Source organism: Bufo gargarizans, chromosome 8, assembly GCF_014858855.1.
Source record: "Bufo gargarizans isolate SCDJY-AF-19 chromosome 8, ASM1485885v1, whole genome shotgun sequence".
In the NCBI taxonomy this organism is placed as follows: domain Eukaryota; kingdom Metazoa; phylum Chordata; class Amphibia; order Anura; family Bufonidae; genus Bufo; species Bufo gargarizans.
The window spans coordinates 184,933,286-184,991,335 of NC_058087.1; the positions used below are offsets into that span (position 1 = coordinate 184,933,286).

The 58,050-nt window shown below is 47.1% G+C and overlaps 2 protein-coding genes across 4 annotated transcripts; one reads left to right on the plus strand and one right to left on the minus strand.

The window, feature by feature from the left end:
* Window positions 1-23,844: 23,844 nt before the first annotated feature.
* NT5M (5',3'-nucleotidase, mitochondrial) lies at window positions 23,845-42,829 on the minus strand. Of its 3 annotated transcripts, none has more exons than XM_044302731.1 (6): window positions 42,762-42,829; window positions 40,530-41,007; window positions 40,279-40,379; window positions 38,910-38,970; window positions 24,947-25,061; window positions 23,845-24,638 (listed from the first exon to the last, which is right to left on the minus strand). In XM_044302731.1, exons 2-6 carry the CDS (start codon window positions 40,839-40,841, stop codon window positions 24,493-24,495), a joined length of 735 nt encoding a protein of 244 aa, XP_044158666.1. In that variant the 5' UTR covers window positions 40,842-41,007; window positions 42,762-42,829; the 3' UTR covers window positions 23,845-24,492. The 3 variants fall into 3 exon arrangements, with proteins under 3 accessions (XP_044158666.1, XP_044158667.1, XP_044158665.1); XM_044302732.1 differs by lacking the exon at window positions 42,762-42,829 and adding an exon at window positions 41,438-41,452; XM_044302730.1 differs by lacking the exon at window positions 42,762-42,829 and having other exon boundaries at window positions 40,530-41,431.
* A 27-nt stretch (window positions 42,830-42,856) lies between these two features.
* Window positions 42,857-54,299, plus strand: COPS3 (COP9 signalosome subunit 3). Its single transcript, XM_044302729.1, has 12 exons — window positions 42,857-43,042; window positions 44,758-44,887; window positions 45,980-46,092; window positions 46,167-46,216; window positions 49,976-50,068; window positions 50,374-50,553; window positions 50,637-50,777; window positions 50,859-51,032; window positions 51,980-52,066; window positions 53,185-53,298; window positions 53,506-53,586; window positions 54,021-54,299. Exons 1-12 carry the CDS (start codon window positions 42,988-42,990, stop codon window positions 54,072-54,074), a joined length of 1,272 nt encoding a protein of 423 aa, XP_044158664.1. The 5' UTR covers window positions 42,857-42,987; the 3' UTR covers window positions 54,075-54,299.
* Window positions 54,300-58,050: the final 3,751 nt, after the last annotated feature.

The following is a 58,050-nucleotide window of genomic DNA, read 5'->3' on the forward strand; positions in this document are numbered from 1 at the left end:
ATCCTCCTTTCCCCGGACAGGATCTGGGTCTTGGACAAAGATCAGCTTCACTCAGCCGCAGCTGTGGTCACTGAGGAGGGCCTATCACTCCAGGATCCATTTGCTTCTCTGCTCACACACAGTTCCTCAGCTCGCTCCTAAGATGGCTTCTCATTCTCCATGCTCTGAGAAAGCCACACATATATATGCAGTCATTCAGCTGTGCCTAGGAAACAGCAGCATCTTGTGGCCAAACAGCAGAACATCAGTCCAGAACATTTAATTTAATCCACACATAAACAGTGTCCAAACAATGGGAGCTGTTTCTCAATCTCACAGTGCCACCAGCAACAGATTTGGTATTTTTGGGGCCCCAAGCACAGATATATCTCCATGTTGTTGAACCTCCAATTGCTGCCCTATGACCTTGCAAAGCTCCGCCCCACCATCCTGCTAAGCCCCACCCCATCAGAGTTCTAAGCCCTGCCTCATTAGCCTGTTATGCCCCACCCATAAGCCTGCTAAGCCCCACCCCATCAGCCTGTTAAGCCCCACTCTTAGCTTAGCAGTGTGGCCCCTCCCCTTTGGGCCCCTGTGAAGCTGAACTGGATATGTCCGCCACAGTTTTTTCCACCAACTGCTTGTGGCCAGCAGGGGGCCCCCTTATCTCTGGGGCCCTAAGCATTTCCTAAATGTTAAAGTCCATCAGTTGGTACCACACATATTTAGGGATGCTTTTCCGAAGGTCCCGGAAGGTTTCTGCAGCACCTGAGAGATTTGCCAACTTTTCCAGTAGTCCGGGAGGTCTACCTTTTTCTGGAAGCCTCTGAGATGGCCCAGAAGAACTGGCAAGTATGGGAGAATCCACCATAACCCGACAATCTCATGACCAATGGACATTGCAAGTCAGGGGACCACTGAAATGATATTCTTGTCCATAGGGGGCAGCCTATCTCATCTTCCTGGCCCCAGGGATGACATGGGGTGAATCCCAGCCATATTGTTCCCTGTATGGCGGGAGTTTTTCCCATCTTTTGTGCAGTGGTATGAATGACCCCTCTCCATCAGTTTGGCGCTCTCCTTGCACTTTCTCTCTCTCACTTCAGCGGGTTATTTCATTGACTCCGCCCACGGTGCACTATACGGTGCACTCTCACAATTATTTGCACTCACTATAGCAATAGATCCCATCAGCAAATGATCTTCATATAGGGTCTCATGTGCTTGGTTCCCATTATCATGTCTGAACCCTGGCCCATCGGATGATCCTCTGATTCAACCTGATCGTGTAGGTGACCATACTATTCAACACCCAAGATAGGGAGAGCAAGAAAGCCTTTGCCCTGGTATAAATGTGCTTTATCAGGACTTGTGCTTTACTATATGGCAGCGCAATCAAAATTATCCGAATGGTTCAGCAGTGCCACCTAGTGGCCAAAAGCAAGCAGTGCTCCTAGTGAAGGAACAGCTCAGGACATGGCACATGGTAATGCCTCAATTAGAAAATATCATTGCAGATTCTTGAGCCAAAGCCAGGAGTGAATGCAAAGGGGATGAGAAATATAAAGGACTTGCAGCCGGACCCCACCCATCAGGCTTTTAATGCATTTCCACACAATCCGCCGTAAAAGTGATTCATTATAAGGCCCCTTTTATAGGTGAATCACAGCCAAAGAGAGGTGAGCGGTGGAGGTAAGATGCATAAGTGACTACAGAACATAACGCAGGTGGCATGCTGCCATTCTCCAGAAGCCCATATTAAAAAAACGAGGAGCTTGCGGAAATTTTATAGCGTAAACCCCCACCACATTTATATCTTCCATCAGTAGAGAACTCCCCATAAACAGTGTCTGAAGAGCGTCCCCTCCAAATCTCCTGCTGCCCTTCATGCAGTCATATAATTGTGTGATAATATTCTGACTGGCTGAAGTGGCCACTAGGGGGAGCTCACTGCATTCAGAGTTATACAGCTCCTATTCAAGTCAATGGTTGCAATAGAAAGACATATGCAGAGAGCTCCCCCTAGTGGCAGCTAGCAAATATACCCATACTGGGAGAATAAGAAATCTCCTCTATTTGGGGAGACCCCAGGACAGAATGAGGTGACTTATGACTAGTGGTCCCAGGCTCGCGGCCTCTGTTATCTTGTACATGGTTATCCGCACACGCCGCCTACTTCTCATAAAAAAAACGGACGGGGCGCAGTCATTTCATTGTTCCGTTCTAGTAATTAAATGACATTTGTTGGCTTCTCTCATAAAAAAATAAATAAATGAAAGATTGATATTAAATGTTTACTCAGCTCGGTGTGTCAGCAGCCGAGGAGAGGATGGGGGAAGTCATCACGGCTGACTCAGGCCACTATCGTGGTTAATATAAAACTCTCAAGGCACAAACTGATCCCACCAGCTGACAAAGCGGGATCCCTCTGTTCCTAAACATTGCCCACCTACGTCATCCCAGGATGGAGCGGATTTACATGTGGACATACCGAGAATGGCCACTAGAGGACATCCAAGAGAAGGCATATAGTGGTGGCAAACCATTGGATCAAAGTGATACCGTCTGCTGAGCTGTGTATCTAATCCTCTCCTGTGTGATACTGTCTGCTGAGCTGTGTATCTAATCCTATCCTGTGTGATACTGTCTGCTGAGCTGTGTATCTAATCCTATCCTGTGTGATACTGTCTGCTGAGCTGTGTATCTAATCCTACAGTGTGATACTGTCTGCTGGGCTGTGTATCTAATCCTATCCTGTGTAATACTGTCTGCAGAGATGTGTATCTAATCCTATCATGTGTGATACTGTCTGCTGGGCTGTGTATCTAATCCTATCCTGTGTGATACTGTCTGCTGAGCTGTGTATCTAATCCTATCCTGTGTGATACTGCCTGCTGAGCTGTGTATCTAATCCTCTCCTGTGTGATACTGTCTGCTGAGCTGTGTATCTAATCCTATCATGTGTGATAATGTCTGCTGAGCTGTGTATCTAATCCTATCCTGTGTGATACTGTCTGCTGAGCTGTGTATCTAATCCTATCCTGTGTGATACTGTCTGCTGAGCTGTGTATCTAATCCTATCCTGTGTGATACTGTCTGCTGAGCTGTGTATCTAATCCTATCCTGTGTGATACTGTCTGCTGAGCTGTGTATCTAATCCTATCCTGTGTGATACTGCCTGCTGAGCTGTGTATCTAATCCTATCCTGTGTAATACTGTCTGCAGAGATGTGTATCTAATCCTATCATGTGTGATACTGTCTGCTGGGCTGTGTATCTAATCCTATCCTGTGTGATACTGTCTGCAGAGCTGTGTATCTAATCCTATCATGTGTGATACTGTATGCTGAGCTGTGTATCTAATCCTATCCTGTGTGATACTGTCTGCTGAGCTGTGTATCTAATCCTATCATGTGTAATACTGTCTGCTGAGCTGTGTATCTAATCCTATCCTGTGTGATACTGTCTGCTGAGCTATGTATCTAATCCTCTCCTGTGTGATACTGTCTGCTGAGCTGTGTATCTCATCCTATCCTGCGTGATACTGTCTGCAGAGCTGTGTATCTAATCCTATCCTGTGTGATACTGTCTGCAGAGCTGTGTATCTAATCCTATCATGTGTAATACTGTCTGCAGAGCTGTGTATCTAATCCTATCCTGTGTGATACTGTCTGCTGAGCTGTGTATCTAATCCTATCCTGTGTGATACTGTCTGCTGAGCTGTGTATCTAATCCTATCCTGTGTGATACTGTCTGCAGAGCTGTGTATCTAATCCTATCCTGTGTGATACTGTCTGCAGAGCTGTGTATCTAATCCTATCCTGTGTAATACTGTCTGCAGAGCTGTGTATCTAATCCTATCCTGTGTGATACTGTCTGCTGAGCTGTGTATCTAATCCTATCCTGTGTGATACTGTCTGCTGAGCTGTGTATCTAATCCTATCCTGTGTGATACTGTCTGCAGAGCTGTGTATCTAATCCTATCATGTGTAATACTGTCTGCAGAGCTGTGTATCTAATCCTATCCTGTGTGATACTGTCTGCTGAGCTGTGTATCTAATCCTATCCTGTGTGATACTGTCTGCTGAGCTGTGTATCTAATCCTATCCTGTGTGATACTGTCTGCAGAGCCGTGTATCTAATCCTATCATGTGTAATACTGTCTGCAGAGCTGTGTATCTAATCCTATCCTGTGTGATACTGTCTGCAGAGCTGTGTATCTAATCCTCTCCTGTGTGATACTGTCTGCTGAGCTGTGTATCTAATCCTATCCTGTGTGATACTGTCTGCTGAGCTGTGTATCTAATCCTATCCTGTGTGATAATGTCCGCTGAGCCGTGTATCTAATCCTATCCTGTGTGATACTGTCTGCAGAGCTGTGTATCTAATCCTACCCTGTGTGATACTGTCTGCTGAGCTGTGTATCTAATCCTATCCTGTGAGATACTGTCTGCTGAGCTGTGTATCTAATCCTATCCTGTGTGATACTGTCTGCTGAGCTGTGTATCTAATCCTATCCTGTGTGATACTGTCTGCTGAGCTGTGTATCTAATCCTGTCCTGTGTGATACTGTCTGCTGAGCTGTGTATCTAATCCTATCCTGTGTGATACTGTCTGCAGAGCTGTGTATCTAATCCTATCCTGTGTGATACTGTCTGCTGAGCTGTGTATCTAATCCTATCATGTGTGATACTGTCTGCTGAGCTGTGTATCTAATCCTATCCTGTGTGATACTGTCTGCTGAGCTGTGTATCTAATCCTATCCTGTGTGATACTGTCTGCTGAGCTGTGTATCTAATCCTATCCTATGTGATACTGACTGCTGAGCTGTGTATCTAATCCTATCCTGTGTGGTACAGTCTGCTGAGCTGTGTATCCAATCCTCCCCTGTGTGATACTGTCTGCTGAGCTGTATATCTAATCCTGTCATGTGTGATACTGTCTGCTGGGCTGTGTATCTAATCCTATCCTGTGTGATACTGTCTGCTGAGCTGTGTATCTAATCCTGTCCTGTGTGATACTGTCTGCTGAGCTGTGTATCTAATCCTATCCTGTGTGATACTGTCTGCTGGGCTGTGTATCTAATCCTATCCTGTGTGATACTGTCTGCTGAGCTGTGTATCTAAACCTATCCTGTGTGATACTGTCTGCTGAGCTGTGTATCTAATCCTATCCTGTGTGATACTGTCTGCTGAGCTGTGTATCTAATCCTCTCCTGTGTGATACTGTCTGCTGAGCTGTGTATCTAATCCTATCCTGTGTGATACTGTCTGCTGAGCTGTGTATCTAATCGTATCCTGTGTGATACTGTCTGCTGGGCTGTGTATCTAATCCTATCCTGTGTGATACAGTCTGCTGAGCTGTGTATCTAATCCTATCCTGTGTGATACTGTCTGCTGAGCTGTGTATCTAATCCTCTCCTGTGTGATACTGTCTGCTGAGCTGTGTATCTAATCCTATCCTGTGTGATACTGTCTGCTGAGCTGTGTATCTAATCCTATCCTGTGTGATACTGTCTGCTGAGCTGTGTATCTAATCCTATCATGTGTGATACTGCCTGCTGAGCTGTGTATCTAATCCTGTCCTGTGTGATACTGTCTGCTGAGCTGTGTATCTAATCCTATCCTGTGTGATACTGTCTGCTGAGCTGTGTATCTAATCCTATCCTGTGTGATACTATCTGCTGAGCTGTGTATCTAATCCTGTCATGTGTGATACTGTCTGCTGAGCTGTGTATCTAATCCTATCCTGTGTGATACTGTCTGCTGAGCTGTGTATCTAATCCTATCCTGTGTGATACTATCTGCTGAGCTGTGTATCTAATCCTCTCCTGTGTGATACTGACTGCTGAGCTGTGTATCTAATCGTATCCTGTGTGATACTGTCTGCTGAGCTGTGTATCTAATCCTATCCTGTGTAATACTGTCTGCTGAGCTGTGTATCTAATCCTACCCTGTGTGATACTGTCTGCTGAGCTGTGTATCTAATCCTATCCTGTGTGATACTGTCTGCTGAGCTGTGTATCTAATCCTACCCTGTGTGATACTGTCTGCTGAGCCGTGTATCTAATCCTATCCTGTGTGATACTGTCTGCTGAGCTGTGTATCTAATCCTATCCTGTGTGATACTGTCTGCTGAGCTGTGTATCTAATCCTATCCTGTGTGATACTGTCTGCTGAGCTGTGTATCTAATCCTATCCTGTGTGATACTGTCTGCTGAGCTGTGTATCTAATCCTATCATGTGTGATACTGTCTGCAGAGCCGTGTATCTAATCCTATCATGTGTGATACTGTCTGCTGAGCTGTGTATCTAATCCTATCCTGTGTGATACAGTCTGCTGAGCCGTGTATCTCAGCCTATTATATGTGATACAGTCTGCTGAGCTGTGCATCTCAGCCTATTATATGTGATACAGTCTGCTGAGCTGTGTATCTCAGCCTATTGTATGTGATACAGTCTGCTGAGCTGTGTATCTCAGCCTATTATATGTGATACAGTCTGCTGAGCTGTGTATCTCAGCCTATTGTATGTGATACAGTCTGCTGAGCTGTGTATCTCAGCCTATTATATGTGATACAGTCTGCTGAGCTGTGTATCTCAGCCTATTGTATGTGATACAGTCTGCTGAGCTGTGTATCTCAGCCTATTGTATGTGATACAGTCTGCTGAGCTGTGTATCTCAGCCTATTGTATGTGATACAGTCTGCTGAGCCGTGTATCTCAGCCTATTGTATGTGATACAGTCTGCTGTGTATCTCAGCCTATTGTATGTGATACAGTCTGCTGAGCTGTGTATCTAAGCCTATTGTATGTGATACAGTCTGCTGAGCCGTGTATCTCAGCCTATTGTATGTGATACAGTCTGCTGTGTATCTCAGCCTATTGTATGTGATACAGTCTGCTGAGCTGTGTATCTAAGCCTATCATGTACTGACTTGAGAACTGCAGCCACCACCAGGGGGAGCTAATTGCCTCAGAAACGATACCATTAGTATTGACTTCAAAGGAAGCTGTAGGAAGCAGTGTGCTGCCCCTAGTGGTGACTGCAGGCAGACCTTTACTATTTCGCTGCCTGCCTATGCAGGGGATTTGGAGCTCTGTATCAGGGAAATGAATCTGTGACCCCTATAAAGATATATTAAAGGGGTATTCCGGTAATATTACATTATCCCCTATTCACAGGATAGGGGGTAACTATTAGATCAGTGTGGGTCTTACCGCGGAGACCCCCATTGATCACGAGAACAGGGGCCCTGTACCCTGAGCGTGCGCTCAGCCGCTCCATTCATTTCCTTGGGAGTTCCGGAAATAGGCGGGCGCTGCACTGGGCTGTCTCCGAAATCCTCTCTTATAATGCTAACCCTGCATCTGTGTGAGCGGGATTGTTCAGGACAGGGGTTCTCACTCACTAACAGCAAGCAGAGATCTTGAATAAAAAAAATGGTAAATTGTTACACAAAGTGTAGAATGCTCGGCAGCATGGCAAGGGTTAACCCTGGTGCCCATATGTTAGTCCCGTGCGCCCCGACGTCATGAATCTGTGTTTCCCAGCTGCGCTCCTTATCAGTGTTTGGGTTCTCTCCGGACGGGATGTTTGGACGCGTCCTCTACGGAAACATGAGGTTCTGTGTTACACAAGCTGACACCCGCGGGTTGTGTGACACCGCGCAGAGAGGAGCGGAGGATTCTGGGAGCAGTGACGATAAGAGCGCCGCCGGTATCCCGTGTCCACCAGGAGCCGCGGACTTTGTGTTCTCTTTATACCCAGGACGCCGATCGATAACTCAAGAGGGAGGCCGAGGAGGAAGCAGCCGCCATAACAACTGCGAGATTCTGTTTGAGATGGGTTTAGAGCGCGGTGTAAATAAAAGCGTAATCTACCCCTCCCCCGCATTAATGCAATACATGAAACACGCGCTCAATGGTCCTTAACCTCCCTGACGGTATTCCCGAGCGTCTCGGGGTTAATTTTCACTGCCAGGAGCGGTAAGCCTGAGTCACGCTCGGGGTAACATTGCAGAGTCGCCTCACCGTCTGGTGGCGATGTCCTCCGCTGAGAGCGCCGGCCGGCATCTGACTTCCTGGTTCCGTTCCCTGCGAGCGGCAGCGGCGCATGGGAGCGGAACTGGGCGGGAAAGTCCAATAAATATAAACACAAAAATAAAAGAGGTAATACAGTGTAATCTGGGAGGATTGCGCTGTGTAACCTCAGATCGGACTGTACAGTGCCCCTCGCCTGCCATTTGTGCCCATAAAATATTTATAACATGGCATCAAAAAAGCGCAACTTTACTACAAAAACGCTTTCGGACCAGTTGAGTGACGGCGACACGGAGGTGCTCGCAGAACTGCGCGATAGTGAGTCGTCGTCTGACACTGATCCTGACCTCAGCCATGTGCGCCCTACTGACTGCGATACGGACCAGGTAGCGCCCCAAGATTCCCGTTCACCGGATCACCTGGGATGGAGGTAGATGTTGAGCGGGACAACCCTCTGGCACACCCGCCATTATTCCTCACCGAGGAGGTCATTAAAATAAAAAAAATTGTCACTGAGACAATTCGCTACCAAGAGCGGCAATCCGCTACGCTGCAGAAAGTGGGAACCGGCGACCAAAAGAGGACATGTGGCAGTTACTGGGACTCCAGGGGGTGATGGGGAAACCGCTCCAGAAATGGTACTGGACCGCCAATAAGTTACTGGCGCTCCATGTTTTGGCACCGTGATGTCAGAATACCGGTATTTCCACTTCGCGAACAATGAAGAAGTTGATGAGGCCACGCATCCTGCGCCCAAACAAAAAGCTGGGGCTTGGGATCGGTGTTGTGTATAATGTATTATTTCCCCTTATAACATGGTAATATGCATAGTAAAACAGCGCTGGAGGGGTTAAAAAAATATATATACAAATTAACTCACCTTAATCCACTTGATGGTGCAGCCGGCATCTCCTTCTGTCTCCTTTGCTGAACAGGACCTGTGGTGACGTCACTCCGGTCATCACATGATCTTTTACCATGGCGATGGACCATGTGATGACCGCAGTGACGTCATCACAGGTCCTTTTCCTGTGCACAGCAAAGATGAAGACAGAAGCGATCCCGGCTGTGCGAGCAAGTGGATTAAGGTGAGTTATATTATTTTTTATTTTATTTTTTAACCCCTCCAGCGTATTTTATACTATGTATTCTGTATTCAGAATGCTATTATTTTCCCTTACAACCATGTTATAAGGAAAAATAATAATGATCCGGTCTCCATCCCGATCGTCTCCTAGCAACCGTGCGTGAAAATCGCACCGCATCTGCACTTGCTTGCGATTTTCACGCGGCCCCATTCACTTCTATGGGGCCTACGTTGCGTGAAAAACACAGAATATAGAACATGCTGCGATTTTCACGCAACGCACAAGTGATGCGTGAAAATCACCGCTCATGTGCACAGCCCCATAGAAATGAATGGGTCCGGATTCAGTGCGGGTGCAATGCGTTCACGTCACGCATTGCACCCGAGATGTTGCGACATCTTCTGGAGCAATGCCTGCACAGAGCAGAGTGACAAGCCTCTTGTTCATTCTGACTTTATATGGAAGGTGGTTGAGCGGATTTTCATCAACCACCAGACGCCATCAGTAACTGTGAACAGACCTGGACGTCGTCAACCCAGAACGCCCGACTGGTCGTCACTTTATGGACTACATCCCGCCAACCGCAAAAAAGGCCGCACCTACCAGGATGTGCGTGGTCTGCTGCTCAAGGAGAGACGGCAATGGAAAGAAAGTCCGAAAAGAAACCATTGTCCTGATTGTGACGTCGGACTTTGTGCAGTCCCAAAATGTATCACACTCAGGATGTTTATAGAATTTTCAGTGTTTGACAAATTTCATTATTTTTATTACATTATTAAATAAAATTATATTATTTATTAGATTATAATTCATGATTTTATGTTTGAAACTTTGTCACATCTGGGATGTCTACTAGAGTCTTGTTTGGTCAGGGTTAAGTAAGTACTAAGAATTGCAGGCGGACAATACAGAACGCCAAATCATACCGCCAGGGAGGTTAAAGGGGTTTTCCTAAGTTTTCTAGTGATCATCAGTATCTGATCGGTGGGGGTATGACACCCGGGACCCCCGCCGATCAGCTGTTTGAGAAGGCACCGGCATCCGTTTTTTACCACGGTCCGTGCTCACGGATCCATCACGCCCATTATAGTCTATGGGTCTGTGTAAACCACGGATGCAACTCAGATGCTATCTGTGTTTCACGGATCATTAGCAGGAGATGCTTTGAAAATTATTTGTCAGCTGTACATGGTCAGTGAAACACTAACAGCAAAAAACGGACCCACGGATCCTTCACGAAGGCGACGCTGACAACCTTTTCACGGATTTGGACACGGACGTGTGAATGAGGCTTAAGGGATAAGCATCTGATCAGTGGGGGCACAGCCCATGGGACGTTTATCGATGGCGAAAACAGCGGTCCCATTTCTCTCAATGAACGTACCGCCCCTATGTGCACCGCCGCTCCATTCATTCTCTATGGGAGCTCAGCGCTTGGCTTTCTCAAGCAGTCCCATAGAGATGAATGGAGTGGAAGTGCACAAGCTCTATTTATAAGGGGGGGGGGGGGTGGAGACGCGGGACCCCCACTCCTTAGATACTTATCCCCTGTCCTATGGGCAGTTTATAAGTCTAAATCTTGGCACAGAGACAGAGATTTTTTCCCTGCCTGGGTTTTCATGGTACAAATATAAAAGAAAAAATATATATGTTGCCCTATTCTGAGAACTGTAATCTTTTTTTTTTTTCCGCAACTGTGAGGAAGTTTTTATTTTTTTGTGGGATTAGCTGTACCTTTTAATTGATGCACATATGCGTAGCAGCCACTAGAGGGGGCCTAGGAGCTGACTGCACAGTTCAGCATGTGTCACCCTCCCCCTGGTGGTCGCTACGGGTAATACGTATCTATTAAGAAGTTGAGAATTTAGAACTTTATTTTTTATGGCGATCCAGGGTGGACATTCCTTTAAAAAACATTTCTAGACTAAAATCCCCAGTGAATATACGGCTGTACGTTGTCCTCTTCTGTTAAGTTGTTTAAAATTTCAGAGAAGTAGTTGGGCGACTACCAATGTAGCTGTCACTACGACTCCCAAAAAGGATGGGCGACAGTTCCTGTGGGCGCCATAATCTCATATAGTTATGGGATTTTACTAAAGTATGACGTAAAGTCATGATTTTATTAAAGACACGGAGGCGAGTATTGCTTTAACCTTTCTTTACTTCTACCATAGCAGCAAAGAGAGAAAATGGTATACAAAAAAGAAACCATGGTAACAGACTCCTCCCCCTTATCCCAGTATATCCTTCCTTGTCTGTCTGAGCTCTTCCTCTTTCTTTGTGTCTCAAACAGCGCTGGTCAACCGGAACAACAGACGCCGAAACCACCGGGTAACGAAAAAACCCCTTGAACTCGTCGGCTTGGACCGCCACAACTGGACCTCCGACCGGAACTGTGTAACTCTAAAACATGAAGCCGTTAGCCTCTCAACCTAGGAAAAAAGGAAATAAGAGAAAAACCTTCTAAGAGCATAATCCAGTGCATTAGAAACATAGGATCCACTAGTTGGAAACACAGTAACAACTTTAAAATTCTGACCATACGGTAAATCAACAAAACATACTTACGTCAAAAACCCCAAGGGGTGGGTCCAGGGAGGGCAATACTCGCCTCCGTGTCTTTAATAAAATCATGACTTTACGTCATACTTTAGTAAAATCCCATAATTTTATAACAAGACACGGAGGCTCCTATTGCTTGTTTAAAGCTGAGCCACTATAGATTCAAAAGCATGCGAAGCCGGTCGGAAATAAAACTCCCGGAAAGTGGAAGATCTGGACCAATCCGCCAATCTCATAACATCCTCCAAACGAGCCCCAGATAACGTCATGGACGTAGCTGTCGCACTGCGGACCGAATGTGCCGTGAAGATAGACGTATCAATCCCGGAAAGGGATAGAATCCACTTGACCCAGCGAGATAACGTAACACTGGTAACCGGAGCAAACGGGCTGCGAAACGAAATGAATAAGTGGGGGAGAGAAAGAGACCGCAGTGGACGGGTTCTGTCCTCATACTCGCGTAAGCACGCTACAGGACATAGCTGTGGAGAAGTCGGAAAACGGGGGTAAGAGACCGACCGGATACTGGTTTTCGTGCGACGGGAAATGTTAAAGTGGACCCCCTCCGGGGTGAAGGATCTGGCGTCCCAATCCAAAGCACGCACATCCGAAACTCTCTTACAGGAGATTAAACAGAATAAAGTGACCAATTTGGCCGATAACTGACGTAACGACAATAGCTTATTTGAGGGCCAACTGACTAGAAATTGCAAGACATCCGACACATCCCAGGTAGACGAAAACCGTGGCCGAGGTGGTCGGGCCAAACGTGAACCCTTGAGTAAACGACAGACCAGGGGGTGTTGACCCGCTGGACGGCCGTCGACACCGTTGTGTCTGGAGGAAATTGCTGACCTAAAGACATTGATGGTGCGGTAAGCCTTCCCTGCCTCAAAAAGTGAGGATAAAAAGGCTAAGATGGAATTGACAGGGGCCGTAACGGGATCCAGAGTCCGGTCGACGCACCAGCGAGACCAAGAACCCCAGGCGGCTCGATAAGCCCGTCTCGTCCCGGGCGCCCAAGCGCAGTCCAATAAGAACCTAGCTGTTCCTGAAAGTCCAGCGCCTCCTCCTGGACTCCCGATATCTTGCAAGCTAGGAGGCGTAGCGACCCGTTCTGCAGGAGTGGGTGAACTTCTCCTGCAGGCCCTTGGAGTAGTGACACCTGAGTGGGAAGGAGAAACGGAAAGTCCACTAGAAGTTCCAGGATCTGAGGGAACCAGGACTGGGTTCTCCAAAACGGAACAATCAGAACCAGGTTCGCCAACTGCTGACGAACCTGAAGGAGCACTCGTGGAATGAGCGCGAAGGGAGGGAATGCGTACATCAACGCTCCTCCCCAATGTTGAAGCAGAGCGTCCACTGCCTCCGCCAAGGGATCCGGCCTCCAGCTGAAAAACCTGGGCAGTTGGGTATTCAAACGGGAAGCGAAGAGGTCGACTGCAAAGGGACCCCACAGAGAAGAAATAGCAGAAAAAACCGTCTCGTCTAACTTCCAGTCGCTGGAGTCCGATATGTAGCGAGAACTCCAGTCCGCCAGAGTGTTGTGAAGGCCTGGAAGGTACTCGGCCACCACAGAGATGTTCCTGTCGAGACAGAATTCCCAAAAATCCTTCGCCAAATGGGTCAGAACCACCGACCGTGTGCCACCCATACAATTGACGTACCTGACCGCAGATATATTGTCCATGCGGAGCCTGATGGCTGAGCTGACCACACCATTGGCAAAACTGCGAATGGCAAACGACCCTGCTAGGAGTTCCAGGGCGTTGATGTGAAGATGGGATTCTTCTGGAGACCATGGACCGCCCGTGGACACACCACTGCAATGTGCTCCCCATCCGTGCAGGCTCGCATCGGATTCTATGATCAGATCCGGTTGGGGACCCAATCGCCTGGAAGGAGCAGATCCCTCAAAAGATGGATGCCCTCCATCTTGAAATGTCGGTATTGTACAAAATTGTTCAGGGCTTTCAAATTGATCACCGGGCGCATCTGGCCCCCTTTCTTTTGCACCAGGAAAATACTGCTGATGACACCCCCACGATTCTCCGGTGCGCGTTCGATCGCGCCTTTCTGCAGAAGATCCGACAATTCCCTCTGAAATTGGGACCGTGCCGCATAGGACAGTGGTACCGTAGGGGGGGCTGGGATGGAGCTCGGATCGGCAATCAGATCTATTGTGAACCCCTGCACAGTAGAAAGGACCCATTGGTCTGAGGTTATGCCTGACCACACATGAGAAAAGAATCGGAGTCTGCCCCCGACTAAATGGTCTAAAAAAGGAGGGGGACGAAGAACATAACTTACCGAATGGTCGACGGGAGCCTGGATTCCCTCGGAAACCTCGTGACCTGAAGGGAGCGCCTCGTGAGGGAAAAAAGGACGGCTGATGTCTCTGATCCTGGAGGGATGCTCTATAATTAAAGGAGCCTCTGCCGGAACCTCTGGCATGAAAGTTGGAACGGCCGGACAGTCGGCCCCTAGCACTGCCGGCCCTGTTGGAAAAACGCCCTTGAAAGACTCGACGCATCGAAGTCTGGGCTTTATCAAGAGCCGTAAAAGCTCCTACATATTTCCCTAGCTCTTTAATAAAAGAGTCGCCAAAGAGCAACCCCTGGGCGTCCTTGCCCGCTTCAGTCAATGCTAAGTTCGAGAGCTTTGGCTCGATCTTAATTAGTATTGCCTTCCGCCTTTCAATGGCGAGCGAGGTATTGGTATTACCCGCTACGCATATGGCTCGCTGGGCCCAACCTCTCAATTCTATAGGGTCTACCTGGCTACCTGCCGCGATAGCGGACTCAGCCAAATCGAAAATCTTTGCTAAAGGACCTGTAATGTCCAGTAGCTTGTCTTGGACAGCCTTCAAGGCCGCGTCTAGCCCTTTACGGGGGTTAAACCCCGTCTTCGCCAGAAACTGGACCATCTTTGGATCCACTGATGGCGTCTCGCACACTTTGTGTGGTATTAAAGGACGAGGGCACTCCGCCCGCAACTTATTACGCGATTCCTTACTAAGCGGATTGCGTATGCGAGCCTCCATATACTGCGCCACATGTGTGGCGGGCATCCATTCCGCGGAGCGGGGATGATGCAGCTCCTCGGGGTTAAACAGCGGTTCCCCAGACGGATCCAATAAGAGATCCTCTGCTGATCCCTGTTGTAGTAACGGGGCTTCCGGGTCTAGATTACGAACCGGATCCACAGCAATATCCGCCAAATCGTCCTCCACCTCATCCGTCAATTCATAGACGTTGTCATGAGTCTCCTCCTCTGACTCCCTATCAGAGTCTGACCTAGGCTCAGGTAGAGACCTGGCAGTCTTCCATGCCCGCGTTTTTTCTGCCTGGCGGGTACAAGCTCGTTTACGCGACTGAAGCGCGTTGTCTTGGGATGGGGATGGCCCATCAATCTGAGGTGTTCTGGAGACAATAGGAGGTGGTCCTGGAGGTGGGACCAAAACCTGGGTAGTAGTAGCAGGGCGCGCCATAAGGGCCTGAGATATAGACTGGGTCAATGCAGATGACATCGAACCCATGGCGGTTATAATGGCATTAGATATGGATCTTTGCAGTGCCACCTCATGGTCGTCCGGGTGGATCACCTCGGACCTCCTATCCTGCGCAGGGGAACCCTGATCTACTTGGGGGGCTTCACTAGGGGCCACAGAGGCAACGGAATTCTTTCTGACAGACATGGTGAAGTAGCAAAAGGCAGGGGTTAGTCACCCCGACCGGAGCAGCAAAAATAGCACTAGAGGAGAAAAAGAGAAAAGGGGATAATGAAGCCAGGAATCATAGCCAGCTAGTGGGTAGACGAAATGGAATAAAACAGAACTTACAAGGCTCAAGAGCAGTGGAAAAAGACCGCCAGGAGATGCGCTGTGCAGAGCGGGATGTCCGGTGTGTGCAGAGCGGGGAAACGCACAGGGACGGCGAAATCTCGCGAGATCTCGCCGTCAGTAGCAGCCGAATGCGAAAAAATGCGAAAATATGCGAAAATATGCGAAAAAAACGCGCGCGAAATCTCGAACTCGCGAGACTTCGGGCGAGAAGGAGAGGAAGAAGAAGCAGAAAGCGCGCGCAATGGCGGCGCAGTCTGAGGTAACGAGGGACAAGGATGACAGGGCAGAGAAACGGATCACACGGGGGGAAAGCGGGGAAGCCGCAAAAACTGTTATAAGGACAAACCCCTAGGCAGAACGGCCACAGAAGTACCTGAACGAAAAAACATATACATATATATACGTACCCTAGATAAATAAATATATATATATACAGGAGAGAAATATGTATCTACGATAAGAGTCTAATCAGAATCTAATAAAGAAACCGAACGAACCGATAATCCAAGCACATAAAAATACAAATATACCAGACCCTGAGCAATGCCACAGAGCTGGAGAGTACTTATCTGCCTGGTAGCAGCAAAGAAAGAGGAAGAGCTCAGACAGACAAGGAAGGATATACTGGGATAAGGGGGAGGAGTCTGTTACCATGGTTTCTTTTTTGTATACCATTTTCTCTCTTTGCTGCTATGGTAGAAGTAAAGAAAGGTTAAAGCAATAGGAGCCTCCGTGTCTTGTTATAAAATTACATCTTAGACTCTGTTCACATCTTCTTTTTATCAATTCTGAAAAGTACCCGTAAGTCCCATGTACTAGCAGGTACCAAAAGAGCACCCCGCGCCATTATTATTTAAAGTGTAGTCTGCTGGAATTTCCTATAATGAGGAAGATGTTAAAAAAAAAAAAAAAAAGGACACAGTATAAAGAGTTTTATAGTAAAGACTGACAAGTAAACTTTATCATAGATATATGTGGTGCTACAGTGCCCCCATGTGGACAGATGTGTTCATACAGGTTGCAAATTGAAAAAAATAATGATCTGGACCATGGTATAACCTGGGCATCTCCTGTATATAATGATATGTGTACAGCTGGTATAAGTTATACATCTTCCTGTATATAGTGATATGGACCATGCTGGTATAACCTGGGCATCTCCTGTATATAATGATATGTGTACAGCTGGTATAAGTTATACATCTTCCTGTATATAGTGATATGGACCATGCTGGTATAACCTGGGCATCTCCTGTATATAATTATATATGTACAGCTGGTATAAGTTATACATCTTCTTGTATATAGTGATATGGAGCATGCTGGTATAACCTGGGCATCTCCTGTATATAATGATATAAGTACAGCTGGTATAAGTTATACATCTTCTTGTATATAGTGATATGGACCATGCTGGTATAACCTGGGCATCTCCTGTATATAATTATATATGTACAGCTGGTATAGGTTATACATCTTCTTGTATATAGTGATATGGACCATGCTGGTATAACCTGGGCATCTCCTGTATATAATTATATATGTACAGCTGGTATAAGTTATACATCTTCTTGTATATAGTGATATGGACCATGCTGGTATAACCTGGGCATCTCCTGTATATAATTATATATGTACAGCTGGTATAAGTTATACATCTTCTTGTATATAGTGATATGGACCATGCTGGTATAACCTGGGCATCTCCTGTATATAATTATATATGTACAGCTGGTATAAGTTATACATCTTCTTGTATATAGTGATATGGACCATGCTGGTATAACCTGGGCATCTCCTGTATATAATTATATATGTACAGCTGGTATAAGTTATACATCTTCCTGTATATAGTGATATGGGCCATGCTGGTATAACCTGGGTATCTCCTGTATATAATTATATATGTACAGCTGGTATAAGTTATACATCTTCTTGTATATAGTGATATATAGAGCATGCTGGTATAACCTGGGCATCTCCTGTATATAATTATATATGTACAGCTGGTATAAGTGATACATCTTCCTGTATATAGTGATATGAACCATGCTGGTATAACCTGGGTATCTCCTGTATATAATTATATATGTACAGCTGGTATAAGTTATACATCTTCTTGTATATAGTGATATGGAGCATGCTGGTATAACCTGGGCATCTCCTGTATATAGTGATATGGACCATGCTGGTATAACCTGGGCATCTCCTGTATATAATTATATATGTACAGCTGGTATAAGTTATACATCTTCTTGTATATAGTGATATGGAGCATGCTGGTATAACCTGGGCATCTCCTGTATATAATTATATATGTACAGCTGGTATAAGTTATACATCTTCTTGTATATAGTGATATGGACCATGCTGGTATAACCTGGGCATCTCCTGTATATAATTATATATGTACAGCTGGTATAGGTTATACATCTTCTTGTATATAGTGATATGGACCATGCTGGTATAACTTGGGTATCTCCTGTATATAATTATATATGTACAGCTGGTATAAGTTATACATCTTCCTGTATATAGTGATATGGAGCATGCTGGTATAACCTGGGTATCTCCTGTATATAATTATATATGTACAGCTGGTATAAGTTATACATCTTCTTGTATATAGTGATATGGACCATGCTGGTATAACCTGGGCATCTCCTGTATATAATTATATATGTACAGCTGGTATAAGTTATACATCTTCCTGTATATAGTGATATGGGCCATGCTGGTATAACCTGGGTATCTCCTGTATATAATTATATATGTACAGCTGGTATAAGTTATACATCTTCTTGTATATAGTGATATATAGAGCATGCTGGTATAACCTGGGCATCTCCTGTATATAATTATATATGTACAGCTGGTATAAGTGATACATCTTCCTGTATATAGTGATATGAACCATGCTGGTATAACCTGGGTATCTCCTGTATATAATTATATATGTACAGCTGGTATAAGTTATACATCTTCTTGTATATAGTGATATGGACCATGCTGGTATAACCTGGGCATCTCCTGTATATAGTGATATGGACCATGCTGGTATAACCTGGGCATCTCCTGTATATAATTATATATGTACAGCTGGTATAAGTTATACATCTTCTTGTATATAGTGATATGGAGCATGCTGGTATAACCTGGGCATCTCCTGTATATAATTATATATGTACAGCTGGTATAAGTTATACATCTTCTTGTATATAGTGATATGGACCATGCTGGTATAACCTGGGCATCTCCTGTATATAATTATATATGTACAGCTGGTATAGGTTATACATCTTCTTGTATATAGTGATATGGACCATGCTGGTATAACTTGGGTATCTCCTGTATATAATTATATATGTACAGCTGGTATAAGTTATACATCTTCCTGTATATAGTGATATGGAGCATGCTGGTATAACCTGGGCATCTCCTGTATATAATTATATATGTACAGCTGGTATAACCTGGGCATCTCCTGTATATAATTATATATGTACAGCTGGTATAACCTGGGCATCTCCTGTATATAATGATATATGTACAGCTGGTATAAGTTATACATCTTCTTGTATATAGTGATATGGACCATGCTGGTATAACCTGGGCATCTCCTGTATATAATTATATATGTACAGCTGGTATAAGTTATACATCTTCTTGTATATAGTGATATGGAGCATGCTGGTATAACCTGGGCATCTCCTGTATATAATTATATATGTACAGCTGGTATAACCTGGGTATCTCCTGTATATAATTATATATGTACAGCTGGTATAACCTGGGCATCTTCTGTGTATATAAACATCTCAGTAACATCACTAAGCACCAAATAGAAGTATATATTTTACAGTACAGTGGTTTGTTCATATATATATATTCATTATAACAGCGCAGATATGATATATATTATAGATATTTTCTATACTTCTCCAGCTTTATAGAATGATACAAACAGAAATCCTACACAATATGGAGGCAGCTATTAATACAGTGAACAGGGATCCTTGAAAACATAAAGCACCAGATATATGGCTTTTCTGAGCGCTCACCGCAGCATAGCCCGGCCTGCTATACCCCCTAGCACTTGAAAAAGTACGACTAAATAATTGGCCTGCTGCTATATTAAAATACTAAAATCAAACACTTATAATCATGATATAAACTGTATCAAACACATAAAACAGTTATATAGTCACAGTCCCTCCTTCATACTCGTGCGGAGCTCACGCATGGAAAGTGTAAATGTCGATGACGTCCCGTAGCGATGTTTAATGAAGCTTATGACAATTAGTCCAGAGATCGCTGTTTTAAACCGTACTCCCTTGCATGTGTGCGGCTATGCATCCGCCTCTCACAGACTCCCCTAGATGCTTCTCACCAGTACGACGTCTCGCTCCGCTCTACAAATAGATGTGATTCCACAAACCTTACAAACGTGTTCAAATCTGGTATTTCCTGCAGCTAATGGTGTCTGTACTTGTGATTCGGACCTCGCGCCAGTGCCGGCGCTGTGATTTTCTGCGCATGCGAAGTGATGATAGAGAGTCGTCCAGCGGATTTGGGGCAGTGCGCAAGCGAGGCTAACTACTCCCCTCGGGATACACCGCGTGTGCGCACCAGCGGACAGGGAGATCTCTTATACCGAACATCCATCCGATCACCGCGCCTGCGCGGTGTGGGGGTAGGGAGATCTGATGGCCATTTGTTCTGTTAAATCTCCCTAGCACTCACTGCGCATGCGCGGTGTCTGGTCATCTGGAGCCAGCTGAGAGGTAGGGCGCAAGTGCATTAGGTGGCCCCTTCTCTGGTGTGAAATTTCCCTACCCAAAATTGCGGAAAGGATGCGGACCTAGAAATACCGTCGTGTGAATGGACCCTAAGGCTAAATGTACACGATCAGGATTGCATGCGGAAAATCCACACCGTAGGTCATGTATTTTGCATTCTATGAGAATTTGAAATTCTCATGCACACGATACAGATTCTTTTCCACGTGGATTTGGATCTACGGTGCAAATTTTAAAATTCGCCGCACGTCAATTTATTTTATTTTTGCCGTTTGGATTTTCTCCATTCACTTCAATAGGGACAGGAAAATTTGCATCTAATCCGCACCGATTGATGTAATTCTCTGCGAACACCTGCAGATTTCAGTGCGGATTCTCCACACATAAATCCTGAACATGTGCATTTACCCTAAGGGTCCATTCACACATCCGTGTGTGTTTTGCGTATCCACGAATCCGTGGATCTGCAAAACACGGACAGCGGCAATGTGCGTTCCGCATTTTGCGGGCACTAAGAGAATATGCCTATTCTTGTCCGCTATTGCAGACAAGAATAGGACATGTTCAATTTTTTTCAGGTACGGAATTGCGGACTCGGAAATGTATGGGTCCGCAATTCCGTTCCGTAAAATGCGGAATGGAATTGCGGATGTGTGAATGGACCCTAAAAAGGGATGTTCCAGACCAGGAATCCCTCTTGATAGTGGCGTGCAGGGTGCAGGGATTGAAATAAACAAGAGTCTCCCTGTCAGGGGTGCCCTGGCTCAAGTGCCAAGCTCCCTTCTCCTTGACTTCTAATCTCCGCTGCTACACAGAAACGACACCGCTGCTGACCTATTGTGGTGACGTGTGAAGGCACATGACCGTGACCACCACTGAGACCACTGAACGGCCGGCAGCTGTGACAAGCGTGTAGACAACACATCACACTGCCGGACGTCGGCGCTGGAACTGGAGCACCAGTATATGCACCGTGCCTGGTGATATCAGAAGGGGATCCTGGTGTTGGAGAACCCCTTTAAGTGAGGCTAGAGCTTAACACGTTGTTCATAATATACAATAAGGAGTCAAGTGTTGCACAGTTACAAAACTCCCAAATTTGCAGCGACTGGTCCTGATTTTCAGAGACAATCCTGGCAAATTTGAGCCAAAAATGGGCGCCGTCCATAAGTGGGCGTTCCCTGGCGGAGTCAGCGATCCAGCTTATGAGTATGGTGTTTTCCCACAAATAATATTCTACCGTTTTCAAACCTGCACCTGTAATTGCATGTAATTAAAAAATTATTATAGCCGCTGAGTTTTTCACTGAAATCTGTCTGTATAGCGCCACCTGCTGTTTGCTCTTTTTCTAATTTCTTTGTCCTGCTCACTGAGAAGGAAGCACATGCGGCAAAAGGACACACCCCTTGAGAAAGGACACACCCATGAGAAAGGACACACCCCCTGAGCTGCCAGCTTGAAATAAATCTATCAGAACAATTTAGAGAAATCTCTGGATCCATGTGAGGTACGGGGCTGGTTCTAGCTTTGTCAGAGATTGCCATGCACTATGTGACGTCTGGTTATCATGTTTTACATTAATCATGGGAGAACCCCTTTAAGAAAAAAAAAAAACACCTAAGCTACATTAAACAGTAAAAACAAAATGAAGAATAAAACTTCCTTCAGGACTAAAGAGATCTCCATGCCGATTAATGAAGAATCCAATAACCTCATATGAGTGACTTTTATGTCTTCTATCCCTGTGTCATGCCCTTTCCGGACCTCCGCTTGGCATCAGACAGTATCCCTTTAAGATGCCTGGCATTGCGCCAATGCAGTGAGGAAAAATATTCATAAGTAAGCATTTATATAGATAAAAAACAAATGAATGGATGAAACCAGAGTAAAAGTTACAACGAGCAAATAAAATCCATCCCACGGCCACCGCGACCGCACAGAGCGGTGACAGGGGCGGTCCGCTGATGACTGGGGTCGGTGGGGGCCGAGCTGCCTTTCCTCCACAGCACACGGCCTGGGGCACAGCTGTACGGGGGACGGGTAGAAGGATGGCGGGGCCGGGCACCAGACCACTATCTATATGAAGCTTTCACATCTACCCCTTTTATAACACAAAATAAAACTGCTTTAATTCATTATTATTATTTTTTTTCTTGTCACCATTTTCAAGATCTCTGCTTCTGGTCAGTGAACAGGAAAAGCCTCCATGGGCTAGAAACCCCAGTCATGACCTAATGCTGCTCTCAGCCAGTTGCATCTAGTCTAGACAATCCTCTGTAGGTAAATATAGGACTATCCTGATAGTTTGCTACAATGTATCAGTGCAGGTAAAATGTATCAGCCTGGAGTCCAGACTGAATAAAAACTGACAAAGAGATGGCTGGATGGATAAGGCTACTTTCACACTAGCGTTCATGGGTCCGCTCGTGAGCTCCGTTTGAAGGAGCTCACGAGCGGACCCGAACGCTTCCGTCCAGCCCTGATGCAGTCTGAATGGAGCGGATCCGCTCAGACTGCATCAGTCTGGCGGCGTTCAGCCTCCGCTCCGCTCGCCTCCGCACGGACAGGCGGACAGCTGAACGCTGCTTGCAGCGTTCGGGTGTCCGCCTGGCCGTGCGGAGGCGTGCGGATACGTCCAGACTTACAATGTAAGTCAATGGGGACGGATCCGTTTGAAGATGCCACAATTTGGCTCAATCTTCAAGCGGATCCGTCCCCCATTGACTTTACATTGAAAGTCTGGACGGATCCGTACGAGGCTATTTTCACACTGTTATATGCTAAAATAATGCAGACGGATCCGATCTGAACGGAGCCTCCGTCTGCATTATTATGAGCGGATCCGTTCAGAACGGATCCGATCGAACGCTAGTGTGAAAGTAGCCTAAGATAGATAGATAAAAAAGTTAAAAAAATGGCAGCGCCAGAGTGAACAAAAAAAGAGAAAAATTTAGGTGCAAAGGGACAAGACTATTGCACAAAACGTAAAAAATGCAAAGAGGCAGCGATGTCCAGTAATGAAAAAGGAAACAGAAGTTTATTCACCCATGTGGATAGATAGATAGATAGATAGATAGATAGATAATAGATAGATAATAGATAGATAATAGATAGATAGATAGATAATAGATAGATATGAGATAGGGGACTTTCACACTAGCGTTGCCGGAACTGCCTGCCAGATCCGGAAATCCATATGCAAACAGATATGATTTGTTTCCGGATCCATCTGACAAATGCATTGAAATACCAGATCCGTCTCTCAGGTGTCATCTGGAAAAACGGATCTGGTATTTATTTATCTTTCACATTTTTGAAGGTCTGCGCATGCGCAGACTGGAAAACCGGATCCGCCAATGCGGCAATTTCATGAACACTTGGTACCGTATCCGGCATCACTACATTTCAATGGAAATTAATGCTGGATCCAGCAATCTGGCAAGTGTTCCGGAATTTTGGCCGGATAAAATACCGCAACATGCTGCAGTATTTTCTCTAGCCAAATACCGTAAAAGGAACGGAACGGAAGACATCCTGATGCATACTGAGCGGATTGCTTTCCATTCATAATGCATTAGGACAAAACTGAACTCAATACCGGAAAACGTTAACGCTAGTGTGAAAGTACCCATAGATAGATAGATAGATAATAGACAGAACGACGCACGCTCATACAACGGGGGGCTGGGGCTGGTGGGATGTCAGATACGACAGATCCATAAAGAACGGCAGCCACAATGTAAATGTACAATTAGGAACCGAAACACGCACCTATCAGAAGACCTCTTAAAGTGGAATGCCATTTGAAGGTGGAGAGCTGCTCATGTCCCACACGCCCCCCGGTCACCTACAGGCAGCCATTTTTACTTATCTTACCTCAATCGTCAGCAGGCGCTAGTGACTTGTTAAGTTGCGCTCTAATGAACATCGGTTTGGCGTATAAGGCGGCACCTGCGGCTAACATGCAATTTACTACTTGACATACGGGCAGCGACGGCCTATTGCTTTGTGTTCCCGTGTGCGCACGTGTATCGTGTGACCGTGCACGCTGCAAAGATACGTGGTTCAGACGCGTCACCGTGTGGACCAATCAGAGACCTCAGAGGCATCCAGCACAAAAGAGGAGGGGCGTTTATAGATTGCTTGGATCTGATTGGTTGAATCTCTTGCACGTAGCGATTAGCTGGGCGGCCTCTTGCTGTCTAGTAACGCCTTCCAGTCATCGTTCCAGGACTGAAGCCGCTGGTTGGGTGGCGTCACCGATAAATGGCGGTTGTGGCAGGCTGTGAACAGGACGTGCTCCCAACTGGGGTTTGGTTCGGACCCTGCAGGGGGGAAAAGGAAATACAATCACCACATGGTCTCAAAAATGTAGTGTCAACCAGGTCTGCAACTCCTGTAGCTGGGACCAGGAAGCAGGTGAGATGATGTCATCAGAAGTATTGGGCAAACAGAATAATTCCGCCAGAGGGACTGCCAGGAGCGCCGCACTCCAGCCCATAGAAGTCAATGGAGTGGTGATGCGCTCAGTGGCACTTGTGGACCTCCGTTCTTCAAATCGCTGGGAGACCCAGGGGTCAGACCCCCACCCACCAAATACTTGTAGACATGTAATGGTAGTGGTCGACATTACCCATTATATCAGGACGGTCATCTATCAGGAGGTCCGCAGAGACTACCGTCTTGTCCCTGGTGAGAATAATCCGCTCCAAAAACTCATGTCCAAAGTTCTTCTCCACCCAAGCGTACTGACCGAGAGAGACAGAGGAGAGAATCACTGCAGATCTCCACTATAGTACCGTAGTTATATACTTATATATATGAGCAGTATTATAGTAGTTATATTCTTGTACCTAGGAGCAGTATTATAGTAGTTATATTCTTGTACATAGGGGCAGTATTATAGTAGTTATATTCTTGTACATAGGAGGCAGTATTATAGTAGTTATATTCTTGTACATAGGAGGCAGTATTACAGTAGTTATATTCTTGTCCATTGGAGCAGTATTATAGTAGTTATATTCTTGTACATAGGAGACAGTATTATAGTAGTTATATGCTTGTACATAGGAGCAGTATTATAGTAGTTATATTCTTGTACATAGGAGCAGTATTATAGTAGTTATATTCTTGTACATAGGAGACAGTATTATAGTAGTTATATTCTTGTACATAGGAGCAGTATTATAGTAGTTATATTCTTGTACATAGGAGCAGTATTATAGTAGTTATATTCTTAACCAAATCTCTTTTTATTGAGAAAGCAAATAGATATAAAGTGCCACAATACAGCAAACGCCATACGCAGATGGCATCAGAATAGTGCAATCAAATATAACAAAAGTCAAACAAATGAAGGGGGGGGGGGGAACACAAATAGACAAACAGGACAACGGACAGGGATAAAGAAATACCAAACAAGAAGAAGGGAGGGAGGGAGAGGGAGGGAGGGGGGGGTGGTGGGTTCAATAATGGCGGTGTCAGTCAGATCATGACAGGGTCTTTCAAGACGCCGGGTGGCGATAGGCTTTCCAGGGACTCCATATGTCCAGAAAACGAGGGCGAGTGTGAGATTCCCAGTGAGCCAGTTCTTCAAAACGACATATCTGATCCACTTTCTCTTGCCACATCAGCAGCGTAGGTGCAGAGTCGTTCTTCCACAGCAGAGGGACTAGCAGGCGGGCAGCAGTTAGAAGTAACGTTGGTAGGTTGTTTTTAGAAGGGGCGAGGGTTATATTGGGGCACCAAAGCAGGACTAATTGCGCATCTAGACTTATAGGGGAGCCGCAAATGCGCCCGATTAGGCTCTCAATCTGTGTCCAGAAGGGACGGATTAGACTGCAGGACCACCATATGTGAGATAGGGACCCCTTCTCTGTTCCACACCTCCAGCACTGATCGGGTATTTCGTGATTAAGATTATGGAGGAATTCAGGCGTTTTGTACCAACGCGTAAGAAGCTTAAAGGAATTTTCCTGTATTTTGATACAACGACTGAATCCGTGAGAGTTGGAGAGGATAAATGCTTTTTCGGGTTCTGAGAGGGGGTACGAGAGCTCCTTCTCCCAGGCCACTAAAAAGGATAGTACTGGGGGTGTGGAAGAGAGTAACTCCTTGTAGAGAGTTGACAGGGGCTTCTTCGGGGGGATCGGCATATCTAGTTTCTTTTCCAGCCAGGTGGATTCTTCCGTGCAGAAGGGAGGGAGTTTCAAAATCGCGATATCCTTGCGAAAGGCAGCAAGAGCCAAGAAGGATTGCTTTCGAACCTCAGGCAAGGCCCGAATCGTGTCCCATGCCAAGTCCCCACTCGCAGATACAACCTCCTGTAGTGTGTGGTTAGACAACTGATACCAAACACCTGAAGGGGCAGTGGTCTCGGGATGAACTAAGTTTTGCAATAAGTGCAGAGGGAGGCGAGGATTCGGGAATCTCAGATCTTTAGATCTATAGAGTTTAGCCCATTCAACGAGCATGCCCTTCCAAATGGGGGAGGCAAAGGAATGTGAGGGCGTACAGCTACGGACCCCCCACAGGACGAGATAATCTTTGTATGTAACGAGGCCTCGCTCTAGAGCTGTGCATAGATTTGGGGGGCTTCGGGAAAGAAGAGAGAAGCACCTATTTAGGTGCGTGGCAGTGTAATACAGGTGTACATCGGGAAGGCCGAAGCCACCAAACCTCTTTTCCCTCGTCAATGTGGAGTAAGCTATCCTAGATGGTTTGTTCGACCAGAGGAAAAGGGAGAATCTCCTACGCAACTCTGTAAAGTACGAGCGCGGGAGCCATATGGGCAACGTCTGCAGCAGGTATAGGAGTTTGGGGACAATGAAGGTCTTGAGATAATTCTTCCTGCCTATCCAGGAGATGAAGGGAAGTTTAACCGACTGTAGATGGGATTTAATTGAGTTGAGCATAGGGGTGTAATTAAGGCTGTAAAGGTCATTCAGATTCGCAGAGATGTGAATCCCCAAAAATGTGATGTCCCGAGCGGCCCAAGTGAAGGGGGTGGAGCGTTTAAGCGACGCAACAAGAGCGGGTTTACATGTAACATTCAGGGCAAGGGATTTGCTATAGTTGATCTTGAAATTGGAGACCCAACCGAATTCTTCAAATATAGAGTGTAGCCGGGGGAAGGATGTCTCAGGGTTGGTGGTCATAATAAGGAGGTCGTCTGCAAATGCCGCCGTGAGGTGAGTGTGGGAGGCTCTCTGGAGACCTTCAATATCGGGATCTTGCCTGATTTTGCACAGGAGAGTTTCCATGACTATCACAAAAAGCGAGGGGGAGAGAGGGCAACCCTGCCTAGTGCCATTAGTAATGGCAAAGGCGGGTGAAAGAGTGCCGTTGACTTTGACCCTGGCAGAGGGGGCAGAGTACAGAGAGAGGATAGCGGAAATGAGTTGGTCAGGAAAGCCAAATTTCGACAGAGCCAGTGACATATACTGCCAGCTCACTCTGTCAAAAGCTTTCTCTGCATCAGTGCTCAGCAGAGCTAGCGGGGTAGAGGTAGACCGTGCCCAGTTCATGAGATGAAGGAGGCGAACAGTATTCTCATTACCCTGTCTGCCAGAGACAAAGCCAACTTGTTCTTTGTGAATAACATCCGGGAGAACTTTTTGAATCCGTTGAGCCAGGATCTTAGCCCACCATTTAATGTCCGTGTTTAGTAGGGAGATAGGGCGGTAACTGCCACATTGCAACGGGTCTTTATTCTCCTTATGGATAATGGTGATGTGGGCTGTGAGTGACTGGGCAGGGAGGTGGCCACCACCCAGGAGATAATTACATAGGGAGCTAAATTGAGGGGCTAGGACAGATTTAAAAGTTTTATAATAAGAGATGGCGAAACCGTCAGGGCCGGGACTGCGACCGGAGGGGATAGTGGCTAGGACTTTCAGGACTTCCGGGCCAGAGATGGGAGCTAATAGTTGGGAGGACTGATCCGGGGATATAGAGGGAAGCTGAAGGGAGGAGAGGAATTTATTCGAGGCCTCCGCGACGGAGCAGGGAGATGACCCAGGAGGGGGCGGGAGGTTGTAAAGGTCTTCGTAGAAGGCACAAAATGCTTTGGCTATATCAGGGGTAGACTTAAGGTGATTGCCCGCCGCATCTTTGATCGCCGGAATGAAGGAGTCAGAAAATTGTTGTTTAGTTAGCGCCGCCATAAGTCTGTTCCCTCTGTCGCCATGTGCGTAGGATTTGAAGCGTGCACGAAGGAGCAATTTAGCTGAAGTAACGTTCAACATATCTTTTAATTGAGATCGCGCGACAGAAAGCTCCTCCGCAAGGCTTAACGCTTGGGATTGCTTATGGCTGAGCTCGAGGGTGGCGATACGGGATAGGAGGGTGGACATGGCCTGGGCTCTTTGTTTTTTAAGATGGGAGCCGAGAGCGATAAGCTCTCCACGGATCACGGCCTTGTGGGTTTCCCAGATTACAGCGGGGGAGGGAGGGGAGGGACCTGCGGTGTTAGTACTGAAGAACTCCTGGAGGGAGGTGGCTATTTTCCCCGATGACACCTGGTCCTGGATGATGGTCTCATTGAGACGCCAGTTCCATTCCCGTGTAGGGAGAGTGGACAGCGAAACTGTCAGAAAGACAGGGGCGTGGTCCGACAACGTGATGTTGCCTATTCGGGTGTTTACAATTTGTTTGACATGCTCAGAGGAGAGAAAGACATAGTCTAATCTGTGGTGTGAGGACTTGGCATGGGAGTAGAACGAGTAGTCACGACCCGTGGGGTTCAGGGTACGCCAGGTATCAATAACACCTAGTTTACGCAGAGCCACCTTCAGGCGTCTAAGACGTACGTGAGTGATAGCCGATTTCCCCGAGGAGGAATCCAGAAGTGGGTCTAGGGTCACATTAAAATCTCCCCCCAGAATTACCATACCCTGTTTGAATGCAGCCAGCGCAGCGAGGGTCTGAACCAGCCATGCAACCTGTCCCCTATTTGGCGCGTAAATATTGGCCAGTGTAACCGGTGTGCCCGCTATAGAGCCCTTCACAAATAAGTACCGGCCATCAGGATCCGAGGAGGAGGCTGTAACCGCAAAGGGTACCTGCTTGTGAATGGCAATACTGACACCCCGGCTAGCGGAGGCCTGTGCGCTGTGGAACCACTGAGTGAACTTTTTGGAAGGAAGATTGGGAATCTTACCTGCCCGGAAATGTGTTTCTTGAAAAAAGGCTATTGAGACTTTGTCTTTTAGTAGTAAGGAAATCACCTGGGATCTTTTGCACGGCTCGTTCAGGCCCCGGACATTAAGGGAAGAAACTATAAGAGAAGCCATGTTAAGTCAGCAGGAAAGCACAAAGCAATCATAATCTGAGCGAACCAAGTAAGAACATTAGGATGGGATAAGAGGACACAGAAGGGGAAACACATGAGGGCAAAAGAAGGGAGACAATAATGCAAACAGTAAATCATAATCACAGAATGCAGAACTAAGAGCTCCACGGAGCGCCTGGGAATCAGAGGATCCTTTCTCATCACGGCCTGGTGCCGGGATCCATCAGGCGGGGGGTCTCGTAGAGCTGGGAGAGGCCATGAAAAGGCCATCAGGTAACAAGGAAGTCAATGAGGGAAACAACGGCAAACAAATCCCCTGTGCAGAGGGGGTGGGAGGGAAGAGGTAGATAACATTCAGGAGGGTGAAGTCCTCAGGGAGGTGAACAAAGGCCTGGATACACCTAGAAAGGCCATGTCAAAAGGCTAGACGGCTCCTATGCATGTCCTGAACAATATAACAGGAGAAAACCGTAACTTCCGGAGGTCCACTTCAGGAGAACACCTGAACTGTGAACGGCGAAAATGGTGGCCAACGTAGCAGAGAAGAATCAGCGATGAGGAGAGCGACCCGCAGCAGCGGAGGCCTGGGAACTCTGACTGGGTCGGGATTTCTTCCCGGCAGGCACAAGGGACCAGGTGTCTGCAGTCGGAGGCGAGGGTATAGGATCTCCCTGGTCTGCCGGCATCCAGGACGGAATTTCAATTGGAGCAATACCCAGTGGGACCCAGGCCCCGGATAGGTCCTGAGGCGTGCGTATGGTGATCTGCCGTCCGTTTTTGACGACGGCCAAGCCAAAGGGGTACAGCCAGCGGAACTGGGTCCCGGAAGATTTAAGAACTTCAAGAAGCGGACGCAAAATACGTCTCTTTGCCAACGTGGAAGGTGCCAAGTCCTGAAAGAACTGCAGCTGCGAGCCTTCATATTCCAGGCGGTCCGCCTCTCTACTGGCTTTCAATAGAGCCGCAGTGTCCACAAAACTGAGGATACCGCAGACAACATCTCTCGGAGGGTCTGAAGCCTTTGGCTTGGGGCGAAGAGCGCGATGTATGCGTTCAATGACAATATTTGCTGCTCTTTCTGGAGTTAAAAGATTCGCGAATATTTCTTTCGCGATTTTTTCGAGAACTTCCGATGCGAATATTTCAGGGAGGCCGCGGATGCGAATATTACGTCTACGGCTGCGATTTTCCTGATCTTCAATTCGCAGGAGGGCATCGTTAAGAAGATCTTTATGCGATCCGAGGGTGGAGCATGTTTCCTCACCGAAGCGAATAATCGCGTCTTGCGAGTTTTCCAGTGCAGCGACTCTCTGGCCGATGGATCGGAGATCGGTCTTTATTTCAGTCAAGTCCTGCTTCAGGGGAGCTAGCGCAGAGTCCAAAATTTCGCGAAGGATCGCTTTTGAAAGATTCGTTCCCCGCTTGCGATTTTTATATTCGGAAGCATCCGAAATACTTCCCGCTTCCGAAAATTCATCCGGATCGGAATGAATAGAAGGAGCCGGCGCCATCTTAGGTGTCCCAGCAGCGGTGCCCTTGGCAGCTTTCCTCAGGAATTTCTCCATGTCAGGCTGTTTGGAGCGGCTCACAGGTGGGTCAGCAGGTTCCCTGGGGCGATCTCTCTCCACTTTGCCCATTTCAAGCTTCTAAAAGGTGCTATAAAAGGGGGTTTGTGCCGGCTAGGATGAGGAGCTCAGTCACCGGCAGCCATGCAGCTCAGCGGCCAAACTCCGCCCCATAGTAGTTATATTCTTGTACATAGGAGACGGTATTATAGTAGTTATATTCTTGTACATAGGAGACAGTATTATAGTAGTTATATTATTGTGTACATAGGAGCAGTATTATAGTAGTTATATTCTTGTACATAGGAGGCAGTATTATAGTAGTTATATTCTTGTACACAGGAGCAGTATTATAGTAGTTATATTCTTGTACATAGGAGACGGTATTATAGTAGTTATATTCTTGTACATAGGAGGCGGTATTATAGTAGTTATATTCCTGTACATAGGAGCAGTATTATAGCAGTTATATTCTTGTACATAGGAGCAGTATTATAGTAGTTATATTCCTGTACATAGGAGCAGTATTATAGTAGTTATATTGTTGTACATAGGGGGCAGTATTATAGTAGTTATATTTTTGTACATAGGAGCAGTATTATAGTAGTTATATTTTTGTACATAGGAGGCAGTATTATAGTAGTTATATTCTTAACCAAATTTATTTTTATTCAAAGAGTAAGGCATATCAATCGATCACAAACCATCGTAGCATCACTGGTAAGGCATAGTCACAAATCAGCCATGGACGTGACCACAATTGCATGTCAGTGCAACACATGTTGTACAAAATGATACATCAAATGTGACAGACAATAAAAATCTAATATAACACAAATAAGAGGAAAAGAGAGGGAAAGAAGGGAAAGGAAGGGGGGGGGGGGGTAGGGGAGTTTTCCCCAACTCCGTCAGGGGAACTTCCTATATGTCTTCCAGGGCGACCAGATTTTCAGAAAGCGGGAACGCGTGCCAGATTCCCAGTGGGCCAGCTCTTCAAACCTGTAGATCTGATCCACCTTATCCCTCCACATCGAAACAGTGGGAGGTTCAGTATCCTTCCAAAGCAGCGGGATGAGCAGTCTCGCCGCCGTGATGAGCATAGTAGGAAGATCAGATCTACAGGGGGAAAGCGAGTCATTAGGGCACCAAAGCAGGATCAGTTTAGGATCCAGCTTAACCTGCTTAGCACACACCTCATTTATCAGAGCTTCTATACTGGTCCAGAACGCTTTAATCTTTTCACAGTGCCACCAAATGTGTGACAGAGAGCCTACGTCTTTTCTACACCTCCAGCACTCACTTGGGAAATCTGCGTTAAGCCTATGCAAAAACTCCGGGGACTTGTACCATCTCGTAAGCAGCTTATACGAGTTTTCTTGCACCTTAATACAGCGGCTAAAGCCGTGAGAGTGTGTAAGGACAAAAGCCCTTTCCGGGTCTGTAAGGTGGATGGACAATTCCCTTTCCCATGAAGAAAGGAAATGTAGCTCAGGAGGGGAGGCTGAGAGTAACTCCTTATATATGGTAGACAGCGGTTTAGGGATCCTACGGGCGTCTGATAGTCTCCTAGACAGCCAAGAGGGGGTTCCAGAGGTGGTGGGGGGTGGTAGCTTAATCATCTTAATCTCCTTCTGCAGGGCAAAACTCTGTAGGAAGGAAGCTTTTTTGACTTTAGGGTCATTCAAGACCGTGGACCAATCCGGGGACCCATCCGGGGACCGGATCTCACTTAAAGGGATCTCGGCCAAAAGAGGCCAGATACCTGAGGGCTTCTCAGCTTCCGGATGTACATAAAACTGTAAAGAGGAAAGCGGAGTACCCGGTATGGGAAACTCAAGTGTTCTATCCTTAAACTGCTTGGCCCACTCAACAAACATACCCTTCCATAGGAGTGGCAAAGAGGAACTACCCGGAGAACAAGGGGACAGCCCCCAGAGAATCCGCTTCATTCTAGTGGAGAGCAGGGAGCGCTCAAGACACACATATGGAGCACTATAAGTGCTATTGAGGAGGGATAGACCTCTAAATAGTTGAAAGGCCACATAGTAGGAACGTATGTCGGGCAAACCAAAGCCGCCAAACCTCCTCTCTCTGGTCAGCACCGAATAAGCAATTCTGGAGGGTTTACTTCCCCACAAAAAGAGGGAGAAAACTCTGCGGATGTCTACAAAAAATGAGTGCGGCAGCCAGATAGGCAACACCTGCAGAAGGTACAAAAATTTAGGAGCTATAAAGGTCTTGAGGTAGTTCCTCTTGCCACACCAAGAAATAAACGGCAGTTTAATAGAGTGCAGCTGCTTCCTAACTGAGGACAATAAGGGGGCATAATTCAGAGCAAATAAGTCCTTCGCCTGAGCCGGGACATGCACACCCAAAAATACTATGTCTGTTGTAGCCCAGTGAAAGGGGGTATTATTCTGAAGGGCCTCTTTAACCGATTCTGGACAAGTAACGTTTAGGGCCATGGACTTGCCATAGTTAATTTTAAAGTTTGACACATAACCAAACTCCTCAAAAAGAGACAAAAGCCTAGGGAAGGATGTTTCGGGATTGGAAGTCATAATAAGTAGGTCATCTGCAAATGCGGCTGTCAAGTGGGTCCGAGAATCAATGGTCAAGCCCCTAACCGCAGGATCCTGCCGGATCTTACACAGCAAAGTCTCCATCACTATGACAAACAGAGATGGGGAGAGAGGACACCCCTGTCTTGTCCCATTGGATATGGAAAAGGAGGGAGAAAGCGTACCATTTATTTTGAGCCTGGCAGACGGGGCTGAATACAGAGTGAAGATCGCAGATATAAACGAATCTGGGAAACCAAACCTCGACAGGGCCCGTGACATATAATGCCAACCGACCCTGTCGAAGGCCTTCTCCGCGTCCGTGCTCAGCAAAGCCAGAGGCGTGGAGGAGCTTCTAGCCCAATCCATAAGATGGAGCAAACGTATCGTGTTTTCACAGCCCTGTCTGCCACGTACAAACCCCACTTGCTCGCTATCAATAAGATCCGGCAGAATCAGCTGTATTCGCTGCGCCAGTATCTTGGCCCACTTGACGTCCGCATTTAGCAGTGAAATCGGGCGATAACTGCCACAGTGGAGGGGGTCTTTGTTTTCTTTATGGATTATAGTTATGTGGGCCTCTAACGTTTGGGGGGGTAGAGAACCTCCAGTCAGGAGGAAATTACAAAGTGCCTGAAAGTGAGGGGTCAAAACGTCTTTGAAGGTCTTGTAATACGATATAGGGAGTCCATCCGGGCCTGGACTTTTGCCTGAAGGAATGGAGGAAAGGACCTTGCCAATTTCCTCTCTTGATACAGGGGCGACTAGTTGGGAAGCTTGCAGGGGACTAATAGAGGGCAGCTTCAGAGTGGACAGGAACTCATCTGTGGCTTGCTCAATAGAGGCTGAACCAGGACGGTCTGGAGTGGGGAGGTTATACAGATCCGCATAAAAAGCACTAAACGCTTTCGCTATATCGTGAGTCGACTTGTGCTTATTGCCTTTCGCATCTAGAATAGCAGGGATAAATGAATCCACGTGACGTTGCTTAGCCATGGCAGACATCAGTTTATTCCCTTTGTTCCCATGGGCATAAGCTTTAAACCTGGAGCGGAATATAAGTTTCGCTGATTTGGCGTTGAGCAAGTTTTTCAGTCCCGTCCTGGCCTCCGCTAATTCAGCAGCCACAGCCTGAGCCTGGGTTTGCTTATGGGTCAGTTCAAGACTCGCTATGCGGGACAGCAGGTCATCTACAGCCTTGGAGCGCAACTTTTTAACATGCGAGCCCAGGGAAATTAATTCTCCTCTAACCACCGCCTTATGAGACTCCCACAAGATGGAGGGGGAGGGAGGAGGGTCGCCCACTGCATTAAGAGAGAAGAATTCAGACATAATCCGGGAGATTCTAGCTGCATTGGTAGGGTCGGAAATCAACGTGTCATTAAGACGCCATATTCTCTCACGTTTAGGAAGAGCTGTCATAGACACTCGGAGAAATACTGGGGCGTGATCAGAAAGCGTAATGTTCCCAATCCTCGTGTCTACCATCTGAGAAATATGGGGGGAGGATAAAAACAAGTAGTCCAACCTATGGAAGGATTTTTTAGCGTTTGAATAAAACGTATAATCCCGACCAGAGGGATGCATAGTGCGCCACACATCAATAACCCGCAACTTCGTCAGCGCAGTCTTCAGACGTCGCAGAAGTTTGTGGGACAACTCAGACCTCTGAGAGGACGAGTCAAGGCCTGGCTCTATAGTCACATTAAAGTCGCCTCCTAGTATAAGCATGCCCTCACTAAAAGCCTGTAATTGCTCAAGAGTCCGGACGAGCCAGGGGATCTGACCCCTATTAGGGGCATATAAATTAGCCAGGGTAACAGGCGCGTCAGCGATGTGCCCCTTAACAAATAAGAAGCGACCATCAGTGTCCGCAAGGACAGCGGAGTGTTTGAAGGGTAGGCGCTTGTGGACGGCCACGCTGACGCCCCTGCTAGCCGAGGCAAAAGAGCTATGAAACCATTGTGGGAATGCGTTTTGGGACAATTTCGGGATCTTCCCTGATTTAAAATGAGTTTCTTGGAGGAATACAACGGAGGCCTTATCTTTCAGTAACAAAGAGAGCACCTGAGACCGCTTACATGGCTCGTTCAGACCCCTGGCATTCAGTGAGGCAACTACAACAGAGGCCATAGTGAAGACAGAGGAGGCCTGTCGGCCCAGAGCAAGAGGACATCCAGTCTAGAAAGCCATGGACGGAGTAAGAGGAAGAAAGGGAGGAAAGAGGAGGAAGGGAAAGTCAAAAGAAAAAACATAACAAATGAGACAGTAACACAACCCAAATAACAAAGAATGTCTCCCCATGGACAGGGAGCACGTGACCCCACCCAGCATCTGACACAATGGAGATCCTTTTTCATAGCGGCAAACAGCCGGGATCTGTCAGAGGGGGGCTCCTGTGGGGCCACCGGGGGTGGAAAGGAAGGGGGTGAGGGAGAGGACATAATCAGTAACATAACTGACAACAGTGCAGACATATAACCCCCGCATAACTAACAGTGCAATCAGTGCTCTAATACACAGCTCGTAACCTGCGTCTCATGCAGGCAAGGTAGTAAAGCATAGGGTCCGGCCCAAAACCCATGAGAACGGGGCAGTGGGCCAAGACCTAAAATAAGTCCAAATGGACAAACGATGAAACTTCAGCTCAGGCAGAGCCAGACAGAGTTCCTACGTCTTGGGACCCAGCAAAGTCACAGAACATTGAACTCAGTGAAGAGTGAACAAAAGCGCCTTCAGCGCTTCCCGGAGCAAAGTCAGGTAACAGGTGCTTGCGACCGGCCTTTTCCTTGTTTCCCAGCTCTGGAAGGTGAAACTTGCTGCCACGAACCTATACCCGGAGGGGTAGGCAGGGGGTCCCCTTGATCAGCCGGCATCCACGAGGGAACTGTGATGGGTTCAATCCCAAGAGGGCCCCATATTGCTTTCAGGTCTCCCGGGGTCCGCACCGTATACTGCCTCCCATTTTTCAAAATGGCCAGACCGAAGGGATAGAGCCATCGGAATGGCGTAGCTGTGGCTTTAAGGGCCTCTAGGAGCGGCTTCACGATGCGCCTCTTGGCTAAGGTGGAGGGGGCCAGGTCCTGGAAGAAAAGGACTGGGGTCTCACCGTACATGATGCGGTCGGCCTCCCTTCCCGCCTTGAGCAGTGCAGCAGTGTCCACATAGCTTAGGATGCCGCATACTACATCCCGCGGCGGCTCACCAGGTTTTGGCTTGGGCCTTAACCTGTGGATGCGCTCAATCACAATCGGAGCTGCTCTCTCAGCTCCCAGCAGGGAGGAGAAAATTTAGCATGCGACTGAATGAAGCGCGTCAATCGCAATATTTTCGGGTAGGCCGCGAATGCGAATATTTCGCCGCCGGCTCCGGTTCTCCTGATCCTCTATGCGCATCAGCGCATCGTTTAGCAAGTCTCTGTGGGTTTGCAGGGCTGCGCTGGTCTTACCCTCATGCACCAGGATGGCTTCCTGTGCTAGCTCCAGGGACTCCACACGATTCCCAATCTGCCGCAGATCTCCTATTATCTCCTCCAAGTCCTTTTTAAGAGGTGCAAGAGCAGATTCCAGAATGTCCCTGAGATCTGCTTTGGAGAGTGAGGAGCTTCTTCTCAGTGGTCTGCAATCAGAGACATCAGAAGTGCTTCCTGCCTCAGAGCCTTCATCTGCTTCAGAGAGCTGCCGCGCCTTCTTGTATGCTTCAGCAGCTGGAGTCCTGGACTGTTTCTTAAGGAATTTATCCATCTCAGGTTGCCTGGAACGGGCCCCTGTCGGCTCTGGTGTCTCAGGGTGACGGTCCTTGCCTGGTTTCCCCATTAGCACCGAGCAAATAGCTAATAAAAGGGGCTATAATAGCTGCCAGGGAGAGGAGCTCAGGAACATGCAGCCATGCAGCTCCAAGGTCAAGCTCCGCCCCCCAGTAGTTGTATTCTTGTACATAGGAGCAGTATTATAGTAGTTATATTCTTGTACATAGGGTGCAGTATTATAGTAGTTATATTCTTGTACATAGGAGCAGTATTATAGTAGTTATATTCTTGTACATAGGAGGCAGTATTATAGTAGTTATATTCTTGTACATAGGAGCAGTATTATAGTAGTTATATTCCTGTACATAGGAGCAGTATTATAGTAGTTATATTCTTGTACATAGGAGCAGTATTATAGTAGTTATATTCTTGTACATAGGAGCAGTATTATAGTAGTTATATTCTTGTACATAGGAGGCAGTATTATAGTAGTTATATTCTTGTACATAGTAGCAGTATTATAGTAGTTATATTCTTGTACATAGGAGCAGTATTATAGTAGATATATTCTTGTACATAGGAGGCAGTATTATAGTAGTTATATTCTTGTACATAGGAGGCAGTATTATGGTAGTTATATTCTTGTACATAGGAGCAGTATTATAGTAGTTATATTCTTATACATAGGAGCAGTATTATAGTAGTTATATTCTTGCACATAGGAGCAGTATTATAGTAGTTATATTCTTGTACATAGGAGCAGTATTATAGTAGTTACATTCTTGTATATAGGAGGCAGTATTATAGTAGTTATATTCTTGTACATAGGAGCAGTATTATAATAGTTATATTCTTGTACATAGGAGCAGTATTATAGTATTTATGTTCTTGTACATAGGAGGCAGTATTATAGTAGTTATATTCTTGTACATAGGAGCAGTATTATAATAGTTATATTCTTGTACATAGGAGCAGTATTATAGTAATATTCTTGTACATAGGAGCAGTATAATAGTATTTATGTTCTTGTACATAGGAGGCAGTATTATAGTAGTTATATTCTTGTACATAGGAGGCAGTATTATAGTAGTTATATCCTTGTACATAGGAGCAGTATTATAGTAGTTATATTCTTGTACATAGGAGCAGTATTATAGTAGTTATATTCTTATACATAGGAGCAGTATTATAGTAGTTATATTCTTGTACATAGGAGCAGTATTATTGTAGTTATATTCTTGTACATAGGAGCAGTATTATAGCAGTTATATTCTTGTACACAGGAGCAGTATTGTAGCAGTTATATTCTTGTACATAGGGGCCTATATTACTGATTTTTGAAAGACATAAAATCCTCTCTAAATGTACCATATATATTGAACAGGTGGCATCAATGTCAATGAACAGTCAACCTCCCCCAGTCCATTTACCTTCTCATATGGGCAGTACTGGTATCGCTTTATGGGGCTGGTGCAGAGAAAGACATCAGTGCTGTAGGGAAGTTAGAACGGCAGTTAATACATCATCTCTGCACTTGTCACTCATGCCTTTAAAGAACACGACAGTCAGCCCACACAGCAAATGCAGATGAGACGGCCTTTGAGCACATCATGGTGGGGGTAGTAGTGAATGGAAGCAGATGCTGAGCTATATCTGACTGTATGTCCTGTCAATCAGCGTAACATGTACTAATCTTGCACATTGCATGTTGGTCAGTTTTCGTGTCTCTCAATGTGAACCTTCATGTTATTTGTGACGCGTTATATATTCTCGATGCCAAACTGCACCTCACCTGACACATTTTTGTCATCTTAAAAGGGGTTTCCCATCTCAAGATGAGTGGTGTATCGCAAGGACATGCCACAAACGCCAGATAGTTGCAGGTCCCACCTCTGGGACCTGCTCCTATTTCCAGAACGGGGCCCTTAAAATCAAGGGAGAGAAGCTTAGCAAGCGCGGCCGACCTCTGTTCACAGCTATGGGAGTTCCGAAAATAACAGAGCGCTGACTCCGATTTTTCCAGCAGTCCCACAGCGGTGCATGGAGAAGTAGCCACGCTTTTGCGCAGTTTTGCCCCCTTTCTGGAGATAGGAGCAAGTTCCAAACATGGGACCCGCAGCTATGTGACGTTGTGGCATATCCTAGTGATATCTTGAGATTGGATGACCCCTTTAAGGGTATATTCACATGGGACGGATACACTGCGGATGTGCCACCGTGGATTTGCTTACGCAATTCCTTAGCAATTTACAGTACCAGCGAGTGGATGAGATTTTAGGAGACGTAGGGGGTACCACCATTCTGCACTGGAATTTCTACTATGAATTTATTAAGGATTTTGCTGCCAATGTCAAACTATGCACTAAAAAGGGCGACAAATCCGCGGGATAAATTGACGTGGTGTGGACTTTCGCTTAGTGATCTGGAAAAAGTACTTTTAGTCCATATGCAAATGAGCAGTTAAGTGCACTGAGGGCAGGCCCAAGCCATCCTGAGTACCCTTACTCCTCCTAATCCTTCTGCTACCCCCTGCCTCTCATTAATTGACAGGGCCAGGCTGTATGAATATAAGGACACCTGGCCTCCTCAATCAAGAAGGAAAGGGGGGGCTGGAAGAAGCAGGAGGAGCAAGGTCCTGCCCTCAGTGCACTTAACTGTTCATTTGCACAGGGATTAAAAGTATTTTTTCTTGAGAATGAAGCAACAGGTACCATTACATTCCTGGTGACAGGTCCCAGTTGTCGGACCTCCAAGGATCATGCATTTGTCACCTATCCCAGCCCTGTCAATGACGTTTACTTGGGTAGACTGGACATTTCCTTCAAGGCCTCCACAGCGCCATCAATAGGATCCAGATCCAAGAAGAAATGCTTTGCTTCCCAGATACTCATAGCTTTCTCCTAAAAATAATAATAAAAAAATAATAAAAATCTGTATTACTTCAAAATATTTTTTCCATTCACTGACAGCAAGCAGAAAAGTATGTTACCCCTCATAGCACTAAATATATTCTAACAATAAAAAAGAGTGTCCTCCTCACAATCACTTACACTCAGTCCTGGCTTGAGATTCTCATACTGCTCCGATACCCAGAATCCCCTCCGGTCCAGCAGCTCAATGTAAGGCTCCTTAGGGTACCGAGTCCTGTACTTCTTCAAGAAGCCACCCTCAAAGTCCGCCAGCACTCCGTCCATGTCCACCAACACCCTGAGGCTTCTGGCAGAACTTGCAGAGGAAGAGCTGCAGTTATGGAGGCCTGCAGCGAGTGCCCCGCCCCCGCGGAGCAGCCTAGGTAGGGACATGGCGCTGGGTGAACTAGTCGCACATTGTAAGGGGTTTACGGGCACAGCGCTTGTATTCATAGAGCATGAGATCCAAGAAGGCGGCTGAGATGTCAGGATGCTCCCCGGGGGACCCCTTTACATTACCATTGTGCAATGTGATTGCAGCTGAGGTTTACCATACATGTCCCTGGAGGAGATCTTCTCCTTGGTACCGAGTCCTGATCATTAAGCAGCAGCTGAGGATCTGCAAGGAAACCATTGTATGAATAAGACACTTGTAGTCCAAGGCATCATGGCTCGCACCGTTTCCCCTGCAGGGTGAGAGCTGCTGCCAGGGGCTCGGCGGTGGTCACGAGAAGGAGGCGACAGCTGCAGAGGTGTCCTCGGCATGCAGAAACCTCAGCTGCACCTTGTTATGTAACGGTCACAATCTCCGCATGCACCGGCCCCCTGCCCTACATACACGCGAGGGGGCTCTGGATCACCGCACGCACCGGCCCTAAATACACCCGGGGGGCTCTGGATCACCGCATGCACCGGCCCCTGCCCTAAATACACGCGGGGGGGCTCTGGATCACCGCATGCACCGGCCCCCTGCCCTAAATACACGCGAGGGGGCTCTGGATCACCGCATGAACCGGCCCCTCCGTCCTACAGCTCTGCAGTGCACTGACTTCTGCAGCCACAGGCTCTCGTCATCCTGCCAGTTCCTGTACTGCCTTCTAAGGCTGCGTCCTCTACTTAAAGAGACAGGCGCCTCCCGCTTGTGTTTCTGTTCTGCATAGCAACGCTCCGTGGGAGGGACCGGCGTGAAATATTAACTCCTGCAAGTCTGTGCTGCACCCTGACAGCAAAAAGGAGAGAGGGCCAAATGTTATTACTAAAAATGGAGGCACCGCACATAGCAGAGGTAGACAGACAGGATATAGTGGGTGACCGAGGGGGAGACCGGAATCCCCTTTAAGGAAGACCTCTCCCCTCTCTTGACCATTCCCCATAGAATAACATTTCCGGACCATCTATTCTTATTTCTTTATGTTGTGTCATTCCTCTATTATTCCTACTAGACGCATTGCCAGCAGTCTTACCAGTTGTGGCTGTGCCCCTGCATTATCTGACACTATTAAATCCGTGCTGCCAATGTCAGGTACCCCCCCCCCCTGACTGCTAATAGTTCAATCATAACTTCTAGCAGGAATAATAGAGGAACAGCACAACATCGGGTGATAGAAATAGACAATCCAGACCTGTCAGGAGAGGAGGGGTATTCTGGTTACTACACGGGATCTCCTGTGCACTGGATAGGGGGTACCTAGCTGATCGTTGGGGTCTGCCCCCCCTCCCCCGATCCCCTGTCCTGATGGAGCAGGGGGGGGGGGGGGTGACCTGCTGCTCCGTCAGGAAGGAGAATCGGACCCCCGTTCTCAGAGATGTTGGGGGTCCCAGTGGTCAGACCTCGTGGATCGCTTAGTATATCCCCTATCCAGTGCTTTTTTTTTTTTTGCGTAAAAAATAAATAAAAATGATGTACATTTTGCATCACTTTTATTATGTGTTTTAGACACTTTTTGCGCCTTGCTGATTGAGGGGGCGTGCCCTGATGGGAAAGAGGCGTGGCTTGTCTGGAAAGGGGTGTTAGTTTTTTGGTTTTGCACCATAATTTGTAGGGTACAGTGTGAACCAGGCCTAAGTATCAGACAGGACTAATCATTCTTCCATTCACTGACTGCAAGCATCCATGTTAAAAATGGCAATGAACTGAAGCATATTGTACTTTAGAAAGAGGAAGTACGTATTTCTGCAAAACTGGAAAATCCCTCTAAATCGATTTCCGCCCTTCGTTATAACTGACGACCGCCAGACTGAAACCTGCGGAGGGACTACGACTCTCATCAAGCCCTAGCAGCCTGTGTGTGAAGCGGTCACGTGACGCCGAGCCGGTGACCACTGCTGAAGAACCAGCAGCAGCCCCGAGCACACGGCTCATTCCGCACTAACCTTCTAGGTGGTGACTTTATCGCGATAGTTCGCGCCGTGACGTCGCCTGGCCCAGCCCTCCCCCTGACAGGCAGACGCTCTCGCGAGGTTTCGCTACGCGCCTGGCTGCGGGGAAGCTCGCGAGATTTCGGCGCAGTGTGAGTGAGCTCGGCCCTGTGCTCCTGCTCTCTCTCGGGTCCCTGCACCGGCTCTCCTCTGCGGAGGGAGGCGGGAGAGATCCCGCACCATGGCGTCCGCTCTGGAGCAGTTCGTTAACAGCGTCAGGCAGCTGTCCTCGCAAGGTGAGGAGGGAGTGAGGGGAGAGAGAGGAGAGGCGGGCCGGAGGCCGGGGTGTAGCCTGTGTATGAGGGTGAGGGGCCGGAGACAGAGAGGAGGAAATGTATGGAAATCCCCCCCCCCCCGGTTTCTGAATAAAGTGGTGCAGTCGTCACCCTTAGCAACCAATCAGATGAGTGCTTTCATTCTGTGAAGTGTAAGAGCTGGAAGCTGATTGGTTGCTATGGGCAACTCCACTTTGCAGCGGTGCAAGGAAGTGTCTGTGAGCTAGTGTCAGCCTGCCGCAATTCCTGGTAATGTTCAATACCTCTGCTAGCTGTCAGTGAATAGGAACATTATTATTTACATCCAGACCTCATGCTTTGTTGCACGGTTTATGAGGCTGACTTTATTGTGCTGTGCATGTTACCCCTAAGGGGCGACTGGCTATGACCGCAAGGCTCTCTCCCACCTACTTTGGGAGTGCTCGCAAGTCATGGGGGCGTAATATGGAGTTTTAAAGGGGTTCTGGCAGTCATGCTTCTCACAGATGAGGGTTTGTTACAATTTGCTGCAGTGCAGACAGTCCTCTGTGAGAGAGACACAGCCTGATTTCTCCACGCTGATACATTGTAACAAACAGAATAGGAGACAGATGTGTGTAGCTGGCAGAAGATTGTCTAGATCAGGGATGCCCAACCTGCGGCCCTCCAGCTGTTGCAAAAGTACAACTCCCGTCATGCCTGGACAAGCCTACAGATATAATGGCATGTTGGGAGTTGTAGTTTTGCAACAGATAGAGGGCCCCAGGTTGGGAATACCTGTTCTAGACTAGATGCCATTGTGACAGAACCTCAGCTGTGAGATGTTTTAGTTCAGGGCGGATGATGTGAGATGGGTCCGTGATGTCCCCGTTTAGTTTCCTCCGCTACATGTGCAGTATGGACACCGAAGACTCCAGCGTCGGCCACCTGGCGTCCTGCAGGGGTTACAGGACCCTTCTTGGGTTATGTTGGAGTGTTTGCAGTTACTTGGTGCCAAGACCTTTGCTTGCTGTCAGTGAATGGAAACACCCATCTGGATAGGAGATAGAGAGAATGGCTCCCTGTCTGCACAGCCCTATTTCAAGGCTGTAATCACATAGATGTGACTGCACTGTGTGAATATATACCCCCAAGTGCATCCGCCCCGGTGATCAGCTGTCAGCGGCCTCTGCAGGATAAACGTGGCTGCCGTGGCTTATTTTAGCCAGGGCCAAATATTTAAAGGGGTTTTGTCATCTCATACATGGGAAGACCCGATCCTATCTCCCCCCCCCCCCCCAAAGTGAATGAATGAAAGCACACCGCTCATGCACAGCCACCTCTACGGGACTGCTGGACATAGCCGCGCCAGCCACTGATGTATGCAGAGGGTTTCTCATAATGTAACCCAGCTGAACCAGGGGGCGGGGGGGGGGGGTCCGCAGAAAGGCAGCTTTGCTTGGCATTGAAGATATCTGGCGGGCACATTAGGTAAATGTGTATAAGGTCTCCTGACTCTCGCCCTGACGGCAGATGTTGGGTGAGAGAAGGATCAGGCCGTTGGATTGTAACATGCCCCATCCCTTTATTCTCATGGAAGATAAGCTGATGACAGATGCAAGCATGCAGAATACATGCATGCTCGCCCAGTGTGCATATGTAAGGGGACTGTAGGCTGATATGGACGAAATGTATAAGGACCCCCCTTTGTATTACAGGACAAATGACCCAGCTGTGTGAGCTCATCAACAAGAGCGGCGAGCTGCTGGCCAAGAACCTCTCTCACCTGGATACAGTGCTGGGGGCTCTGGATGTCCAGGAGCACTCCCTGGGGGTCCTAGCTGTTCTGTAAGTATAGAGCACAGACCGGAGCTGGGACTACAGTCTATTTCTATAGGGGAGGAGGGTGGTTGGTGTCCCCTTCTGATGCAGTTCAATTGTCGGCATCCTCCGCCTACCGGCTGTTGTGAAACTACCACTCCCAGCATGCTTCATTCATTTCTATGGGAGGTCTGAGAACAGCTGAGTAAATGTGCATACTGGGGGTTGTAGTTTAAGAAAAACTGGAGTGCCGGAGGTTGCTGACCCCTTTGGGTAGTGCGTAGTGTATGTTTTCACAAGGTCCTCAGTCAAGGGGGGGGGGGGGGGGGATCCAGGTACTGTATGTCTTTAAAGGGTAACTCCACATATAACACCCTAAAGGGAAAGAGGACTAGGGCTAGTGTCCTTTAAGTCGATCTGCCTATTGCAAGCAGGTCACTTGGAGGAAAGGAGCCGCACGTGGTGGTTAGAGACATGGTGTAATTCCCTTTAATCGTGGGGGCAGGGAAATTAAAGGGTTATATTCCCATCTCAGACAATGGAGCATATTGCTAGGATATGTCCCACCTCTCAGACCCGGACCTATCTCATAAACGGAGCCTTGAAAGTCACGGAGGGCACACCGGGCGTGGGCCCTGCATTCATTTCTATAGGGCCACAGAAAATAGCAGAGCGCTGGTTCAGCTATTTCCATTGGCCCCATACAAATGGATGGGAGGGGTGGCTGCTCAAGCGTGGTGCGCTCTCCGTGACTTTCAAGGCTCCGTTTACAAGATAGGTGCGGGTCTGAGAGGTGGGACATATCCTAGCAATATGCCCCCATTGTCTGAGATGGGAATCCCTCATTAAAGGGGTTATCCAGTAACTTATACCCTGAGAATAGGTCATCATCATCCTTTAACCATACGTCGTCGTCTTCCCCCCCCCCCCCCCCATGAGCTCGACAGGTGCATCTCCACATGTACGGGTCCCTCGTAAAGGAGCTGGTTGTGCCCAGGGCACCAGGATTCCTAGAAATAACTCCAGTTCTATGTTGATGTCTGTGGCCCCTGTCCGCATCTTCTCTTGCTTGGGGCCACTGCTGTCCTTCTGACGGTGCTGCTGCTCTCTCCTCTGCAGGTTTGTGAAGTTTTCCATGCCCAGTATTCCTGATTTTGAGACCTTGTTTTCCCAAGTCCAGCTCTTCATCAGCACGTGTAATGGGGAGCACATAAGATACGCCACAGACACCTGTAAGTATGACCCCGTGGGGGATGGGGGGGTCCTGTACCCGGCGGGCACTGAATTTCCCTCTTCTCATTCACAGTCGCTGGTCTTTGCCACCATTTAACAAATGCACTTGTGGAAAGAAAACAGGTGAGTGTCGGCTGCATTCTTGTATAATGTACGACGTACGTTCTCCACTTGGTATACCTCGTGGTTTTTAAGATCTCTGCTTCCTTGGGAGAGCTCAGTGTTTGCAGTGGGAGGATGCAAACCTGCCCTGATGTAACCCTCTTCACACAGGAATTGTTCTATAGTGCCAGCAGCACGATTCTCTCTCCGGTATTCTTTGTTTGCTGCAGTGTATCAGTGCAGATAAGACTAGGGCTACACGTGCAGCTCCGTCACCACACGGGCACATTGCGACCTCCCCAGTAATAACTGGGAACGTGGTCGCCTTTACTGCAACACGAAAATACAGTCCTGCTGGATTGCTGGTCACTGATTGCAAATGAGCAGCTTTTCCAGTGTAAAGTTCAACGTAAGTCGGGTGCAACTTGTCGACAGATTTATTTGTGTGTGTTTAGCAGGGGTTAAATATCACGTGACTCACGCAGATCACACCATTTTCTGGTCACTGAGTAGCCCTAGTAGTAGTGTGAACCTTAGGGGGTCATTTATCAAGCTGATATACGCCTAAGTTAGTTAGTTGTGCCACTATCTGCGACTTCGCCCTGCTCACGCCAGATCTAAAAAAGTGAGCGGGGAAGGGGACAGTTTTCTAAGTCTGTTTCAGGCGTAGAAAAGGGTTGTCTTACATTTAGAAGCAATGTAACAAATTCCCAGCGGACGCTCGTTCCATTCAATTCATATGCTTTTTATTCCAGATAAGTATCCAAACACAAGGACGCGTTTCAGCCCGTCCAGCCTTCATAGCTGACCAAGATTGGACGGGCCGAAATGCGTCCTTGTGTTTGGATACTTATTTGGAATAAAAAGCATATGAATTGAATGGAACGAGCGTCCGCTGGGAATTTGTTACATTGTTTTTGGAGTTTTCTCTTTCCCGTGCCGGCGCGCACTAGGATAAAGTGCCGACCATCTCCCAGTTTGATTACATTTAGAAGCGGCGCTGGATGCTCCGACGTTATGGAGAGGCCGGTGCCTCTTCATAACTGAGGCGCATCCCAGTCGGCGATGGGGCTTATTAAGACCGGCATCTAAAACGTCTGTCTTAATAAACGTGCCCCTTAGGCCTCCTGCACACTAATGTATGTGTTCCGTTCCCGTGCATTGGGGACCGCAATTTGCGGTCCCCAATGCACGGAGAACGTTCGTGCGGCCTCCGGGACGGATCCAGACCCATTCAACTTGAATCGGTCTGTAATCTGCCCGTTCCGGAAAAAGATAAAGCAAGTTCTATCTTTTTGCGGAACGAAAGTACGGAATGGAACCCCACAGAAGCACTCCGTAGGGTTCCGTATCTGTGATGCTGAATGCACAAGGAACGGTGTCTGTTTATTGCGGATCCGCATATGCGGTCTGGAATATGGCAACGGAACACATGCGTTTGTGTGTAGGTGCCTTAGGCTACGTGCACACTAACGTATTTTGTTTCCGTGTCTGTTCTGTCTTTTTTGCGGATAGGAAGCGGACCCATTTATTTCAATGGGTCTGCGAAAAATGATGACCGCACACCGTGTACTATCCACATGTCTGTTCCGTAGCCCCGCAGGGAAAAAAAAGAGCATGTCCCATTCTTGTCCGTTTTGCGGACAATGATAGGCATTATTACAATGGATCGCAAAACGCATACATCGTGTGCATGTAGCCTTAGTCTCTTTTTGCTGTTTCATCCATTCTAATTGTTGATAGCAAGCAGAGATTTTCAAAAATCTTTACAGGACTTTTCACAGCAGAAGGATTAATCTGTTATAGGCGTGGCAAATCCCTTTTAAAGGCTATGTGAACCTTTGGGGGCATTTTTGTATTATTGCATTGTACTCATTTTCAGCTACAAAGCATTTTTTCAATTGGTCTTTATTAAAAATTTGAACCCCTGTCTCTGTACAGCCTTGAGATTCTCTAGTAGCTGGCTCTGAATTTTCACTCTGCTCAGTCAGGCAGCTCAGCTGACGGCTCCTGATCTGACATTATAGACACTTATTATAGTTGAATCCTGATCTTACTGGTAAGACTGCGGCCTAAATAAGTGTTTGACCTTTAAGTAATTTAGAGATATAGGTTATTAGCTACAAAAACAGTTAACCCCTTTTAGGGGGCTAATAGTTATCTAATAAAAAGTAAAAAAAACCACCAAATTATTAAGTAGAAATCGCCCCCTTTCCTAATTTTACATATAAAATATATTAACAATAAATAAATAAACATATCACATATTGCGATGTCTGAAAAGTCCAAACTATTCAAATATAAAAGAAAACGCCGGAACAGAAAAAAATAGTACATTAAAATTGCGGACGGCATGCGGCTTTTTTTGGTGTTTTTTTTTTTTTTTTTGCGTGGTATCGAGTATCGCAATACTTTATGGTATCGAAATCAAATCAAGATTTTGGTATCGCAACAACCCTAACCCCTTTGTGACAGAACGACTCCATATTAAAGGGTTTCTACCAGCAGATTTGGTCCTATTTAGCTGACTGACACTAGCGATGTGCTTGTGTCAGCCGTCCATAACAGTGTTCTTACTTATCATCTGTCTGCTGCCGTTCACCTTAAAAACGTACTTGTATAGATATGCTAATGAGCCTCTAGGTGCTATGTGGGCGTCATTAGCACCTACAGGGCTCCGTCCCCTAATTATTTCAGCCGCCCATCGCGTCCCTCCAGCCCGCCCCGCTCCTGTTGATTGACGTGAAACTTCTCAGTATCTCGTACCAATTCCTGCGCCGTGCACTTCTGTATTATCCCGGCGCCGGCTTCCTCACTGCGCCTGCGCCAACTACATTACAGTGAGGAAGCCGGCACCAGGAGCGCGGCATTCACTCACTGCGCCTGCGCCGAATACAGAAGCGCACGGCGCAGGCGCGGGAATTGGTATGAGATACTGAGAAGTTTCACGTCAATCAACAGGAGCGGGGCGGGCTGGAGGGACGCGATGGGCGGCTGAAATGGTTAGTGGACGGAGCCCTGTAGGTGCTAATGACGCCCACATAGCACCTAGAGGCTCATTAGCATATCTATAAAAGTACGTTTTTAAGGTGAACGGCAGCAGACAGATGATAAGTAAGAACACTGTTATGGACTGCTGACACCAGCACATCGCTAGTGTCAGTCAGCTAAATAGGACCAAATCTGGTGGTAGAAACCCTTTAATAAAGACCAATTAAAAAGATAATTAGTTTTGGCCCAGAATGAGTAAAATGCTATCATAAAAAATAAAAAATCGCCCCTGAAGGTGTACATAGCCTCCAAGGATACCTGCACATGAGTGCTGGATGTCATGCAGAAATTGTGCACACATTTCTGTACGTTTCCACACCAAAAATTGCATCACTTGTGGTTTTGATGTTTTTCCACACATTGCATTGAAAAGGGTAACATCTGCACAAAAGAATCGACATGCTACAGATTTCAGAGTCCGCACGGCAGGTCCTTTTCTGCTTGGTACGAATAAGCAAAGTGCACATGAGGTTTGTCTAATCTCATACACGTTTCTGGTACTGCGGTTTATCCGCACGGAATCTGTAATGTGTCCAGGTGGCCTATCCCTATTACTCCGTGATCCGCACTGACCCCACCTGTAGCGTATCTTGGATGTACATGGTTTCAGCCCCAAATTGTAAAGCAGGCCCCCCGAGATGCTCCTGACAATATTGTGGAATTGCTATTTATGCGGGTTCTGTAAATCGGATCCATACTTGACAAGATTTTTCTGTTTCCCTTTCACAGCCTTTACGGGGAATCTGTGTTCTCAGACAAGCCATAGACAAGATGCAAATGAATACAAATCAGCTGACCTCAATTCACGCAGATCTCTGCCAGGTAACACATTCTGTCTCCTGTACAGCGTCCTTGTACAAACAATGTGAGCGAGCAGAGCTGCAGTTTAAAGCATGACGGAGGGACGGCATAGCAGTCCGATCCACTGATGGCAGAAGAGCTTGATTTCAGACGACCCTGGACTCCATCAGACAATGCAGCTGAGCTGTAGGCACTGAACGTTGCGGTCCTACTAAAGCCTTTTTTCAGGGGCGGGGGGGGATAATGATCTAATATGTTTAGAGTTGTGGATTTTTTACCCCTTTTGGCCTCTGCCAGTATGTAAATTCTTCCTCTTGTTCTCGCAGCTCTGCTTGTTAGCGAAATGTTTTAAGCCGGCGCTCGCTTACTTAGATGTAGATATGATGGACATATGTAAAGAGAACGGAGCGTACGACGCCAGGCCCTTCCTGTGCTACTATTATTACGGCGGGATGATCTACACGGGGCTGAAGAACTTTGAGAGGGCGCTTTACTTCTACGAGCAGGTAGGTAGGAAGCCACACAGGACGTGACTGTCATACAGCATGTATGTACAGTATGTGGATCGTCTGATATGTCTGTTTTCTAGGCGATCACGACGCCGGCCATGGCTGTTAGTCACATCATGTTGGAATCCTATAAGAAGTATATCCTAGTTTCTTTGATACTCCTAGGAAAAGTTCAGCCGCTGCCTAAATATACCTCACAGATCGTCGGTAGATTTATTAAGGTGAGCAGCTGTAGGATTGTACGTTGAGGTGTTTGTATGATTGCGGGTCGTTTTGAAGCTGGCGGTATTTTTGATTTGCAGCCTCTTAGCAACGCTTACCACGAGCTGGCCCAGGTCTACTCGACCAACAACCCCACCGAGCTGCGGAACCTGGTGAACAAACACAGCGAGACCTTCACCCGAGACAATAACATGGGGCTGGTGAAGCAATGCCTGTCCTCCCTGTACAAGAAGAATATACAGAGGCTTACCAAAGTAAGTGACGCCCCCCCCCCCCCCCCATGCATAGGGGATACGGCTGGGCTGCCCTTTGTAGCCGAAGAGTTTGCTGTCCTATCACCGCAACCGTAATATTTCTGTATAGGGGAGAATCTTGTTATATTGGCAAGAACTCACATTCCCTCACTGATACAAATAGAGGACAAATACGAGCTACGATACTACCATGATTTTTTGGGAGTCTCAAAAGTGACCCCCTGAAAGGCCCCCTCCCATATGCCGGGCCCCTTGCACACAATGTACTTACCCCGACACCCACGTTGCTTCTGAAGCCCGCACAGTCGCCGCTGCATCTCCGTCGTCGGATGAAAACATTCGGTTGGCGGAGGGGGCGGGAACCAATGGCAGGCGGTGAAGGGGACAAGCCTCCCTCCATCGCGAGTGACGCTAGGGAGGCTCGTCATTGGCTGCCCCCCTCCCCCAATGTTTTCATCTGCATGATGGAGATGCGGCGGCTGTTCCGGCTTAAAAAGCGACGTGGGTGCCGGGGAGCGAGGTAAGTACATTGTGAGGGGCCCAGGCCCCATTGAGGCTGGCCTTAACCTTGTGTTTGGAGATCCTAATAATCCGGCACGTGACAAATATAGCCCAGTGCTGGATTATCTGAAACGTACCCCATAGCTTGGCTTCAGGATCTTCTTCAGGATCATGCTGCGGATTTTAAGATCTGGAGCAATGCTTGTTGAATGATGGTGGGGTTAGTCCTTGTGTGGATACATCTGTGGCAGAAATCCAGGTGGCCGCCTTTCTGCTGCAGTTTTGCATCGACGTTGCCTGTAGTAAATAATGAAGGTGTGAACATAGCCTAAGGCTTTATATCAGTTACCAAGTGAAAACGTTCCTTTTCTTCATCCTTCCTCACAAGTGACTGACTGCAGTGTTTAGTCCTCTGTCAACCTGCTCTCTTGATCTTCTTCTTCCAGACCTTCCTAACGCTTTCATTACAAGACATGGCCAGTCGAGTTCAGTTATCCGGTGCTCAAGAGGCTGAAAAATATGTTCTGTATATGGTAAGAAATTATTACAATGTATCATGGGACCCTCTCTTAGCTCAAAAATAGGGCCCCGCCATTAATGGAGAGCCCTTCCATTCACTGCTTCAGGACTTCTGAAAACATCTGAGCCAGTGCTTGGCTATTTTTGGAACTCCCATAACAGAGAATGGAGGGGGTGGCTGTGCATGCACGGCTTGCTCTTCATTCACTTTGTGGGACCTGCACCTATTGAACATTTAAAGGGGTTGTCTCATCTGAGAAAATGGCATTGTCCTAAACGGAGCCCCAAAAGTGGTGGAGGGTGCACTGCGCATGCGCCCTCCGTTCATTTCTATGGGACCACCGAAAATAGCCGAGTACTGGCTCTGCTATTTGCATCGGGCCCATAGAAGTGAATGGGAGCGGTGGCCAGTCATGTGCGGTTTGCTCCCATTCACTTGTATGGGGAGAGCGATCGGTGGCCGGACCGAAGTCCTCCAGCCACCACTTTGGCCCGCTCAGTTCTCAATACTTTCCAGACAATGGGGGGGGGTTGAGCGATATGCCCTCATTGTCTCATATGGGACAACCCCCCTCTAAGGCATATCCTATCAATCTGCCATACATGTCCATAAGCCAGGCAAAACTAAAGCTGAATTGGTTCCCTGCACAGACTTCTCTCTGCTTCCTTGTCACTCATGTTGTCACCTAATGCAGCAAGGTTAAAGTGCCTTGTAAAGCACCTGCAGGTTCTGCATCGTGTTGTCCCAGGCAGCCATCATCTAGCTAATCAATCCTGTGAGGTCAGGTTATATTACAACCTGTACAGAGTTAGAAACAGACAGCAAACTGACCCTCCAAGGGGCTAGAGCGGCACTCCAGCTGCGGTGAAACTGCAACTCGCAGCATGCTAACATGCCTGGCTGTTCTCACAACTCCCATCGAAGTCAATGGCGCATTCTGGGAGTTGTAGTTTCAGAACGTCTGGAGTGCCAGAGGTTACTGATCCCTGGGCTAGAGCTTCCACTATGGACTGTGAAATGCTGCCAAACAGTGAGTAAATGCAGTCACCGCTATATTGGAACATATCGAGGACTGATGTAATTTTGCCTGGAATAAAAAATGATCTTAATACTTTCGTTTAACCCTTTCAGATAGAAGATGGAGAAATCTTCGCAAGTATTAATCAGAAGGATGGCATGGTGTGCTTTCATGATAATCCCGAGAAATATAACAATCCTGCTATGCTTCACAATATTGATCAGGAAGTAAGTATTGGGACCTTCTAGGTATTTGGGGAGGGGGTACGGTGTTTCCCTGAAGGCCAGGTCTACAGCGCAGTGTACTATATGGGGGGAATGTGCATATGGCAGATCAGTTGCAGAAATGTCTGCGGCCGCACCATGCATTGGAATGGGGCCTGCAGAAATCCCTGTGCTTGTTGCTGAATTAACTCCTTTGTCTCCGGTCTCCAGATGCTGCGCTGTATAGACCTTGACGATCGATTAAAAGCAATGGATCAAGAAATCACGGTGAACCCACAGTTTGTTCAGAAGGTAATAATCATCCGATTAAGGTCTAGCTGTGGAGACACTACAACTCCCAGCATGACCTGAAACACTCTGTAGCAATAAACTTTATTCAGATATTGAAAACACACAGAGACTTTTAAAGGGCTGATACAGGATTATAAAAACATGGCTGCTTTCTTAGAGAGAGTGCCACGGTATAACAGTATAGCCCCATTCACTTCAAAGAAGCTGAGTTGCCATGCCAGACACAGGCCATGGACAGGGGTGGCGCTGATTTTGGAGAAAAGCAGCCTTGTTTTTCTAGTCCTGGATGATCCATTTAAAGGGGTTCTCCAGGGTTGTACATAAAGGTTACAGCAGGGTCTGTTATAGGGTGCTTAAAGGTTGCAGCGTGGTATAAAGTTTGCTTGACAGACAACAGTTGCTCTTTCTTGACCCCGACCTCTTGTGAATTGCAGAGCATGGGCTCTCAAGACGACGACTCAGGAAACAAGCCATCGAGCTATTCTTGAAGGGGACGGCTCCGCACCCCACCCCTGGATCGTCAGCAATGCAAAACAACATCTTCGATATCAAGCTGAGAGAAATGCCACCACCTCTATGCCTGGACATTAATAAAAAATACATAAAAAAAAAGGAAAACCAATATTTATGAAACTCTCTCAGCCCTGTATGCGTTCAAAGTTACTCCAAGGAGCGGAAAACGACCTATACCAATAAAGTCTGTTGTGAATTTGTCTCTGGACCCGTCATTGTGCAGCAGGGAGAGCAGTACTGCCCTGTCATGTAGACGTCTAAAGGGTTAATAGAAGATTTGGGCCCATTCCAGAGCAATACAGACCTGGAAGAAATAGGAAAAAAAAAAAGAAATCCAATAGAGATGCAGCTAAAACTCTGCTCCTGTCTCCACTGAGCTTCTGTATACAAGTGATAACCTAGGCGATTGCCTGCGCTACGGTATGGAGTTGAGCTCTGGTGCCAGAAGGGACATTTGGAATAGTTTTCTTTTAAAGGGGTTTTCCAAGCCTATTTAACTGTTCACCTATCCTCTGGATAGGTCCCCAGTGTCTGATCAGTGGGGGTCCGGCACCCCCACCGGTCAGCTGTTTTAGAAGGTAGAGTCACGGCAGTCTTGCAGCTTACCAAGCACAGCGCCTGCATGGAATCGCTGCGTCTGGGCCATGTGACCGAGGACTATGACGTCACTGACCTAGGGAAAGCTGCTGAGTTTACAGGAGCGTCAGACCCCCACCGGTCTGTTAAAGTCTCAGAAAACCCCCTTTAAATTTATTTTCATAAGGTTTGATTGGAGGGACACCAACCGGTCGCTAGAAGAAGGGCACAGATGTCCACATTGGTGTAGTTTTACTAAGAATGGTGTATCATCCTCCAGTCTAAGGCCTCTTTCACACGGACGTCATGTTTTTGGGCCTGATAAGATGCGAGTGCGTCACGGGAAAATGCCCAATTTTTTCGCGCGAGTGCAAAACATTTGAATGTGTTTTGCACACGCGTGAGAAAAATCGTCATGTTTGCTACCCAAACCTGAACTTCTTCACAGAAGTTTGGGTTAGGTGTTGTGTAGACCAGTGTTTCCCAACCAGTGTGCCTCCAGCTGTTGCAAAACTACAACTCCCAGCATGCCTGGACAGCCTTTGGCTGTGTGGGCATGCTGGGAGTTGTAGTTTTGCAACAGCTGGAGGCACACTGGTTGGGAAACACTGGTGTAGACTGTATTATTTTCCCTTATAACATGGTAATAAGGGAAAATAATATATATATATATATATATATATATATATATATATATATATATATATATATATATATATATATATATATATATAAATTTTATTTGTAACTCTCCTTAATCCACTTGTTCGCGCAGCCCGGCTTCTAGTCTTTCTTCAGGACCTGGGTAAAGGACCTTTGACATCACTGCGCTCAGCACATGGTCCATCACATGATCATGTGATGAGCGCAGTGACGTCACCACAGGTCCTTTTCCTGTGCACAGCAAAGATGAAGACAGAAGAGATGCCGGCTGCGCGAGCAGGTGGATTAAGGTGAGTTAAATATATATATATATTTTTTTTTTAACCCCTCCAGCCCTATTGTACTATGCATTCTGTATTCAGAATGCTATTATTTTCCCTTTATAACCATGTTATAAGGGAAAATAATAATGATCGGGTCCCCATCCCGATCGTCTCCTAGCAACCATGCGTGAAAATCGCACTGCATCCGCACTTGCGATTTTCACGCAGCCCCATTCACTTTTATGGGGCCTGCGTTGTGTGAAAAACGCACAATATAGAACATGCTGCGATTTTCACGCAACGCACAAGTGATGCGTGAAAAATCACTGCTCATGTGCACAGCCCCATAGAAATGAATGGGTCCGGGTGCAATGCGTTCACTTCACGCACCCGCGCAGAAATCACACCTGTGTGAAAGAGACATTAGGGCTGTTTCACACGAGCGGATGCCGTGCGTGACTGAGAGCCAAGACCCGATGTGGACAGAAGCACGGAGCATTAACATGACTGATAATGCTCCGTGCCTCTCTGTGATCTCTTTACTATGAAATCACAGTGACAACTTTATCTCACTGTGATTTCGTAGTAAAGAGGTCACAGAGAGGCACGGAGCATTATCAGTCATGTTAATGCTCCGTGCTTCTGTCCGCATCGGGTTTTGGCTGTCATTCACGCAGCGGATGTCACGCACTGCATCTGCTCGTGTGAAACAGCCCTTAGGGAAAAGTCCTTCGCCGTGAGATAAACCATATGTAGTAAGAGCCACAGTCTGTAGGCCGGAGAATAATATCTACAGCACCCAGGAGCCCGCCATAGATTTGAACTGCCCGTTTCTGGCATAAGTTACAGTGACTATCAGCCTCCTGGAGGCCACGACCCTTTCTGGTAATCCCTGCCCCCCAGCTCTTTTCAAAAGTGCCAAAAAGTTTGAAGTTGCCAATTGACTTTTTTTTTTTTTTCACATCTCAGAAATATTGTAAAAACAGCTGAGAGCTTCTACCCTTTTATTTTAGCAACTGGTTTTGGTTTCAGCACCCCCCCCCCCCCCCTCCTCCTTAAATATGGCAGGGGTACACCATTTCTTTCCTTGCACAAGGGTCACAATATCCGGGGTATTATCCCCGATTCACACGATAGGGGAGAACTTAGATCGGTGAAGGGCCCACCTGATCACGAGAATGGGTACCCCTCAGAGCCAGAGCCCTCCAAAATGAAAATTAATGTGTGAACTGCCGCTCCATTAATCTCTATTTCCGGAGTTCCGGAAATAGGCGAGCGCTGTAGTAAGCTGTCTTTGGATCTGTGACAGTTTGCATGCCTGACCTGCAGCTCTGTTCATAGGTGATCCAAGGGTTACCGGGTACCCATTCTCATGTTTGGTAGGTGTCCCAGCGGTAGGACCCCCTTTGGATACATGATATCTTTTACCAACAGGAATACCCCTTTAAAGAAGCAGGTGCAATGAAAGAATTGTAACGTTTATTACTGAAGTATCACATATGGCGGTAGCTGCTGCTTGACTTTGTGCTTTCAAGCTGTCCACCAGGTGGAGCCAGAGGGCAGCTTTCTTTTCCGGAAAGAGCTAATTTACATAGCTTAGGGTACTTTCACATTAGCGGCAGGTGAACAGCCTGTCGGATCCGTCCTGCTGCTAGTTCACGTGTGCCCCTGGACTGCTGCTCAGGTCCCCATTGACTATAATGGGTGTGGAGTTCCGGCGGCGGCACGGCAAGAGGCAGACGGACTAAAAGTACGGTGAGCGCAAGCTTTCAAAACCTAGTAGCACGGAGCAACGCTACTGGCTAGGGCGCGTTCCAGTGAAAAAAAGATACCGGATCCGAAAAGATCCTGAAATCGAGCCTGCAATAGGAGTTTTATATCTTGGTTTATGTATTGATACATGATTGTGGTCTCTCCCTAGGAGGGGTAACGGGACTAATAGTGGGGAAGGTAGTGCGCGGTATTCTGTATTGAAGTGTTTTTGGTTGAGGAACTGCAGTTTATGTATTGCGGATCCGGTTGTATTACCTTTAACATCGCCAAGACGGATCCGTCATGAACTCCACTGAAAGTCAATGGGGGGCGGATCCGTTTTCTATTGTGTCAGAGTTAAACGGATCCGTCTTGCTCCACATCCCAGGACGAAATTAAAACTGCAGAATGCTGCGGTTTGCTCTCCGGTATGGGAACCGAATGGAATGCATTTTAGTGACTGTTCAGTTACGTTTTGTCTACATTGACAATGAATGGGGACAAAACGGAAGCGGTTTTTCCTCCGGTATTTAGATCCTGTGACTGATCTCAATATTGAAAAATAGAAACGCTAGTGTGCACGTACCCTAAGGCTGGGTTCACGTGGGCGTCACGTTTTGGCTCAGGATGCGTCCCGGGTGCATTGCGGCAAACCCGCGCGAGTAGGTACCCAATTGCAGTCAGTTTTGACTGCGAT

Coding starts and splice junctions, on each gene's coding strand:
- COPS3 (XM_044302729.1), top strand. CDS start 42,988: ATGGCGTCCGCTCTGGAGCAGTTCGTTAACAGCGTCAGGCAGCTGTCC. Junction 46,093..46,166: donor AAGATACGCCACAGACACCT/GTAAGTATGACC, acceptor TCTCATTCACAG/TCGCTGGTCTTTGCCACCAT. Junction 53,299..53,505: donor TTCACAATATTGATCAGGAA/GTAAGTATTGGG, acceptor TCCGGTCTCCAG/ATGCTGCGCTGTATAGACCT.
- NT5M (XM_044302731.1), bottom strand. CDS start 40,841: ATGAATACAAGCGCTGTGCCCGTAAACCCCTTACAATGTGCGACTAGT. Junction 38,971..40,278: donor GAAATGTCCAGTCTACCCAA/GTAAACGTCATT, acceptor ACTTCCCTACAG/CACTGATGTCTTTCTCTGCA. Junction 25,062..38,909: donor AGTACTGCCCATATGAGAAG/GTAAATGGACTG, acceptor TCTCTCGGTCAG/TACGCTTGGGTGGAGAAGAA.